This window comes from Dermacentor silvarum, chromosome 1 (genome assembly GCF_013339745.2).
Source record: "Dermacentor silvarum isolate Dsil-2018 chromosome 1, BIME_Dsil_1.4, whole genome shotgun sequence".
Classification (NCBI taxonomy): domain Eukaryota; kingdom Metazoa; phylum Arthropoda; class Arachnida; order Ixodida; family Ixodidae; genus Dermacentor; species Dermacentor silvarum.
The window spans coordinates 66228754-66293621 of NC_051154.1; the positions used below are offsets into that span (position 1 = coordinate 66228754).

A 64868-nucleotide genomic window follows, 5' to 3' on the forward strand; every position below is an offset into this window, starting at 1 on the left:
GACAAACGCGTCACTTGCTGATCGTCACTGTTGTCGCCCCCCACCCACGGTGTCGGGGGAGCTGGACAAAGGATAAAAGGGCACGTGCCGGCAGCACTCCTTGTGAGGCTAATGGGCAGATGGGAGTCGCGTTGCTCAGGCGGTCTTTGTCGCGTAGAGCAGGCCGCCGCCTGTGTTCAAGCAATTACACGGCGCATCCTCTAGTTTGCAGCTTCCTCGAGTGCATAGGCCGGGTAACAAACGGATTCAAAATGGAAGGGAAATTCGTTTCCTGGCTTTTGTTGGTGTACTTTGTTGTTGCTTTTTGTTGTTACTGGTTTATTTATTTTGATTTGTTCGTGTTTGCTTTGAAGTGAAGCTACAATGTAAGGATTGGCCAGAGGAAAACGGGAAAGAGCGAAATGAACCAATAGGAGTGACTGAAAGAAAACTGTTGGGCTGATTTGAGATAACCATTGGTTCGTGACAGTTGTGTGCTTGTAAAACTGCTTGTGATTGTTAGAGTTGTCCGGCCTACGCTGCCGAGGGGCGGAGGAATGAAATTTTTGTGTGAACCGAATTGCTTAAAAGGGGGAATTCGGCCATGTTTTGGGGGAGAGCGATGGCATAGCGATAAGAGAGCTGGAGTCGATGACTCCGCGAGCTGTTGGCGAAATGTACATATGTAAATAAACGTGTACATACGGAGGAGTTGTTGCGAGCCTTGTATGCAACGTGTAGCCTGACAACGAACGAAAGATTAAGGGCTAGGAGCCCGGGAGTCGATGACTCCGCGAGCTGTTGGCGAAATGTACATATGTAAATAAACGTGTACATACGGAGGAGCTGTTGCGAGCCTTGTATGCAACGTGTAGCCTGACAACGAACGAAAGATTAAGGGCTAGGAGCCCGGATCAACGAGGGTGCCATCAGGAGCGACAGACCAGCAACGGCCTGAACTCGAACAGCGGCACCCCCACCACCACGGAGGAAAACCTAACTCTCCCGGTGTTATTAATAGCGATAATAATGACCACACACCTGTCTTTCGTATGAACGAGCAAAATAAAATCCCCTGCAAAGGTAATTGGCCAGTAATTACATGCCACGAGATTTCACCTGCTTCATTAGAAATGTTTCGAAATGGTATAGTTTATGTGGTACTGCAATGATATCTATCATCAGACAAACGCTGCACCAGTTAACTTAAAATTGTTTGTTTTTGAGAAAGAAAGTTTGTGGGGATGCGCGACTCTCACGCGTCTCCTGTGGTCCGGCTTCACCGCGCGGATGGGCGCCGGAGGCGGTCGTAGTGGTTGCGGAGCGTTACGAGAAATGGCGCGAGTGTCGCGATGCTAACGCCACCGAACGGCGGGGTGACTTGGGAGAAAAAGGTCGAAGGCCTCTTTGGGTTGGGATCGGTGAGCGACGCGGACGTCCCGCGCGTGCGCCGATCCACGCTTCGCGAGACGTCTCGCGTGGCTCGGAGCGGGGCACCGTATGGACGAACATGGATCGTTCGAACGCGCCACCGTTCGCGTGACCGTACACGTGAACGACTAGGCGATGGTGTTATTGCATGGGGCGAACGTATTCGCTCGCTATCGGGTCGCGGTGAGTCGGACTTACTTGATTTGTCGCGCGCCCATGTGAATGTTCTATTGGTTGTAATTCGGCTAGTGTGCATTAGTGCATGAAAGGTGCAATAAATGCCCTTTTGATTGTTTGCACTACTGTGTTGTCGTTCCTTTGTCCCAAGAGCATGTGTGAGACCCCACAAGTTAAATTCTACCCAACTGTTGAGTGCGGTGCTTTTTAAGGCCTCAAATATTTTACGAACTTTGCCAGAAAATAAAGCACACATAAGCAACTCTGTAGTGTTGCGCCAAAACCAGACAGCACATTGCTGTACATTATATCTGTTAAGTTGTCTAAAGTGGAAAACTATGATGTATTAGTCTGCAGCTTAATTGAAACTGTTGCATTGTTTACTTAAGTTTTGAAAAGGTCTTACTCGCAAATTATTGGTAATAGGTAAGAGCCGGGTTGTATAATATACAAATGTTCTCTCCTTTCGCTCCTTTATCCCCTCTCCTCCAGTGCAGGCTAGCAAACCGGACATGCGTCTGGTCAAGCTCCTTGCTTTTCATTTCTTCTCCCTCTTTATCCGCCTTATAGGTCCCAATTGATGCAGTTTATATACAAACTCCTGCTATTTTATTTTGTTCTTGCTTTGTTTTTTGAAGTTACAAAGTTGCAAACTTTATACTTCTGTTTTTCCCCCGAATCTGTGCAAGAAAACTGATGGCTTAAATAAAAATGTTCTCCAGACATTGAACTTTCCTTCCCTTTAAATAGAATAAGGTCGATCAAAATGAGTTCAGTGTATGCTGAACAATACGACTTTTCCATTTCCTCGTACTTAGGTATAGAAGGTCCCGAGGCAAATCTTCCTCGATCTTAAGATGCTAATCAGCAATGTACAGCGTCAGCTGTTTTGCTGTTGTGTTGCGGCGCCTTCGCTGCTGTGAAGTGCTCGCTGTAAGTATTTAACGTAGTTCACAAGTGCACGCAACCAATAAGGCATGGGCTGCACGACTATGGACGGAAGCTCCTGAGGAAGCTGTTCGTGGAGACTTCATGTGTGCTATTCCAATTGCTCTAGGTTCCAGTGACTTAATTATTCTTTAACCTTCTCAACGCCGTGCATGTCCCGCTATCACCTATCAATCTGTTGCCAGATAGCGCACTTGATAGATAGATAGATAGATAGATAGATAGATAGATAGATAGATAGATAGATAGATAGATAGATAGATAGATAGATAGATAGATAGATAGATAGATAGATAGATAGATAGATAGATAGATAGTGACTGGCAATCACTGACTGTTAATGCTTCAAAACAGAGAGACACCATATATAAATTATATTATAGGGCTCAGATTTATTTCTCACCAGCTGGGTTCTTCAATGTTGCACAGAAGCCTCGCTGCACGGGCGTTTCTGCACTCCGCCCCTACCATGTGCTCAGCAGCGGAACGCCTCAACCGCTTGGCCACCCAGCGATATGCATCACGCAATGAACCTCGTACTGAGAGACTACGCTGAGAGCACGCTATAATGGACTTGGGGATTCGGACCGCGTCTACCTGAAATCCCTCTTCTCTCGCCTCACAATGAAAGCACCTCATATCCTATGGTGAAAAAGAGCAATTCTATTTGCTCAAATGCATGCGAAGTTCGTATAGTTATTGCGGACTTACAATTGGCAGTAACTTTGCAGACACCTGAATTCCTACGCCTAATCTTGAAACAGGCACTTCACCTCATTCAGGAGATTGTTTCGTGGTATCCGCCTTGTGGCTGTAGCAGCGTGCCGGAATGAAAACATAATCGGCCGGTCGCATGTTTCTGGGAAGCGCGATATTTTTAATGCGCGTCTGCATTGGCAGCGATGACAACATAGCCTGTATACGCGTCGGCCTCTCGGACAGGAAGTGCGCTATCTCTGAGCGGGCATCAGCCAACATCCACGTCAGAGGCTATCAACGGCACATCCACCTTTGTACTGCTCAGACAAGGGCAGCTGCATGTTTTTCACTCTGGCTAAGCGAGTCGTAGCTGCTGGGCGTGTGACAGCGGCGGAGGGAGGAAACCGGAGATGATACATGTGCACCGTTGCTGCAACGTGCTGTTTCCGGAATCCGGCTCAACCGCGGTGTGACCCTGACTACCGCGCCGCGTTGCAGGGTGCGTCGCTGCCTTACTCACTGTTCTCGCTTAGAGCTCTGGGGCGACACATAGATGCTGGAAAAAAAAAAGGAAAAAGAAAAACCTTTCTTTTTACGTGCGCCGCTTTTACTACGGATGCTCAAACCTGTTTTAATTAACTCGATTCCTCATTTTCATTATACTACTGGCGCACGAAAAGAATGCAGAGAGAGACGCAACGCTGGAGTATGTGCGCGCACACACCGGTCGTGCCTCGGCTTCCCCCTATAGGCGCGCCCTGCCACATCGGCAGCCTGCAACTGGCTGAGAAACGTGCCTCAGCCTCGGAAGCCATGGACCCGAGTTTTTTGTATACTGACCGTATTTACTGAGAGGAAATTTTTGATTGCAGAATGTGTGATGGAGCACGAATAGCCAGGAAAGTACGGATATTATTGAAAACTTGGTGAAGGTTGAAATGGAGTTGGCTTTACCGTGATAAGCGGCGTCCACTTACGAAAGGAGCACATTATTTTCTCAGTTGCTCGGTGCACAATCTTGTTAGAATGCTGCCTGCGGCCATGCGCCGATTCAGGGGGAATGTCCGGATGTCCTGACCCCCCCTCCCCCCCCCCCACCCCCACCCCCCTTAAAACTTGTGTGCGCAGCGCCAGCGTACGGCATGTGACGCACTCATGAATCACTTCTTCCCAACTGTTACTGTTATTTTACTCTGGGGAGACAAGAAATGTATTACGAGTATTGAAGAGAACCTACCAGCACGTAAAAGACTCACCGTAGAGAAGGCTGGCACGGATGGCAGACACGGCTGTCCCTGCCAACCAACAATAAAAAAAAAAAAGAAAAAAAAAACGGGGCGGGGGAAAGAGAGGGGGAGGCGGGCACAGTGTACCTCGCTGATCCGTATGGGGTTGCCCATCGGCCACTGCATGACCACTGGAACGCTGGTAGTTGCCCTTCCGGCATGCCTGTTCGGCGCCTGTAGAACACATGTGAGCGCGCGCTTGGTTGACCCACTAAATGCAGCTGTAAATTTTAGCGCTGATGTCCGACAAGATCCGACAACTGCTCCGACAAAGTTGCTCCGACAAGATCTTGTCGACAAGATCGCCTACAAGATCTGCTCTTCTGGGAAGCCGACATGCGCGCAGCATGGAATGGAAGGAGTGGCTCAACTTTTGGGCCGAGAAGGGCTTCACGAAAGCGAACATACGCAGCCTGATCTAGACAACGGACGAAGATGTCTTCCCCAACGTGAAGGCTATTTTAATTGCGCATTAAAGGAACCCTGCCGTGCACAAGTGTCGAGGCCCGAGAGAAGCTTCTCTGCACTGCGCCGAATCATCACATTCACGCTGTCTGCTATCACCGATGAACGCCTGGCGGGCCTACTGCTGATCAGAGTACACCAAGCGATGGGCATTAGCGTGGAGAAATTTGCGCCGTGTTCACTATAGGACAAATTGCTGCAAGATCTTTTAGATATGCCTGTTAAGCGACTAGTAAAAAGCTTCTCCCTCGACTAAAGCAGCTATATACAATGCTTACTGTACTTGAATACTAAAAAAAAAAAAAAAAAATTCAGAGCCCTAGCTTTCCACTACTGTGAAGATGGAAGCCAGCGAAGCTGTGACTATGGTGGATCTGCTATAGTGAACATTGCTATAGTGAATTTATATATTATCATTATTGACTATATTGAGCATCTTCGGCATGTTTGTCAAAGAGCAAGGAGACCGGCGTCTTGTTTTCGCCCGGCGCGATGGCCAAGCTAGTGCGTTTGCTACGCCAAGTCCACCCCATCGTCATAGACTATAGCGTATGAGCCGTGCACAGCGTTCATAGCCGCGGCACACTGCACGGCATCATCAGGATCCTGACGTCAGGATCCTGGAAGATGTGGTTAAACGAGCGTCCGTCCCATAGCGAGGCGAAAGGGCAACTGCTGGTAACAGCGCTAGTGCGATCTCTACGTCACGAGACAAAGGGTACAATGATTGGTGGGACGTGCCGCCGCCGAGTATCGCGACACTCGTGAAAGAGGCATCGGCGGTGGCGAGGGGTATAACAATGTGCCATGCATCATCCGCTTTGACACATGTGCTAAGGCACAACTAGCGGGAAACCGCCACGCACATGAAGCCAAAGCTGATGATAGTTTTTGTCTACACGCGGACACGATCGTGGGGAACCTAGCCCTTAACAGCTTCGCTGTAAAATGACGGCGCAGAGTATTTCTGTATTTTTTATTTATTATGCAGCATTTTGTATTCGTATTTCTGACTTTTTAACTGATCATCGATGCCTTTATTCTATAGTAATAAATCACTGCCATGCTTATCTGCGTGTCAGCGTCGCAAGTAATTTGTATTTCAGTTAAAAGAAAGTGCATTCAGCGTCGCAAGCTGGCCCTCATGCGCTTTACTTTCTTTAAATCCTGTTCGACGTTGACTACATTAAAGCCCGGCCCACATGGAGCGAACTTTCACGGCGAACTTCATGCGGCCCGCACCAGCGCGGCGGAAAGCCAGCGTGCCGCCGCCGCCGTGCTGCCCTCACATGCGGCGAAACACAGGCGACCGCCGCCGCCACGATTTCAGTGTTGCTAGAAACTGCGTGATTCCATTCCAAGTAAAATGCAGTGGAAAAATAGTTTTGTATCTGCAACTGAACCATTATTCTGCAACTACCATATTGGTCGCGCCTGGACGGCTGTGATCAGTCGATCATTGTACGCGATGCGCGCAGCTTTTGTCGCCATGTTCGCTCTATAGGCTCTTTGGCTGGCTAACCGAGTCAAATGCGGCGGCAGGAAGTCGGACGCGACCGCGCCCTGATTGGCCCGCGCTGACATCCATCATTCGCCGCTTCCGGCGAGCTGTTGACCGCCTGCGAACATATCTAGCCCGCCTTGATCGACGGCGATCACGGCCCACGCGCGGCCGTTCGACAGTTTTTCGCAAGAAAATCGCTCCATGTGAGTCAAGCTTAAGTACCGGCCCTGCACTATCGGAGCACACACAGCCGGCCTACATACGTTATCATTAAAAAAATTGTTCCTTTCATATCCAGCCAAAACTGACATATATTGCTGCATTTTTGCTGTCTCTGTATGCCTCAAGAAATCGGTTGCGTCGGGGCCAGCACATAAGTGCATGGCATATGCTTGAATGCCAATGTTTCTTGTTTAAGAAGTGTGTCTAGAACGCTCACTGGGACGAGAATAAATCTATTATTATTATTATTATTATTATTATTATTATTATTATTATTATTATTATTATTATTATTATTATTATTATTATTGGCCGTAAGCATCCGTGCAGTCATAATCATCAATCACCTTCTCCAAGTCAGACCCCCCCTCCCACGACTTGTAAAAAAAAAAAAAAAAAAACCCGAGAACTGGATCCGCGCATGTCTGCGGCGGAAAGATGTTTTTGTCTTGAACACTGCAAATGCTGTATGAGTAACGCATGATACGTACATTGAAGCGCTGAATTGTTTGAGGTAATGTATATAGATTACAGCCCAGTCTAAGCTAAGCTAAGCTAACCTAATCTAACCTAACGTAACCTAACCTAACGGCACTGAAACCTTGTGCTGTGACAGCTAATTGACCAGCACCGTGGCCGGGCCGGATCAATGTCCATCTTGCAGGCCATATGAAATTCAAGCGAATTTTCAAATCGTAAAACACGTATTTTTTTTAACGCTTTAGGCAGTTTAGTTCTTAGTCTTGATTCTTTGTCTGTTAAACAGGTAAATAAAAGCGGCCTTAACCGTTTTAGCAAAGCACAAAGAACAAATCAAGTTTCGCGATCTTCCGCGTAACAAAAATATCCATCGGAAGCATTACGAGACTCACGAATAATCTCATGCATATCATAGTAACAGGAATAAGAACAGGAATGCGTCGCATGGAAGCAATGTAATAAGAGAACCGTTATACACCGACGCGAAGCGCGCACCATGCGTGCACGCATCCCTGTGAGGTCAACGTTCTGCATGCTTGTTGCGCCCAGCATGATTCACCGGGGCAAGCGAAAAGATCGTGTCTAATCTATAGTATTTAAGAGCGTGTCAGCTGGAGTCCATGCGATAACGACATGTGCGGTCATCGACACAATAATGTTGATTCAGTCAATCAACAATAAGTAACTGGAACAGCGTGCAGCAATACAGTATAGTTCCTTAAAGCTTAATTTTACCGTTTCCTTTCATTCTTTTTTTTTCCTGCGAGGGTCGGCAGCCTTTTATGGACGTTTGAGGTAGTTCGCAGAATCGGACAATTCTTTGTTATGCCAGGTTAAGTTCAGGTAGACACGACATAACTTTCTGTCCCTCGAACGACAAACAGACAAAATGCGTGGAAGCTACAAATGCAGGAGGTGCATCGCATTACCAACGAATGACACGTGAATGGCAGCCAATGGCAGCACCCAGCCTAATTATTCGCAGGGCGTGATTCCGTTATCTTTATTTCATTTGTGGGCGTTTCAGTTTTAATTTTATTCGCATTTTTCACAACGAAAAGACAGAAAAAAAATACTAGGAGCAGGGACAATAAGCTGCCCTAAGGTTAGATTGACGAGGTTCCTATAGTATACAGTATATGTATATACATGTATGTATACGTATGAAAGAAGTATCTTAAGAACAACAGAAAGCGTACTACGTCTACAATGCCTACATTGTACATCTCACGCAAAAACAAAAGCAGCGTCAGCCGCTTAAATGCATACGCGCAAAATTTGCAACATTATTACTTTGAAACTGTCGTTAATTAAATGTAGTTTAATTAGGTGTTTGTTATTCTTCGTGTGTTTACCATGCGTAAGATTAGGCCAAAACACTATCCAATCCGTATTTTATTCTAGAAAAGTCATAAGAAGCCAACTAACAATGACACCAAGGACAACATAGGGGAAATTACTTGTACTTACTAATTGAAATAAAGAAATGATAAATTAATGGAAATGAAAGCGGATGAAAAAACAACTGTCCGCAGGTGGGGGAACGAACCCACGTCTTCGCATTACGCGTGCGATGCTCTCCCCCCCCCCCCCCCCAAAAAAAAAAAAAAAAAAACATAAATACCCCAGAAAGTGGATGGGAAAATGGCTCCGCGGTAGCTCAATGGTGAGAGCATCGCACGCGTAATGCGAAGACATGGGTTCGTTCCCCACCTGCGGAGAGTTGTTTTTTCATCCGCTTTTATTTCCATTAATTTATCATTTCTTTATTTCAATTAGTAAGCACAAGTAATTTCCCCTATGTTGTCCTTGGTGTCATTGTTTGTTGGCTTCTTATGACATAATAAAAATCGGACCTCTCGGTTCCCTTTCTTCTCATTCTAGAAAAGTGTACCATATAACCCGACGTAGCTGTATTCATGTCTGCATTTCATGTCTGATCATCCTTTTAATTTGCATAGTGAGAAAAATACATCGCTCATGGTTCTCGTAATGCTTGTCTACGTATTGAAGTGGTGCATTACCGGACTAGGCAGAGTTCTGTAAGTAGTCGGTAAATATATCATGCATTGAATCAACGAAGAAATTAAAGAGAAAAGAAGAAAATATTGCTTGCGTTTTGCCTCGATGTTGCTCCCCAAACTAGCCCACTTCGTAATTTAGATGTATATTGCTGTAGAGAGAGAGAGAGAGGGAAATGACAATTATTTGATTTAATATGTGTTAGGTCGCTAGGTTGGAGGTGGCCAGGAACCCTTGGGCTCTGGCGACCTCGACCGTTATACCGACCCCAATGTGCTGGGTTTTGGGTATTGAGCTGGTTAACATGGTCTCACAGTCCGTTTTACTTGGTGTGTTTACTGGTGTAGTGTGGGGTGTTCAGGGGACGCCCACATGACATGGTAAGTGTAGGAGGACGTGACGGCGGCCGTACGAGCCGTGCCGTCGTTCCTACTCAAAAGGGCGAAGGCGGCGAGCCGAGCGGCGGCTGCGACGACCAGCGTGGCTATAGCTTCTAGAACGACACTGCGCGCGTGCCGAGCTTGCGCCTCGAGCTTGCGCTGTGCTTTTTTATTTTCTTCTATTTGCAGCCGGCACCAAGGCGCCGGCTGTGAGCGCCTATCAAGGGACTTAATGAGCGCCGACCTAGCGCTCCGCATTGCGGCGTCGGTTGGCGCTATACAGTAAGTAACAGCTGCAGGGATATTGCACCATCGATAACTGTTCTGGTAGCGGTCCGGGTCAACGTTACTAGAATAAACTTATTCTAGTAACGTTGGTCCGGGTAGTATCTATGCATAAGTAATGGTTTGAAGACGCCGCCAGTGAACTAGCCGGCCGAGGCGGAGAAGATGCAGGCGACGCCGCTGTTGGGGACGGTAGGGTGGAACGCACGTACACTCACACAACATTATAGACTTTCCCGATTGACATAACCCCCCCCCCCCCCCCCCCCCTTTTCTGGACATCCATACACTCACAAAACACGAAGTACTATATCGCTGTATATGGGATACACATGTAGCGAGAACGCGACCTCGAAACCGCTAGCTCGTTTCACGGGCTCATGGGTCACACGGGAGCGCAGCCACTTGCTTATTTTTTTTATGGGAAATGTTATCATAAGTAGCTTTACTTATGATAACATAAGTAAAGACGCCAACAATTATTCCTCTTTGTACTGGCGTCATGATAATGTCGACATCGGCAGACCCGGCATTTGGAGACCGACTTGAGTACAAAAATTTGAACATTTTAAAGCGTTTCCCAACCTTCATAGTTGCAAAGATTTTGGCAAGATTAATTAATACATGCAGAACACATCAGTTCCACCTTAAATGCTCGCTAAAGATTACACCTAGCGTTTTTGCTTCAGAATATAATTAAACCGAACGTTTGCCAATGCTGACGTTAAAATAATGTGTAGAATAAACACTACGAGGTATTTATCTGTAGATTGTGTGAATTACTCCATTATATATATATATATATATATATATATATATATATATATATATACACTTTTAAAGCGAACCTTTCTAGCCTACCTCCTCGTGATGTGACGTGTCGTCGTCGGCTGTCTCGCCGAGTAAAGCTGTCTCTATCGGGGATGACATGGTTTCTGTTGCGGTATCAACCTCGCTATCTTCGCGTGCCAGGAACGCCGCTGTGCATGGTTGATGACCGTTACGGGACGCGCACCCCACTTCCCATTCCCTTTCGGCGGTGAACGAATTGTGCAGAGTGAAAGTATCCTTTGAAAACATAATAAAGGAGTTTTCAAACGAACAAGTCGCCGAAACCCGCTGCGCATCTCTTATCGTGATGCGTCGTTTTGTCTTACCGGCTCGTCAAAGCTTCGCTTACACTAATTCCCACACTACGTGGGATCGGCATATTCTTTTTTTTTCCACGTCCATAATCTGCGTACACGAAACAAAGGTCACCTGATCTCCTTAGCATTCCTTTTTGTTGACCCTGTACGATTTAATATTTTTCAAATACGCCGAAGAGCTCCCATTTAGGTCATTCGCTGCCATTAGTGGCCCAACGCAAGCGCTCGCGTGCGGGGCACCGTTTCAGCCATGGTCAGACCACACTCGTCACGTCATGTTCAGCTTGCAAGAGACGCAGAAAGGCGGCAAGGCCGAGACTTTGCGTGCCGCGGGACAGACCCACGAGCAGCGGCACGCCGTGATGCGTGCCCTCGGGTTGGCGGCTTTCACCGAGAAGCCGCGACTCCAACTGGAACGGGCAAGTGTTTCGGCCTACTATTGACCCTTTTCGCGGCGATCCCGTGGGCGCTGCCATGTTTGATCACGTGGTGACGCGTCCATTCCTTGCCTCAACTGCCTCCGTTGCCTCCTTGTTTACAATGGAAGTGTATGACGCCGGCGCGGCTTAGAAAACCTCTGTTTTCGGAGATATCGTAGACGGTTACTTGGTGGACGACACGAAGCTTTGATCACAGCTTCAGAGAACATGCAAAAGTGCTTCCGGGGCCGATTAAGCTATGTCCAAACGGCGCAAGCAGCGTAATATGGTGCTTGTTCTAAAAGCGGGGATAAATATGTATTCCAAGCTATCCAAACATTCCGCTCATGAATTCAGTCAGGATTAGTGTGTTTTGCTCTTTGTTTTTTATTTGGCAAGTATTTTGAAGCACTGGCTTGTCAGTTTCTGACTCAGTGAAGTTCCTTGGTGCGGCCACTATCTGATTTTTTTCTGCGTAACCGCTCGCGGGCGTGCTCAGTTCCGATAGATTTGTTCTTGCTGCGCACAAGGCTTGAAACGTAGCGGTTTGTAGCAAATCTTGAAGCAAATATATATTACAGCTAGTAACTCCCTTACTCTTGTGGATCGTCACGAAACATTCAGCTTCAACCATTCGTGCGCCATCGGTGTAGTCCGTCATATATAGTGCGGATACAGTGCGCATATATTCATGTGTGCGCCCATTATTCTTGATACGTTGGCGATAGAGTGGGCGTAAGTTTTCCTGCCATTTGGGATCTATATGTGTATAGATAACGTGCGCGTCATGACAGGAAGCGGCGCTACTCCATTTGTCATTGTTTAACGAGTGGTACTCACTCTTGCCGACGTTCTGGGGACGAAGCCCTTTCTTTGAAAGTTAGCGATACGAGGCTGGCGGATGAGCAAATTTCTGTAACCTCGAGGAAATCCGTACATCTCGAAGTGCCGATAACACGTTCGGACAGTTGCAGCAGCGGTCCGCGAACTTGGCCACACAGATTGTCATGCCAGTCACTATTTTTGCAGCCAACTACTGCACACGTCTTCAATCCACATGATTCAATCTAGCATGATTGGAGCACAGTGTTAGCGAAAACTCAGTTGCATTTCCAACAGCTGATCGCACAGAAGCAAGGTACACAGTAAAAGTTTTTACACCCAAAAGGGTGTCAAAAGAATGTATTCTCATTTTAACACCCTTGCTTACACCCTTCTGCCATTATTTTACAATACTACACCCTATATATATATAGGGTGCGTACATCTTTAGCACCCTCTGATTGGCATCAAGGGTGTTTCTTATGCTCAAGAAGGGTGTAAGTGACACACAAATATGTATACGTATAGAAGTGGTAGCGGTCGCTGAGGAGACGTATGGCGCGCCGCCGTGAGCGCCATCTCGTTTCTCTAAAAGAAACTGTTCCGCGAAAAGGGTCAATACGGGGTCTAAAAATTAAAATAACATTCAGGGGTATTACGTGCCAAAACCACCATCTGATTATGACGCACAACGTAGTGGGAGACTCCGTATTAATTTTAGACCACCTGGGATTCTTTAACGTGCGCACAATGCGCGGTACACGGGCGTTTTTGCATTTCGCCCAAAACGGACTCACGTTCCGTGCACACATCACACACGCGGAGGAGATCGCCATCGCGCTCGCCGCCGCAGATCGGGACTCACGGGTCATCATCAGCGACTCGAGGGGTGCCTGCCGCAATATCGTTGTCACGGCTGTCACCCGTTCGTCGTCGACGCGAAGTCGATCGACGGGGTATATAAGCCCGTTGGTCGTTCCGTACTCGAACGAACACAGTGAAAGATTCAAGAGTCGGGAGTAAAATAAAAAAAGAAGATATTTATCGGCTGATAAATATACACAAATTAATAAAATAAAATAATAAAAAAAGACACAAGACAGCTAGACTAATACACCTGAACTTAATATAACACAATGATGAAGACAAATAAATATGACGAGCAATTAACAGTGGGTATAAACATGAAACAGGGCGTGGATCAAATATACAAGAATACACTTAACAGTAGTTCACTAAAATAAAGTTCAAAAGAAAACAACAATGTCATACGCGTGGCCGGGCAGCAGCAGCAAATCCATATACCGTGAAGCGGCGCGCAGATCTTTCCCGAAGAATGCCAGCGAGCCGATTTTGTTGAGGCGGTTTCCCGGGAGTCTAGATCCGACGACTTCTCTCAAGCAGGTTGAGCTAACTTGAGGTGAACTACAGTGAGCTTCGTTGCAGACGTTGGTTTGTCGTCTCGTACGTCAACTAGTTACTCGGAGTTCCGAGGTGGCTAGGCGGCCCAGGCGATACTGGACGGCACTAGCCCCTGGACTGCTTCTGAGAAGATTACAGGCTCAGCTTCTAGACTGATTAGCAGGGACTAAAACCTGCGCTTAAATAGCTTCTCCTTTTCACTAGTTCCATAGGTCGGGGAACGGCAGGTGTGGATGATAGTTCACCTAATTATTTCGTGACTCCTCCTAAAAGTCTTGGCCGCGCCCCTTTTAATCAGGGGCGAGGGAACGGTGGATTCCTCTCCCCGCTGTCCGAGGTGGCGCCCCCGCACTGCACCACACGGATGCACACGCACACACCCAAGTCCGTTAATCGGCGTGTCGCTATCTCGAAACTATATGCCGTACCGTGGGACCACGACTAGTTGACCAGTGGCGCACCGACGGGGGGGGGGGGGGGGTTGTAACCCCCCCCCCCCCCTCTGAGGCCGTGTTAACCCACCCTTTTGTATAACCTCTTTTCTTTCCTTGCGCCTTTGAGTACTGCAACTAAGATGTAAGAGGCGTAATCGTCTGCGAGTACTCAAAAAGCGCATTTTTTGACAATTTCCCGTGAAGAAATTGAAATTAGTGCTGTTTAGATGGTATTGGCAAACTGTCAACCCCCCCCCCCCCCCCCCCCGGCAGAGATCCTGGGTGCGCTACTGGTGTTGACGCCCGTTAATCGGCGTGTCGCTATCTCGAAACTATATGCCGCCCCGCTAGAACATGACGTTTTTGGCGGCCGTTAATCGTCGTGTCGATGACTCGAAACTATGCTCCGTGAGAATCGTACAGGGGTACATTCCGCACTTTGCCCACAAAATTCCCCAAAACAGTGACTACCTGGGTGCCCCCGCACACCGAACGATCATATGGGCTCCGGCTCACACGGACCTCGAGGGTAACGAGGCCGCCGGCTCCGCTGCCCACGCGCTCGAACTCCGGGCATCATCCTCGTCCCCTACCGATCCGGACCTCGTACCCAATCCCGCTTACAGAGGTCACACAATTCTATCAATCCGGCCACTTTGTCTATCCCAAGCCCTGTAAGGGCCTCACGAAAGCGGAGGAGCGAATCCTCCTTCCATTTATACCAAAACTCTCTTGTGCCCGGCAATCTTAACACACTTCGACCCCGCTTGCACGGGGAAGTGCCCGCACTGTGAGGAAAATTCCTCTGACATTTTCACATGGTGTGGGCGTGCCGAAAAACCCCAAACCTGCCCCCTTTACCCAACCCTTCCCGGGAGGACTGGGAGGCAGCCTTACTCCGCTGCTCTGACCTGACGGGTCAACGGGCCTTGGTTGAGCGGGCCCGGGCCGCGGTCGACGCCAATGGGCTCCCGTAAGGGGGAGCCCACCTAGTGTTTGTACGGGGCGGCCCCTTAAGGACCGCTCCCCACCCTCGCTATAAACAAAAAAAATTCTGTAAATACATGATTTTCAGTCAGTCAGTCAGCGGCCGGGATTTGATCCTCCGACGTCGTGCGTAGTAGATGAATGCCAAAGCCACTAGAGAGAGAGAAAAAGGTAAAGACAGGGAGGTTAACCAGATATTATCTCTGTCTGCGAAGGCGTTCTAGTGTTGCACAGTGTCAACGTCCCATCCTACGTCACACAGTGTAGAGTCACAATTTGACACAGCAGTGCCTTCAGGGCGGCTCGCGCTGTTGTTCGTGTAGGCCAGTTTCCAAGGATGTTGATTTGCGTTATTGGGCGTTTGTCCAGTTGATCTATCGTGGCTCAGAGCTGCTCTCTGCGGGTTAAAACGAGGGCACTCACAAAGAAGGTGTGTGATTGTTTCGTTGCACCGGAAGAGCGTTCTAATCACAGTCGGTCAGATAGGCCGGTGGCGCGCAAGAAGCGCCTGCACGGCCTTCTTCTGTGACGTTAAGTCCAGGCATCACCAATCCCATCTTTTGTCCCATCGTTAAGTCCAGGCATCACCATCCCATCGTTAAGTCCAGGCATCACCTTAGTGGCCAAAGCCACTAAGCAACCATGGCAGGTACTATGGTGACTGCCCATCTAGACCATGGCAGGTAGGCAAACACAGCGTCCTGTCTGTGCCTCACTGTTTAACAATCGCGCTTTTTTGAAGTCGCAGCAAAACTTTTATAAAGCAATGCTTTCTTTGCCTTCTTATACCAGGGAATTGGCGTAAGTCTTTCGTCGGTTAAACTGGTACGATCCCGGAGACAGTGCACTCAAAGGTGGCGACTTGGTCGGTTCATCCTGATACTCGTGCCCGATGTGTGTTCTCGGATGTGGTTCAGTTGAAATGTGGGCAGATACTGTATAGGCTGTGCAGTCAAAGGAGGGGGTGCATGAGCCGGCCCTGATAATGATATCGCATTACACTCTAAAAAGAGTTTACACCCTTTGAGTCGTATCTTGTCCCCAAACGATAATCGTCATCCGTCTTGTCCGCATTTACTTTCTTTAACGCTGCGAGCCCGGTACTTTCTAGTCACGAAAGGCTTGCGCGTGATCAGCGTGACACAGCATTCTCGGCAGGAAAGTAGCGAGCGCTGAGTTTTCAAGAAAGGGAAAGCTTCCTTGCCTCTTCGTGTTTGGCGTCGGTGCCTCGTCGAGTATAGACGCAGCGGGGAGTGTCTCACGCAGCTGTCGCGCCGCAGTGGTGTGGAGAAGGAAAAAACTTGCGCGATAGAGCGTTTGGGCGAACGGCGTGACGTTACCATGCAATTGAGAGGAATAACGCGTGCACGCGCTGGTTTATAAAATCGTACAGTTCGATGCGACCTTAAGGTGGTGGTCCCACTCCGGCGGCACGAGCCCCCTCGTTTTCAGTACTTTTGGAGTAACCGTGGCGGCTCTTCTACTTAGGATATAAAGTTGTGGTATATACCATAAAAAGCTTAATTCTTGTAGATTCCAACTATATATAATATAAGAAAATTAATTAATGTGATTAGAAATAAATGTTCAAGAACAAGCATGAGATACATGGTTTTTGGGAACTGTGTCTCAGTTGTGACCATATTTAGAATAAACTACCGCACTTACTGCATTGCGGCTTGCTCTGTAGCTTTAGGACATATTTATCTAGTTCCTAGACGTAGCAAAATAATTTTGAATTTTTACTTTTGGGATAATTTGTTTTTGAAAATTGCCAAGTATTGCGATCTTCTGTTGTAAACAGCCCGGCAACTACATGCTCAAGGAAGCTAAATTTTGGATAAAGTAGAGTTCAAGGACATTACATTTAGGACGCAAAATTTCATTCATGTACCTTTATTAGTTTTAAACCGCAGCTTCGTAGCTTTAGTACCTTCCCGCAAAAATGGGCAAAAATAAAACCAGAATTCTAAATATTGCTTAATTTCGGCCGCATTATTAGGAAAACTAATAAGGTTAGATGAATGAAATTTTTCGTCCAGCAGTCAGAGATACCAGCAGTCATCGAGGCATTATGCAACCAAGGAGTACAGGATGCACACGTAAATATATTGGCAAATATCTACAAGGATTGCACAGCAACCTTGGTTCTCCACAAGAAAAGTAGAAAGTTACCCATCAAGAAAGGGGTCAGGCAAGGAGACACAATCTCTCCAATGCTATTCACTGCATGCTTAGAAGAAGTATTCAAGCTCTTAGACAGGGAAGGCTTAGGAGTGAGAATCAACGGCGGATATCTCAGCAACCTTCGGTTTGCAGACGACATTGTCCTATTCAGCAACAATGGGGACAAATTACAGCAAATGATTGAGGACCTTAACCGAGAAATTGTAAAAGTAGGGTTGAAGATTAATATGCAGAAGACAAAGCTAATGTTCAATAGCCTGGCAAGGGAACAAGAATTCAGGATCACCAGTCAGCCTCTAGAGTCTGTAAATGAGTATGTTTATCTCGGTCAATTACTCACAGGGGACCCTGATCATGAGAAATAAACTTACAGAAGAATACAATTGGGTTGGAGTGCATACGGCAGGCATTGCCAAATCCTGACTGGGAGCTTACCACTGTCGTTGAAAAGCAGGGGCGTAGCCGGGGGGGAGGGGGGGGGGGGTCAACCCCCCCCCCCCGAAATTTTTTCCGCAACCCCCCCCACTTTCCCACCCTTTGTTCTCGTCGCTTTGCGCTGACATAATTCATGAAACCGGTGCTACTATGACAATTTCATTCCTGGGCGCTTCCGTTTGGGTTGGTAATTTACAGCGAATCATGTCTGCATATGGAAAAAACTGTCACGGTGTTTGTCAAGGCTTTAACACTCTGTGAAGTTTTGGGCGAGAATGTGGCGGCCGAATTGTGAAGCAACAAATGCGCAACAAATGAAGCAACAAATGCGGCAGCCGCATTTTAGATGATGGCGAAAACGTTCGAGGCCCGTTTACTTAGATTTAGGTGCACGTTAAGGACCCCAGGTGGTCGAAATATCCGGTATAGATTTCCGCCGCTTCCCTAGGCCGCGCTCGCTCAGGATCTTAGTCTGCGCGAGACACGCCTCTTGTTTGCGATTGCGCTCCTACGGAAGGTGGCTGTTTTGTTGTGGAATCCCCGGTGCGCATGCGCAGAAGGCGTCCATGAAAAAGGTCCATTCCACCGACTCGCAACAGAATGCACGAAACAGACAGCCGACAAGCATGAATTACTGCTGTGCGCAGTACAGCGTAAGTAAACTCGTTGCAGGCGCTTACAGTTCTCGTCGGAGTTCACGCGTCCTGAGAAATTGATTATGTGCACTATGCACTGAACAAGACCGGAGTTCATTCCTGCATCAGTCGAGATTCTGTGAGGTACAAGGCCGCTTCCTGTTTGCACCGGCGTAAGTGAAGCAGAAATGAGTTGCACGCACTACTTAAAATGCGTATACATGCCATATTTATGCTGTGCGGTGAAATATTCTGTACAATTCTGAATCTGTTGACGTAAAGGCAAATGACGGCTGCACGCTCGCACACAGCGGAAGACACAGCGGCCTGCACTTGCCGCAGGAAATGCAAGTTTGCAACCCTCTCGTATGAGGGAGCAGGGCGACGAAAGCTTCGAAAAAAAAAAAAAAAGAAAAAAAAAAAACCTTACGCGTTTTTGCGCGTATTTAAGTTTTCTAGCGCAAAGACACAGCGAACAAGCTATTGCTATGGGAGTAGGTATAGCCTGGTCACACGTGCATTTTCACGCGTATAGCCATCCTTGACTTGTGAAACGCACTTCGCCCCGACGAGGACGACGCCATCTACGCTTAACGGATCGAGATTAACAATTGACGCTGTCTTCTCCGATCGGGCGGGTTGTCGCAATGATGCGTTTCGAAGACTGGTCCATTCAGTGGCGCGATGAGAGATCGCGGGATCAAATCCCGGCCGCGGCGGCCGCATTTCTATGGAGGCGAAATGCAAAAACGCCCGTGTTCTTGCGTTGTAATGCAGGTTAAAGAACCCCAGGTGGTCAAAATCAATCCGGAGCCTTCCACTACGGCGTGCCTCATAATCAGAACTGGTTTTGGCACGTAAAACCCCAGAAAGAGGAAGACCTGTAGCGAAGCCAGGTATCGGTTTCTCCGAGCTTATAGGAAAAGGACGTTACCCAATACAGCCATGTGCTTGGCGGCTGCGCCTAATAATACAGGGTTTTCAAAACTAAGTTTTATGGTTTTCTTAAAGTTAGGCACTGGGAGGCACGCGAAGACCACCTGTGCAAATAAGTTATGTTGCTAGGGGGGCACAAAGTGAGATGATAATTATCGCTGTGAGCAGCCTAATTAACTAAAATTGAACAATTATTTTTTGTTGACTGCAGTAAGTGGGCATGTTTGTATTGAAAACTTAGAGACAGTCGAGTTTCTACACAGTGTCGGAAGAATTATTCTAGCGTGTCCGTGCTCCGAGATATCAGACTCCAAATTTCAATTGTCGTACTGCGCAGAATAATCGAGAATAGAGACGCGACAATTCTCATGAATTCCCGTGAATGATCATGAAGCTCCAACGCAGCAACCACTACGCTGGTTGTTTACGATATGCGAATCACCGCGTATGAAGACTCACGACGCCACCTACAAAAATAACGATGTGGCGTAGTAGGCGAGAGCGCGAGCCAGCGTCTTCATGTTTTGTTTCCCACGCGACGTCATCCTTTTACACAAGGCGCGCATCTGCTCCCGTTTCTGTAACCACGCGACGCCATCCTAGGCCCGCGCGCTGGCGTTGACCGCTGACGTCATGCTCCCCCACTTCGCAGCCGCGGCTCCAGGCTTCGCCCCGCTCCGCGAGAAAGCCCACTCAGATAAACGGATCCGGTGGGCTTGAGCCTCCTATGTTTAATGTACGACAATAAAACTGCGAAGTTACGATGAAAAACTTGTAGCGTACGAACGGTACTGTGCTCGTACTGGATATTGTCAACGTGTAACTGTGATCACAATGAGTGCTACAGTTAAAAAAAGTTGCCTATGCGTAGGTCTTAGTTTAGCTGTTAGTTATTATTTATATATGAACACTTCAGCAAGAGATTTCTTTCATTAAGCTGGTTGGTCGCGGAACCTTTGACAGCCAATGAGGCAACCGTTGACACCCCAAGGGGAAACTAAGTTAATCAGGCGCGAAGGCGCTCGCGCGGACCTCGGCGTGTTTGGCAAAAGGGACGTCCCCTCTTTCGTTCGACGCCACCGACGGGACGAGTAAGGCACGGCAGGCGCCAGGAGGTCCAAGGTGTTCATGAGAAAAAATAACTACGGCAACTTCGCGACACCACACTCCTACGGAATACAACTAAGCTTGTGGGCGAGCTAGCTTTACTTCTACATGGCTGACACCACTGGTACTCGCGAAAAATACCTTTGAAGAATGCTGGTGGCCATATTTTTTTTTTTTTTTTTTTTTTTGCGTCAGGGCCATCCCCCTGTCAGCGAGGGGGCGATGCAGAAATCTGGGGGGGGGGGGGGGGGGGTCAGGACATCCGGACATCCCCCCTGGATCCGCGCCTGGTCGCAATGATGCGTTTTCGAAGACTGGTCCATTCAGTGGCGCGATGAGAGACCGTTGCTCCAAACGCCCACGGTACCTGACGTACTTACTGTATTTTACTGAGCTTACTTTACTTTTGACTTAATTTCTTCCCAAGCACACTCGAGGGGGGGGGGGGGGGGGTCCATGTCCTTGATATACATGTATAGAGTCTGCTTAAACTACCGCTATTTATTACAGATCACGTGATGTAGAGGAAAGCAGAAGCTTGCCCCCCCCCCCCCCGTCGGGCCGGTGAACCCCCCCCCCCCCGCCCCCCGAAAAAAATTTCTGGCTACGCCCCTGTTGAAAAGTGTACAATCATTGCATTCTACCGGTGATAACACATGGGGAAGAAACTTGGAGTTTACCAAAGAAGCTCGAGAGCAAGTTAAGGACTGTAAAAAAGCGATGGAATGCAAAATGTTAGGCCTAACGGTAAGAGACAGGAAGAGAGCAGTGTGGATCCGAGAACAAACGGAGATAGCCGGTATTCTAGTTGACATTAAGCGGAAAAAGTGGAGCTGGGCAGGCCATGTAATGCGTAGGATGGATAACCGGTGGACCATTAGGGTTACAGAATGGATACCAAGAGAAGGGAAGCGCAGTCGAGGACGGCAGAAAACTAGGTGGAGTGATGAAGTTAGGAAATTCACAGGCGCAAGTTCGAATCAGCTAGCACAAGTCAGAGGTAATTGAGATCGCAGGGAGAGGCCTTCGTCCTGCAGTGGACATAAATATAGGCTGACGATGATGATGATGAAAGAGCCGACAGGACAAGACAGCGTTCTATCCGCTCTTGTCCTGTTTTACACACAGCTATTCTTTTTTTCGTCATGAACTTGGTATTTACGTAACACAGGTATTTGCACCGTGCTGTAGGCTTTAGGTAGCATCATGTGAGCACTTGAAAGGACAAAAGCAAGCATTGTTTTGCGAAGGCTATATACACATATATGACATATACAAGTTATATACATCCTTAAAATGTAATGACTGATTAGTGCTGTTCCATTTAGTAGTGTACCAAAAGCATCCAACATTTTGGGATTTTCTTAAGTGATACGCCAAAGCACTTTCTAGCAAATATTAGACGGATATCTTGAAAATGGTACGAGTCTTAGGATTTCTGCTGAGCAGATGTCAATTTTGCAATGTCAACATGTATCCTAAAGTAGTTAACATATTTTTGGTAAGTGGCCAAATTATCATTGAAACTTTCTTGCCTCTAACGTGTACACACACACATGCACGCACAATTGAAGGGAAAGTTCAGTGGGTCTTGCAGGGTAAGAAGTAGCCACATTTCCAAAAATCTTGAGCGGGAGGAAAAAAACCAGTTGGTTTCCAATTTTTTCAGGAAAATTTATAAAAATTCGAATTACAGTAAAATAGGTTATGCTTATTAATCCAGCAATAAAAAATAATTATTCTTACATACATGCAATAATTACGCAGAGAATGAGAAGACAATGGAATGAACACCTTGTTCTTTTCTACGAAAGATTGCTAATCTGGTAACTGAGAAAAGGATCACTCAGTGTCCGAGTTACTCTCACTGGACACTCGAATTAAGATCAATTGGGGCTGCTTCCACATTCAAAATGGATTGCACGTAGACGAGTTTTTGAACACGTTTGCCAGTGAGCCTCTTGCGAAGTTTATGAACATTTCCAAGCAAAGACCAGTTTTGTTCGAAGCTATAGGCTTCAGTGGCTGATTAGTGCAAAGGCTTTGCCACCCGGTTGACGTTGCATGCGCTTCATGGAGAGCCGAGATGCCAGTCCTGGACCAAAGCCCAGAGGGCGTCTTGCATTCCTACTGTTTGAAAGCTACGCTGTGTTTTCAAAATGAAACTGAAAGCATATAATTGAGACACTTGACACTTGAAAACTGTGCTGCCCGTTTCTTGTCATCGTTATCGCTTCAAGAATGGAATGCTGCATAGCAGAGAATGGCCGTATTCATAACTGCATGTGAAAATTTTAATGCTTTTTTCCCACTTTCTGTGCTAAAAAAAACTACCCCCCCCCCCCCCCCCTGCCTTTTCTCCATATCTTTCCGGGTTATTCTACTAGCCCTTACATCTCTAGTAACCACAATTATAAACATATATAAATAAATGGCTATATATATATACAGGGTGTCCCAGCTATCATGCAGCATGATTTAAAAAAAAAAACAGGAACGGCGTTACGCAAAGCAAACCTAGTGCGTGTTGTTTCCAGTACAGTGGAGTAGCTGCCAGTAATTTTTTCGTTAGTGAGATTTAATTAGGTAATTGTAATTAATTATCTAACTCGAGAAGTACTGTCCTAATTATCAAAGTGCCAAAGAGAAAATTGTAGAGCAATATGAAAAACTCCCGATAAAGCTTTCTGTTGCTCAATACGTGCTACATAAATGCGTTTTTCTGACTGTGAAAGACGCCGGTGACTGGCCGCTCGAGGCACTTTGCGTGTCTTCGAGGGCCTTCTTTTACGTTCGGAAAAACTTTTATGTAGCACGTATTGAGCAACAGAAAGCTGTATCGAAGTTTTTAATGTTGCTCTACAATTTTCTCATTGACACTTTGATAATTAGGACAGTACTTCTCGAGTTGGATAATTAATTACAATTACCTAATTAAATCTCAGTACCGAAAAAATTACTGGCGGCTACTCTACTGGAAACAATATGCACTAGGTTTGCTTCGCGCAATGCCGTTCCTCATTTTTTAAATCGTGCTGCGTGATAGCTGGGACACCCTGTATGTATGGTATACCGTATACTGTATTGAAATTCAGAGTGGTAGTTGGGAAAATTTGAACTTCTTCAGAAATGGTGAAGAGGTGCTTGAATGGGAAGGTGCTTACTTGGAATCTGATGGTAGTGGTCTACCTTCAGCCTTTAGGTGTGTGCAAGACTCTCCTTAACGATGTGAGAGCAGCATTGGCTGCAGTTGAAGTCCCTTCATCTACTTACATAGACAAAATTTTATTGTTCTGTGTGGGCCTAGTGTTAAGACAGAAGACAGCCTGTGAATCGTGCTGCTTTGATCTTCAAACGTGTTTGTCTCCTCTTGCATTGTTTGGTACCACAGACAAGGCTACACCAAAGCACATCAGGTTGGCTGAGCTAGAAAGTCAACCAAGTGAGCATTTAATGCAGTTGTGCAGTGCACTGCAAACAAACCAAGACGCAAATTGTTTATATCTTGCACTTTTCATACCCCTTCATTGTGCAAGCATGGTGTTTGCAGACAGTGAGTCACAGACAGTCTTTTGAATATCTCAGATGGTCACAAGATTCCTGCTCTTACCAGATAAGCTTAGCAAAATGACCTGTATTATGTCGCCTTGCACATGCTTTCCATGTGCACTGATTTATTAATGTTACAGCTGTCACACACACTTAATGACACAAACTTGTGCAAGACTTCTAGAGGCAGAATAAGGTAACATGTAGACAACCACAAAAAGATAGTCTAGTTTTTAAGACATTGGAAGAGGTTCAAGTAAGTAAAAATGTTCATCATCATATACCGGTGTCGCATGTACACTTGTGATCGCGATCAACAATGGACGCTGCTACAAGGTCCAACGATCTAGATAGAGTCATTATTGTCTGCTGATCGTCAGCAACTCTCAGAACTGCCCCCCCCCCCCCCCCCCATAGTGCCTTAGCTACAAATGCAGATATCCAAAATATGGTTTTATTTTTGCATTTTTTCAATTTTACTGCTTACTTTTGGTGATAAGTTTTTAAACGTTTTTTATTGACCTGCCCCTTCACTCTTTTTAGCATTTTCAGAATACTGCGCTAGAGGGTGCAGACGTCCGCCTGCAATCGTGATCAAGAGGCCTGATCACGATTCATGGATCGCGATTGTCCGAATCCGGATCCCGCAAGATCGTGATCACAAATGACCGTGTGGCAACACTTGATCCGGATGGGCCCTGATTGCGATCAGAAGTGTACGTGTGACACCGGTATAATAGACATAAGGCTATTTCAACACAAGACTACACTAGAGTCGAGAAAACTATGCACTATATGCCAGCATTACAAGAAGGACAATTATAAATGACAAACAGTACCCACGATTAGGTGGCCCCTGCATTAAGGCACCGCTTATGGATTGCTATCATGAAGTAGACCATATTACTATAGCTAGGAGGAGGTGAGCAACTACCATAAAACAAGCGAGAGGGGAATCTCATATGTGAAATAAAAGGGAATATTAATGACACAGCCAACAATGCTAAATGGTTACCTTGAACTTTATTGCATTCTGATAGGCTTGTGGCTTTACCGAATACACTAAAACATTCTACAAGGTATGTTTAACAACTATGCTTTTAATTATTGGCTGGAGAGGTATTACCTTAAGTACCAATCTTTTGCAGTGGCAACATTTACAACAATAATCAGAAAATTGATGCACCATAGTGTAGAGAGGAAACAAGTGTCTGTATGTGTGTAATATATACGTGTAGGTGTTGATGTGTTACATGCCAGAGTTGCAATTATAAAAAAAAAAAAAAGCATTATAGGTTCGCAAAACAAGTGTATAAATGAGAACAAGCTGCCAAACAAAATAAATGCAGCAGTGGGCAAAAACAGTGAAATCCCTCAAAATATGTTCAAGATCATTGGCAAAAGGGCCACTGCACCCTTTTCTTGATAAGCACTACAGGCCATTTGTAGAAAAGGACTAGAATTTCATTCAAAACTTGAACAGGTACTAACAATGACAGCAGAGATTAAAAGCAACCTGAGATCGTCAGCTACCTTGTAATCACAACAGGACAAACAATGCACATGTAGCTTCAGCGAGGGCACATGTATCACGTTAATGCTAGCACAACCTACAATTTGCTGTATACTTGCATAAGTACAGCTGCACTTTCTGTTCGCTCTGAGCCTCGAGAAGACTATGACATAGCACTACTTGCCAATGACCACCAAGCTGCTTTGAATTTTCTTTGCTCAGGCTCCTTCAAATGTTGCACTAAGAGGTATTGGCAACAAGAGATGTGCACACTTTGTGTGCTCAGTCCTTTGCTACTCAATAAGTATGAAAAGGCAGCTGCACCTGCATGAAAATACTGGAAAAAAGAAAAAAAAAGAGGTTGCATAAATGCAGGCAGGTAAATCTGTCCAGAAGAAGCTGTAAATTAGTGGCACCGATTTCAGGAGGGCTATATACACTTAGCACCCATGCAAACTCTGCATGACCTGCAAAGTGAAGCTGCACCCCTACATCCCTGTGCTGTGGAGGTGGCAAGGTGTGTACAAATTGTGCGTCATCTTGCAATAAATAAAGCTGAGGAGTAACTACATGGAGGCACTGGCCATACGATAGAGGCAGCAGAAGGCACCCTTGTTGCGGCCCTCGTCCTGCAACAACTGCACGCGCGCCCACTGGCGCACCTGCGACGATTGGCGCACGGCTTCCATAACCGCTTGAATGTATAGGCCATCCTCGAAACTAGCAGCACTTTCGGTAGGTTCCTTGGCCCAGCCCTGGCCATGGGCACGCGAGGCGAAAGCATCCCGCAGCGCCGTAACCATCTTGACGAGTCCCTTGGCGTGCGGCTTCGGCACCACGCAGTCAGGCGCCTGTTTCAAGTCCTCAACGTCCAGGTACAGCACTTCCTCCTTGGCGCCTTTGCGCTGGCCGTGCAAATCCCCGCTGCGCACCACCAGGTTGCCGCGGGTGCCGCACACCAGAAGCTCCTGGCTGAACTGGCCCGCGCAGTGGCTGTTCAGCGTGACGGTTGCGTATGCTCCATTGCTCAGCTCCATCTGGAAAGTGCAGAAGTCGTCGCTGCTCACCTGTCGAATGCCACACACAGAGTCCGTCGTCTTGGTCAATGTCCTTGTCAAGCCGTGCACACGAACTGCGCGAAGGCCCGTCACAAAAGCTGCTATGTCGATTATGTGACTGCCAAATGTGGACAGTACACCACCTCCCATGGACTCTTCGCAAGTCCAGTCGTAGCGGTCATGAACAAGAGACCCGCAATGTACGCGAGCCTCAATTATCTGCACAGTTCCCACATACCCGTCCTGTATCTGCCGCTTCATGTGAACGTACGCTGGTAGGAATCGCAGACTGTGGCAAAGCACTGATATGAGCGTTGGGTAGTACTGCGCAGCTCGCACCATCTTAAGTACTTCCGACTGTGACAGACCGGCAGGGCGATCGCACAGAACATGCTTTCCAATGCCGAGAGCCTTGACGGCGATCTGGGCGTGCTGGTGAGGAGAGCACATGATGCACACCAAATCAACGCTTTTGTGTAGAAGGACCTCATCTTCCTTGCTCGTGTAAAACGGAATGCCCAGTTCCAAAGCAGCTTCCTTCGCTGTATCAATAGTCCGGCCCCAAATGGCTTCTACCTTAAAGCCACGAGAGCGCAAACACGGGACCAGCACTCGCACCGACTTACCAGTACCGAAAACACCTACCCCTGGCAACATGTTCACGACGGAAGACTGCTCTGACACCTTGTTATAGTTTTTGAACCATTATAGAGGCTAAAATACGGCTCTTGAATCTAGCAGTGACTCGGAGAAACTTCATTTAGATCACTACGACGGGTACACCGAACGCTAGCGCGAAACCCGCGCACAACGATGAAGACGAAAAACTAGAAATCAGACGCAGGCGCACACACCACAGCCAGCGTATCCAACCGATCAACGGCTACGGCCGCTCTACCCTCTGGCGATCAGCTGGTGAGAATTGAGACACTGTCATTTAAATTGGAACTAACACATGAACAAATGCCTATTCTAAACAAATAAGTTTATGTTGAGGATGGAAAATTAGACAACATTGATAAAATATGCCAACCTCTCCTGACACAATATCGACTTGGATTGGCTTGACTACTCCATCCAAATATTTAGTTTTTTTTTTGTTACCTTGTTTACTTCTGTTACGTACGTACTTCTGTGCACAACAACTTCTGTGCAAGTGTTCTGTGGCACGATGGTCATCGCACGGTAGGACAGCTGTCAACCAGTGAGTTTAGTCATGGTCATTTTTGTAGTGCTGGGCTCAGTATACTGTGTATCAGGCTGGCTACGCCAAGGGTCCATGGGAGAATAACTTTCGTAGGAGGGGCTAGGACAAGTGGAAACACAGGGAGAGTACACTGCTAAGGGGTGTATTGATGCTGTCTGCGCACTTTCCCCGCAGAACTCTCCCCGTGTGTTCAGTTACTTTGCATTTCGTCCTTGCACAGTGAAGTACCAACCGTTCAAACAGTATCTTCAATTAATCTAGTCGGTCGCGCATAGCGAAAGCGCAAGCATTCAGCGAGTTGAATCGTTAAGAGAGAAAGCTAAACTCTACCGACTGTTGGAAGCATAACTTTGATTTAAGACAGTAGAATTTCAACAAGTGACTAAAATTGGTGGACGTAGCAATAAATGTACACAGTTTACAAGTCTAGTTCTGCGCCAAGGCCAGAAACTGTATGTTCGATCGTCTAAAGCGGATGATTATGATGCATTAGTTTACACCGTTACATAGCTTACGTGAGTGTTGCTGAATTCCTAGTCACAAGATATATGTCAAAGTAGTGTATAACATTTCAGCTTCGTCAGCTTTAGACATCACAAGGGATGCAGTTTAAAGCAATATTCTTCTTGATTATGAAGTTGTAGGGCCATTATGAAGAGTAGGGCCAAACTGGAAAGGTTGGAAGCAGTACGTTTCCGGTGACTGCATTTCACTTAAAGGAAAAATATGAATTTGCTTAAAGAAACAAATGGTAAAAAAAAAAAATGACGAGAAGGCCAGAAGATTATTTTATATACTGTTGATCCTGGATTGAGGATTGAGATTATCATGAAGTGTCGAAGCCTGGTGTATATGTTCCTTTCGCCCTATTATATTCCTTTCTTATCATCCACCATTCAGAGCTAGTCGATTCCGGGGATAATGTGGGAAGAGCGCCGCTTGTACCACTGACGACGGGCAAAAAAGGAATAGCATTGGAATAGAATGGTTGCATTATCCCGTCCCTTGTGCCACCGCTTTCACCATGGTGTTGCCTACACTAAAGATTTCGTTTTTTTAAATTAATTATACAATCTCTACATCATGTGCATGTGGAGTGGCAGACGAGCACATAGTAACATAGTCCATGTGTTACTGAACTGACCCCATATGCCCAGCAAAGGCAACAGCCACGCTACCAGCTTAGAGTGCTGGGCAACCATTTATTGTCAGTTTGGATAATAGTTGCACCATGGCTATTCAGTGGCCTTGAAAGGACAGCAATGCACTGAGAGACTTCTTTGTTAGTATGAACATGTTCTCAAAATATTGGGGACGATTTTATGCAGGGACTTATGTTTGTCGTTGTTTCGTCTTTTTACCCCTCTTGTGTATGTTTTAGTGTTTGTGCATGCGGAAGTGGTCCTTTCACAAATTTTTTTTTTTTCGTTTAGATTTGTAATTTATATGTAACAAACCCCATGAAAATTGGTTCAATGGATGCTGAACAAAATGAATTCTCCCTTCCAATATATTTAGAGTGGTGCTTTCTAAGTAATTCTTTTTCTAAGTCGCACCTACAGCTGAGCGCACCATATGCGAGACCTGACTGCATTACCTAGTCAAAGAAAATTAGGATTGCCGTTTATATTTTTCATTAGTTTGCTTGGCACTTATAAATAAATTTTATGCTGTTATAAGGTTAAGGGTTGCTAACAGGTTGTCATTTAGTATGGGCAATGTTTATGCATTGTACATGTAATGCTACAAGGCTTACTCTGTGTTGCCCAAATACAGTGCTCAGCGATAAAAACACTGTTCTCGGAGCGTGTGGCTGCCGGCACTTTTCATGCCGCTCGTGGGTGCTGGGGGACACAGAGCTGATGCCCTTTTATACATGAAAGTGAGAGCCTTTGTGATGCATTGTGACTACATTCAGCCCCTTGGTGATCACTCAGTACTTGCCGGTGGTGCAAGAAGCGTCGGCTGCCATGTGGTCAGAGTATTGCATTTCAATTGCTGAGCACTGTAAATGCTGTGTATGGCCATTCGTTGGTCTTATGTTAAAAGCCCAGTGGAAAATACCTATCAAGAAAGGGGTCAGGTAAGGAGACACAATTTTTCCAGTGCTATTCACTTCATGTTTAGAAAAAATGTTCACACGATTAGTCTGTGAAGGATTAATAGTGAGGATCATTGACGAATATCTAAACAACCCTTAGTTGGCAGATGACATTGTCCTGTTCAGCGACGTTGGGGATGAATCGCAACAAATGATTGAGAACCTTAATCGAGAAAGTGTAAGAGTAGGGTTAAATATTCATATAAGAAGACAAAGGTAATGCTCAATAACTTGGTAAAGGAACAAGAATTCATGATTGCCAGTCAGCCTCTAGAGTCGGTGAAGGAGTATGTTTATCTAGGTTAATTACTCGCAGGGGACCCTGATCATGCGAAGGAAATTTACGCAAGTATAAAAATGGGTTGGAGTGCATATGGCAGGTATAACCAAATCCTGACTGGGAGCTTACTACTGTCGTTGAAAGTGTACAATCATTGCATTCTACCGGTGCTAACATATGGGGCAGAAACTTCGAGGTTAACTAAGAAGCTCGAGAACAAATTAAGGACCGTGCAAAGAGCGATGGAATGAAAAATGTCGGGCATTATGTTAAGAGACAGGAAAAGAGCGGTGTGGATCAGAGGGCAAAAGAGCCTGTATTCTAGTTGATATTAAGAGAAAAAAAAAAAAATGGAGTTTGGCAGGCCATGTAATGCGTAGGGCAGATAACCGGTGGACCATTAGAGTTACAGGACTGGTTCCAAGAAAAGGGAAGCGCAGTCGAGGACGGCAGAAAATTAGGTGGGGTGATTAAATTAGGAAATTTGCAGACGCAAGTTGGAATCAGCTAGCACAAGACAGGGCTAATTGGAGATTGCTGGGAGAGGCCTTCGTTCTGCAGTGAACATAAAAATAGGCTGATGATGATGATGAAAAGGGTAAGGCAGTAGAGGCTAAGAGCAGCAGCCAGTGCCAAAGCCATTGTGGTTATATGGTCAGTACAGCTACCATAGCATGCTACGTGGTGTTGACTGGTGCTGAGTCCTGTGGTGTTACCAGCTGGGATGGTTGTAGGGTTGGCGTGGCTAAGCACTTGATGTCGAAGTTCATAGCTTGTGGGATTTCAACAAGCATGCTTAGTGCATGTGATCCTAACCTACAGTCCTTTGAAGATAATGCGCTTACTGTTTGTATCTGGGGTGCAGTGTTTTGGTAGTGCCACAGGACCACATTTCAGTTAAACGAGCACAGGCACTAAATTCTCCAGTGATGATTTTTTACTCGTTGAAAACACACAGCACCTAGGAGACCATAATAGTGACCGGCATATGCTTGATCGTCTCACAAATAATTTAACATAAAATGATTTCTCCCGCACTATTCTGAATTTCAAAATTCCTTTCAGTAGGGGTGGATAACTTTTGAGTGATGTAAGTGATGTAAATCATGAGTACCCGACACCAAGCAGTTCACGGGAACCGCTAAACCACCCACTGATGACTATGAACTTGCCCATCGTCTGCTCAATTTCACACATGCGCCCACGTTCATTGACGCCGGAGCTAGGTGGGAGACACACACTTGCATCTCCCGGCTGTGTTTCGACACATGCACATGCAGCCGCTCTGAAAATTCGTCGTCACCAGTGTCTTTAATGTCACACTATGTGGCTCTCAACAATGACGTTTCCATGATGGCTGTATTGATGAGTCCGGAGAAGGGACGTCTAAAAGGTAATTTATTTCAATTTCACAGTCTATAAAGACTGAAATTGAAATAAATTACCTTTTAGCCGTCTGATGCCAGTCATACTTCGTGAAAGCGTTCCTCGTAAGCATGCAAAGCTTATTAAGCTATAGTCAATTTAGCTGCTATATTTCGTATCTACACTCCTTTACACTGTCCATATTACCTACCTGTGCTGTGATTTGAATTTGCAGTTGTAACTGAGGAGCAACTACAATAATTTCTCAAGTCTGTGATAATTCATTTACTAATTGCCTTGGATTTTCTCTAGTTGGTTGAAATTAGAACTGCTACAGTGTAACGTGAGCAAAGTGCTGAGAAAATTGCATGCTGTGGGAGGGACGTTGCAGTTCTTTAACACGAAACAAGGCTGCACTGGAGAGGCACGGTTGTATTTTACTTGCATTGGAGCTCAGCTATCATAACCAGGAAATCGCAGTGACTGCAGCAGAATTCCTTGGTAGTGTACCACAGCTTTGATGTGCTGTAAGATGTGGAGAAAATGTTAACTGAAAGTAAACAGACTATGTTTTGTTTTAGTACTGTTAATGGGCTTTGGATGTCTTAGAATAAAAATTTAGAAGCTAGTAATACATCATTGAACATCTTAAAAAAATTATTTGCAGATTTGATGGTGCAAATGCCACACAATTAGATCATTGTTTTCGTATTTGTTTAATGAGCGAGTGGCAGTTGCAAAAGTTGCACTGTTACTTGGGCTGACTCTTGATGCTGTTGTGCACTACAATTCTTATTTATAGTTTTTTTACTGACTAGTTCTATGAGGTAGTTATGGAAAATTTGCTTTTTTTGCCTACTTATTCACTATTACCTTCCTCTTATTAAGCAAGAATGTTTGTCGTTTCCTGACTGCTTTGCCTTAATGAAGTTGTAATTCATATGGAGGTTGGGGCTTCTAATAGATTGCATGTGGTTTTCATATTGCTGCAGTACTGAGTTGAAGAGCTTAATGTTACAGCTGCATGCTGGGTAGTGCTACCATAGGAATGTTACACGGAAATGAAAGGAGAAAAATAAATAGGGACTGAACTCTTGGTGTTTTTCTTTCCAATTTTTTCTTCTTTTTGACAATTTTTGACAGTTTTGTTATATCCATCTATACCTTTTCCACTGGAAAGCTTTTTGTCTATAGGTTTTATAAAGGAATTTTTATGTGGTTGAAAAAATGTGAAAATCTTTTTTTCTTTTAGGAATATGAAGCACCCAAACAGTGCTGACAATTCATTGAATGACGAAGACATTGAAGGTGTCAAGGGCTTAAAACGAATGCGGTTGGGAGAGATGGATCAACCTTACAGCGTAAGACTGAGTTCACATTATTGTTGCTTGTAGAGGTAAGGTCCCTATACTCTCTAAGGCAGCATCGTTACCCATTTTTCTTCTCCTTTCCTTCTCCAATGGCCTCTTTACCCTTAGTTGCTATTATTGGTTACCGTCACAAAGAAGGTTCAGAATTGGTCCAATCAATTTTTTGATCTCTCTTAATGTCATTGAACCTGTTTATTGCCTTCTGGAAAAATGGAGAGGATTAAAAAAAAAAAAAAAAAAAACTGAGGCACCAAGAAAGTTGGGAATACAATGGCAACATGAAAGAATGTTGCTGCCTTCCGAGCGTGCTGGGACCTTATGTGGACGCTCCATTGTCTATAGGCCTTGTGAGTGCTTTTGGAAGCACTTCAGGCACCATGGCATTATTGTCCATTGGGGGCAGCAAAAAAAGCGGGATTTCTCAATGATAAAGTACACATGAAAACACTTGTGTTGTCTCGGATACAAAAAGGGGTAGCTGCTAGCAAGAATGGGCATATGGGAAATTTTTACATCTACAGTGTAGACCGCTTATAACGTAAGTCGCGGGAGTTGCGAATATCCACACTATAAGCGGTACCGCACTATAACCAAAACAACGATTTTCAAGCCCTGCACGTAGGCAAAACATGTAGAGCAAGCATGTAGACACGCTAATTTGTACTATCGCGTGCACATCGCGATTATGTTTTCGCCAGTGAGCTGGCGAAAACATAATCGCGATGTAGCCGGTGCTCTTCAAGCTTGACAGATTTGCACCGAGTCAAAACGAAACAACTGTTTGCCGCAACCGCTGCAAAAAAAACAAAAACAGTGACCGCTATCGACGCGATTAGAACGGCGACTTTGCGGTGCTGAAGGCACGCGCCCGACGCACGCACCGAGTCTGGATGAATTAACTATCATTCACTGCAACAACTGAGGGGGGGGGGGGGCAGTCGAAACCGCGGTCGCTATCTATGCGATCATCGATGGTGACAAGGCAGTTCTTTAGGCACGCGGCCGACGCGTGTACCGAGTAAAATCGAAACTACTATTCGCCGCAACCGCTGCGGAGAAAACCGCGGCCGCTATCGACGCGATCGTGAATGACGACTACGCAGTTACGAAAGCCCGCGGCCAACGCGGTGTTATGCGCAGCGGTAAACGCAAGAATACAGGCTTCAAAGACACAAATAGGCTCGAAGCGTTCCCATGTTGCTGTCAACCATGAACGATTTCAACTGATGGCTGTGGCGATGCGACTCCGCCACTTCGTTTGGGTTGGACGCTAGCGCCGTTCTTGCTCTTCTGCGTCGCACATTCGTGGCGCTCCTCGCTCACCGAGCTCCGAAAGTAGTCCGAATTAACCGATGTGCGGCCAAATAAGTCCGAATTAACGAAAGTTTGATTCCATTGAATAATGCATACGCCGGCCGGGAGCACGCACCTTGTTGAGAAGCGTGCTCGCTGCCGCCCTTGTCGGCGAGATTTTCCCGCGGAAGCCGCATTATAACCGGTATTTCGTCTCACGCGGCTGCACTGTAAGCGGTATGCGTATACATGGAGTTCTATGGGAGGGTAAACGGGAGTCGGGAAAGACCGTACTATATCCGGTCCTGCACTATAAGCGGTTACGTTATAAGTGGTCTATACTGTATTTGGAATAACGTAAATTGTATGTAGAAAAACATTGTTTTTCAGAATGCACTCATGACTGAAGAGATCCAGATACCATCTGCAACTGATTATGTGCAGCCTAGTGTTTTCGTAGTTCCCAAAATGCACTTTTATTCCCTGTTCCTATGGAAGAATTTCTTCTGGTGCCCACATGTCAAAAACAGTTTTTTGTCAGGTACTGTGCTTAACAGTGGCACATGCCTACTTTGTCTGGAAACAATTGAGATTGAATACTGACTGAACGGCATATCATAAAATTTGACATGGCTATCCTTTGTTCTTTGTTAATTTTTTTTTCTGCACATGTTGGAAGCACTATATTGTGATAAGATGATAAAGGATTAATCAAATCGGTCAGCTTGTGCGGTTCTTCATAGCTTGTATCAATCACAATAGGAAGCAAATTGTTTTCGGTTGAATACCCTTGACACCTGTTGCCGACGAGTGGGACATTAAAGTAACTAAAAATGAGGCCATAAAATGTGCAGTGTCTTGTACAGCAGGAGTAATTTTTTTCCCCATCTGTCGCAACGGTTGCTGTGGGCCCTGAATGAAGCAGAAAGTATATTTTCAGCACAGGCAATAAACACATTGTTGGAGCTAAAGAAATATTGAGGAGTCGCCATGGAAGCCTTGTTTGCACCTTGGCTTATAATGTCTGCAAACTTGAACATTCCTCGGGTGTAGTTATCCGCAATTCCACTTTGCCTTGTCACTCCACTGCTGTCTCTACATCTACGTTCCAGCGACTTCAGTCGTAAATACTTATTGGGATTGCTTGTGCTTCACACATAATTTCTGTGGACAAGCGGACAGCTCTCTGAAAACGAGACGAAATTAGGGTCACGATTTGTTTGAAAATGATCCAAAACAAAGCGAAATATTTAGTTGAAAAAATGCTTTTAAAATGTTTTTTTTTTTTGGTTCAATAAAAGGTGCACATATTTTTGTGAAGATGTGTGAGACTGAAATTTTTTAGTGAGAAAAGCGAAACACTGGTAATGACATTTGGGCTGCGCTTCTCATTTCAGACAAGAGGTGTGGTGAGTGTTCCAGGTCCAGACCACAAGAATTATTGGCAGTGTTTGATGGCCTGTGGCTGTGAGGTGGTAATCTAGGTCCTTCACTTTCAGGTATGCAACTACTTTTGCGAGATTTCGTGTGACTATCACAGGACATGTCAACGCCTACAGGCGACAGGGTTCCTGGCACAGTGTCAAAAATGCTGTTGCCCATAGACACTGACAGATCCAGTCCTAGTCATGCAAAATCTCAGGAAAGTGAAGGACCGAGAATTCTGAGAAGCCAGGAATAGGCATGGAATTATCATCTTATGGATTAAAATCTCTTCAACACCAGAAAATCCCAGAAACAGCGACAGGTGACAGGATTATTTTAAAAACAACTCGGTGAAAATGACAAGCCCATGTTCATTTATAAGTGAAATTGGTCATTTTGTTTCTCGTACCACTGGCTTGTACACCTGGCCTTTCAACTGAGCTAACATTTTGTTGCATAGAATCTTGTGAAACAGTTCTCTTTTCTTCCATCCTGCTTAGATTCTGCTGATTACTTGTCTTTCAAAGTTCTCACCTACATGCATAATTTAGCCAAGTACTTGAAGAGAGTTGTCCTCTTGATTATTGTATTGTGCAGCTTGAAGTCTTTTCAAATGTCATTTGTCAGATGCTTTGTTTGGCCTGTATAGTTTAATGGTGATAGTCATTATACTGATCACAAAATGGACCTTCACATGACGTGGTCATATAGTTTGCTGGTCGGTCAGTTTTTATGATAACGAAAAGTTGGGCAGCGGGCTAGTTGGTGTGACCTAATTTAAGGTTGTGCGCTAACGTTACAAGAAAGAGGAGAAGAGCTTCATAGTTTTCTTTAATCTGATAATTTTCTTGCCTATTGTGTAACCAACTGCATGTATTTAGTTGTGTTCCAATTTTTCATTTGTTTGCTTTCATTGCCTTTATCCCATATATCAATGTGATTATTCTTTTGTTGCTCATTTGTGTGCTGGCCTGTTGACTGAAACTTTACTTGTGAATAACATTATCTGCATCGAAGAATAGAAATAATCTTCCCCTTTTGGCATTCCTTGTCTTCTACACTAAAGAAATAGAAGAGAATACTTGATGTTTGATAAAGTTCTGGAACCCAGCTTTCACAGTCGTGCTCAATTTGGTTAACAAATTTCCTCTCTGCACATTCCTCTGTAGGATCTGCATGTGATGTGCTTGTTCTAAACATAGAATAATTTGAAAGAGCGTAAGTTTGGGCATGTTGGTATTCCATGACTTTTGCTTTTTAGCGCATGAAAAGGGGTACGAGACACAGGGGTACGAGGTAAAGTAGCTCTGTGTCTGCGTCGTCCCTCTGTGTCTCGTCCCTTTTCGTGCGCTAAGAAGTAAAAGTTGTAGAATAATTCTTTGTTGCAGTGTTGTATGGCTTGGTGATTTTTTTTTTTTTTTGATATTTGTAAGATGTTTGTCTGTTTTAAAATATGTGTCTGTAGGCTTTACTCCAATCCTTCAAGGAAAGCATATTTGCAAGACTTGAAACATTGGAAGGTCGCCTGGATGCTTTGACTGATCAATGCCAAACACTGGAAGACAAGATTGAAGTGCTTTCAACAGCTGTAAAAGAGCATGTATCACCAGCCTCCTCTGGTCTTGGCAGGTACGTCCGTTTATCCAGGTAAATAAAGGAAGTTTTTAATCCCTCATCCTTTGAAGTGTAGAGGGAACACATACACAATTTCACTAATGCATTTTCCTTTCCTTTTCAGCTCGGGAGGTAATACAGTTTATCACATTTATTAAACCATAACTGGCATGGAGCTTAATATTAATCTACTGTAGGTTCTTCTGCTATTGTCTCCTTGGATGAAGAACCAGTAGCAGCTTTTGCTGCAGGGTCAAGTGTGACTCTCATAACTCTCAACACTGAAGGTAATTATTCAAATTTTTTTATTGGTGAGACCTGTAACTCTTCTAAAAATGCTTCTGTGCTGCTTTAATGATTTTTCTCGATACGTGAGGAAAAACAGTAGTCTTTGAGAAGTTTTCTCATAGAGTGTGTCTGCAGCATCAGCATGCAAGGAGGAAAGAGTAATGTTATAGTTGTTTTTTTAATCCATGTTGACTGTGTTGTAAGGCAAGATCTTATTCTGCACATCTTAAATTTCACAAATTTCATGTTTCAAAGTTTTATGAAGCCTAAGATGCATGAAAAATTTGAGCAATGAATAAAGCATGGCACTTCATAAAGCTGTTAAATTTAGTAGCTGCAAATATATGCGATGGGGGGGGTGCGTGTCTTGAGAAATATTTGGGCTGTGAGGAGTTTTACAGTATCTCTTTAAATATTTCATCACCAGTACAGTGCATGAATATTCTGCATTAAATTGAAATTGAACACCTTAAAAGAGCTTTAAAACCAGTTGTGCTTAATGGAATTGACTACTGACCAAAATGTGTCATTATATTATGACAAATGAAAAAAAGAAGTGCTTTATATTGACAGAATCGAACAGGATATTAGCAGTTATAAAAGACATTCAAATTTTGAATCGGCACAGTAAGTTTCATAAAACTGTATGCCACAACACTCCACTGTGGAACTCTTTATGGTAGGGCTGGAGCCATGCCATGGGATGGCAAATAGGTGTACGTCAGTTAGCTGGGGTTAAGTGTACTGTGATTGATGTTTAAAAAGGCTTTTATTATATTTTTATATGCATTTGCACACTTATGAATGCATATTGTGAAGTAAGGAATGTTCACACCTACAAGTGGTGCTGTAATCACGACAACGAGTGGAACGGCAGAACAGTGGCTTCCAGTGGTGTTCCTGATTGTGGGGTGGTGTGCTTAAGTGATGTTGTATGCATGGGAGTTTACAATACACCCAGTGTTTGCAGTGGTGTTCTGTAGTCTCCCTGTGAGATACAAAAATTTAGAGCACGCTTAAAGGGGCCCTGAACCACCCCTCGGGCATTGTGAAATAACATAGTCCGCGGGTAGCATACGCTTCTGTGAACATCTCAGTCAAATTTTGCTGTCGTACGCTGTGCGTGGAGCTCGCAAGAGGAGCGCGAAGTCACCTTTCTCTCAAATCACCTTTCTCTCAAACGCTCTCGTTTCAACAGAGGCCATGATGCTCACTCTCTTCTGTGTGCTTTATTACGCAATAAAGCACATTCCAATACGCGGCTGCTATTGGTTGCTGCGGTCGGTTACACCACGGCCGCCACGTGTGCACTGGCTAAGCGCACTGCGGCTCGCTGAGGACAACCACATTTGGCTTACATTTAGCGTGTCGTAGTCAGCAAAATTGGAAGTCGTTGCATCTACGTTAACATCCTTGCGTTCCTCGTAATCAGAACTGGTTTTGGCATGTAAAACCCTCGAAAGAAGAAGATACGTTAACATCCAAAATGAAATTTGAACTGCACGCCACGGTGACGTTTCAAAGGCGGAGAGTTGTGGCCCCGCCCCACTCTGCCGTAGCCTTCATAGTGCAAGGCATTGAAAAAGGAAGGGGGAGCACAGCAGAGGCAGTGTTTGATAGCCAATAACTCTGCTTCTGCTGAACGCATTGAAGTACTTTTTGCAGCAAAGTATTTCTGAAATAGCCTATTTTCACCTCAAAAGTTTTTCTCCACTTTGATAAAAAGTGGTTCAGGGCCCCTTTAAGTTTCCCCTTAAGAGTGGAACGCGATAGCATTCAGAGATCCCTGACTGCTTCTCACGCTTCCCGGCACCTGCAGCTTATGTAACCGTAATGTTTACTGGGAAATGCTAGCAGCAAACGCTATGCACAAAGGCGAGCTTTCTGGTAGAAACGCGGCCTCTTGGATGGGCCGATCCCGGAAGTAGTGCACAGCTGTGCCAAAAAAATTACATCCTTTTCAGGTTTGTGTTATTGTTTCGCACTTTTAATATTTCAGCCCGAGTGCCTCGAGCGCCAGTCGCGTGGCTATTCTGCGTGTATTCGCGGGCGTCTTTCACACTCGGAAAAACACATTTATATAGCACATATTGAGTTGTATCAGGAGTTTCAGTTTCAGAAAGCTGTATCAGGAGTTTTTCGTGTTGCTTTGTAATTTTCTCATTGAGACTGTGATAATTAGGAGAGTACTTCTCGAGTTAGATAATTAATTACAATTATCTAATTAAATCTCAGTGAGTGAGTGAGTGAGTGAACTTTATTGGGTCCACAATAGACGCGAGTAAATTAAATCTCAGTAACGAAAAAATTACTGGCGGCCACTCGACACTGTACTGGAAGCAATACGCACTAGGTTTGCTTTTGTTCAACTTTTGTTCTGACGCAAAAAACCACCGGCCAACTTTTGTGTCCGTACCCCTTTAACGTAAGCAAGAAGAACTTGCACAAGGTAGTATCCAACATTAGTAATAAGCCATGTCTCACTGCCAGGTGATGTCCTATCACTTTATTTATGTCTGTGACATGTGACTGTATGTCTGGCCAGAGATGCAACTGTATTTAGGATTTAACACTTGGCTGTGCATGTTTTATTCCTCCTAATGCCTGGTACTTGTGTTTTGTGGCTGCTGCAGCGGATTATCCGCATGGTTCTTGGCTTGGGGATGAGAACAATCCGGAGATGAGAGTACGCTGCCCTGTCAATCCAACCACATTGTTCCACATCAACAACACCTGCAGTACACCTGAGAAGATGGCTCTGACCTTGCTTGACCACCTCTTTGACAGAGAGACACAGGCTCGCTCCAACATTTCAGGCTCAGGCAAACACAAAAAGCAGCAGTTGGACCCTTTGATGATCTATGGAATTCGATGTGAGTTGCTGCTCCGAAACGTCAGCTTGATTTTGTCATCTGTTGTCATGTTTCTCTGTTCTATGTGTACTGTGCTCAGAGGCAGGTTTGTATGTACTATGACATTAGTCTCAGTGAAATGAGAAAAAGCTCTGGTGCAGTTAATTTTCATTACTGATGCAGTTGAGGATTTCTCTTGTGAAGGAGCTCATGCTGATTTGTATGAACATTTCTGTCAGTTTATAAATGTTAGTTCTCTGCCTCAATATGTAATTTTGCACTATCAGCATAAATTCAAACTAGAATTATTCCAAAACTACTCCAATGTGTTGTTCCATTTTCAGGCTTACCTGCATTTGTAACAGTGGCTTAATTTGGTCTACAAAATGTACACTTGGGACTACTCCATGCTAAGAAACGACCACAGAGCGATTACATGTCGCACTTCCATGGGCATTCTGATCAGTTATTTCCTGTCCAAGTTTCAATTTATGCTGATGATACATAATACGTATAATACCGGGTATTTTTAAAAAATGCGCAGCATTTCTTTGCCTAGTCAAAACGAAGAGATCAAACACGAGGCCCTACGAGGTAACAGAGTTTGTCGCTGATGCACGCGCAGCCCCATGCGCCCGCTCGCTGGACACTTGGCTCGGCGCCTCCTTTATCCACGTGCATGTGCGCACACCCCAACGTGCCCGCTCGCACGCTGCTACTGGCTTGGCGCCTTCTTGCTCCACTCGCTGGTAAGGCCGTGCACGCCGCATGGCTTGGTTGAGCTCTCGAAAGTATCCAGCGGAAGAGGTGCGTAACAGTCCAAAGGCTCTGCAGAGAGAGACTACAGAGGTATGCGATGCTTGCTGAAGCAGTGAGGCAGGAGATGAAGTGACGGGCTGACAATCAAGAAGAGACGGGCTGTGGAGCGCGAGCAAGGAGAGAACCAACATGTGGACGAAGAACAGTGGCACGCCAAGCGAACGGCCGCTGAACAGGCTACCAAAACCAAGTGGTGCCAATTGAAGGACTGGCTCTTGCGGGCCGCAGACAGATACTTTCAAAAGCAGTTTGTCAAAGACAAAGGGCTTTTGTTACCATATTGGAGCCTCCTTCCCTAGAGGCTCCAATATGGTAACAGTAGTGTCTGAAATAACAATTGTACCAATAACGACATGATTACCCACCGCGGTATCCCAGTGGCTATGGTGTTTTCCTGCTAAGCTTGAGGTCGTGGTTTTGATCCTGGCCGTGGTGGTCGCATTTTCATGTGGGTGAAGTGCAGAAACGCTCATGTACTTAGATTTAGGTGCACGGTAAAGAATCCCATATGGTCAAAATGAATGCGGAGTCGCCCATTACAGTATGGCTCATAATCAGATCGTGTTTTTGGCACATAAAATCCCAGAATAAAATCCATGACTTATAACGGTCTAGTTAAAAAGAATTTGGTTCAGTGAAAAAACAGAATACAGTATACACACGGTTGTGAGTTTCAGCTGTGTATACTCATTAGCACATAGCTATTTGTAAAGAGGTTAAGTGTAAAGGTGGTTTTGTGGACATGAGACATGTTAGGGCGGCTTGCATCATGGATGCGCACAAAAAAGAAGGTATAGGTATGAATATATGTACTAAGCATACCTTCTCACCATTCCCTTTAACTATTTAACATCAAAAGATGTTTCCCAGCACACCATCACACATCAAAGAATGGACTGAAAGCTGTGCAGTTTTATTGCATTTCATTCATTTCCAACTTCACAGGCTTTATTCATGAATAATGAACAAAAAGTTAATAAAATGTGGGAAATTGCGGCAGTTTGCTGACTTCACAAAATTGTAAATCAGTTTGGCTCTGCCTTTAGTAATGAGACTTAGTGAAGAAAGCATTCAGGTTGACTGCGCTTTTGCAAGGAAGTTGTCTTTGTGTGATATTTTATGTAACTTGCTAAATACAATCAACCTGTTTATAACATTGTTGCATCGGACACCAACCAAGATGGCTTCATTACATCCAATATTCATTACAGTCGCCAACCGATAATTAGTATTTGATAGAGAGAGCCAAAAAGTGTGAATAATCCGAAGTCCAAAATACCGGACTCACGATAAAATAAGTGATTTTATTCTACAAGTGGCCAAAAGGGGTGTGCCGTACTCTCGGATCATCACTTTTGGTGATACCTTCAATTTTGTGTGACTAGCGCAAGACACATCGGCGTCTATGAGCAATGGCATTCTTGGCACAGTGCCAAGCATGCTATCTTTCAGGTGACCAGTGCAAGACACATCGGCGTCTGCCAGTAAAGGTATTCTTGGCATAGTGCCAAGCATGCTATCTTATCACAGTGCAGAGACGCTGGCTGCTGCCTGTCAATGTGTCCGGTGCCAGTCACGCAAAATATCAAGAAAATATCTTCAAAAGGTGATCATCCTAGAGCATGGGTTCTCAAAGTCGGTTCCGCAAAACCCTGGGGTTCCACGGAACCCTGGAGTTCCGCAGGCCCCTGCTAGGGGTTCTGTGAGCCACTGATAAATTTTCCGTGGTCCCGTGCTCGCCAATTAAGTGGCTAAAACGGCGAACAAGAGGTGTGCTCGATCCACAGAACTTCCATTACCCATGCCCGAGTGTCAAAAAGCACATCACAGCGCGTAACGGCAGTGCGTGAACTGCGCAATAAATCCGCAAGCAGCTTGTAGCCACCCAACCTTCGAAAACGGGCAGCGTGCCTAAGCTTTCGCACTTGAATCTCGGAGGCCGTAACTTACCAACATGCGAATTTCTCCCGTTTGTAGATAGGGCAGGTGCCGATAGCATGTGCACTGACGTATACGTTGGAGGAATAAAAAACATAAATGCGCGGAGCACCACAAATGCGCGCCGCGAAAGAGCAAAAACGGCGCTAGCGTCCAAAAACGAAGCGGCGCAGTACGCATCGCCATGGTCCTCAGTGGCAATCGTACGCGATACGTGACTGACAGCAATGCCAGAATGCTTTTTGCTTATTTGTGCCCTTAAAGCCCTTATTGTTGCGTTAATTGCCGCGCGTAACACAGGGCTAGCCGCGTGCTTCCATAAGAGCGTAGTCGCCATCTGTGATCGCGTCGATGGCCAGCACAGTTTCGTCGGCAGCGATTGCGGCCAACAATAGTTTCGTTTTGACTCGGTGCGCGCGTCGGCTGCGTGCCTTCATAACTGTGGTCACCATCCATGATCGCGTCGATAGCGACTGCGGATTCGTCCATACTTGTTGCAGCAAATGGTAGTTTCGTTTTGACTTGGTGAGTGCGTCGGCCTCCTGCCTTCTGAACCGCAAGGTCGCCATCCATGATCGCGTCGATCACGGCCGCGGTTTCGTCAGCAGTGGTTGCGGCAAGCAGGAGTTGCGCTTTGACTCAGGAGTTGACTCAGGAGTTGCGCTTTGACATCTCGATGGACGGACGATTTGTTGGCGACCAGCTCCCTAGCGAAAAAATAACCGGATCTGCACGCGGTAGTGAATAGCGTGTCTGCAGATAAGACGCGCGCCACGGCCGTGCTGCGAAGGATGTTGCGAGGCCTGCGCCGCTGCTAGCCCTTAATCAGTCTTGAGATGACAAGAATTTCAGCTTCCTCACTGCTTTTGTGCAAAATAGAAAGAAGATTTGCTGATGCATTCAGTAAATAAAAGCGCATTGAACTAGTAAGCATTCATTTATTGTTTTCTTGATACTCTGGATAATTCGACATTAGTTTAATTGGGACATTTTAATTCGGTTAATTCGGGTGGCAGGGGGGGGGGGTGTTCCTTGGCGCTTCATGGAGCTTAGCAGGGTTCCCCAGAACGAACATGCTTGAGAACCCCTGTCCTAGAGTATGGCCCATGTTTGTCAACGCTTTGCTGCACGCATATACGCTTGCCTTTGGCCTAGACATTCTGCGGCTGCGGTTTTCTAGCAATGCCTTATATCCTCCTGAGGCTTGGAGTGCATATTGTGTCATGGATTTATTTTTATATTTATAGATTAAGCTATTTTGGCTTCCTGAAAACAGTAAAACCACATTTTATAGTGTTTCAAATCTTTCGTAGTGAGCATGCCGAAATTGCAAGAACACTCAGTGGGGCCCAGATATTAGTTTCAGCATATTCCTTCGATCATCTCAACCACTAAGAAATGCACAAAAACACATTGTTGCTTGCATAAGTACACATAAGTTCACTTAATTCTGCAATGAGTGCTGTAATAGGAGCTCATGCTTTGGCCGAGCTACCATTTCGCAATTTTGAAAGCTCCTACTTTGGTGGGAAACAAGCGCACATGAATCATACCCTCCTGATGGCAGCACAGGCCTCATAACAATCGAAAAAAAATGGCTATTCTTTTTCATGCTTTTTGTGTTTCGTCATTCGTCAGAGTGATGCTCCGCACACATCAACGGGATCAGCCGGCTATGAACGGTGGATAAGAGTGGCACAGAATTGAGCGGAAGGCATTGCTAAAAAATCGCGGCTCGTATCTCTGCCACTGTCATGCTGTCGCTACAGATAGACGAAAGTACAATCAGTGCATGCACCGAATTCTCATTTATGACGACTAGGTCAACTAGGCTTCGCTAGTTTCTGTTTTGAGGAGACGCTAGCGATGTAAGAAAATGAAAATATTGCTATTTCTGCTCGACGTGGTGGTCGAATTAGCATGCGGTCATGCAGTTGGAGTCTGAATTATCACACGGCGGACTGTAAGGTGTCCGAAATTTCAGCGATCCTTATAGATTAAGTTTATGGGGCTAATGGCGGTGCCGCGGAGCTGTCTGAATAATCAAGCCTGTCCGTATTATTGGTCGGCGACTGTACAAGCATATATTCGTTGCATGCTGGTATTGGCAAGAAACGTTATAGATTTAGTTCATTATATCCGATAATTCATTATCTTGAGGTTATAAATATACAGGGTGCCATGTATTTATTGTTTTGCTGTTGAGAAGGTGCTTATAATTTGAGTAGCCCGCAGCGCAATTACATGCGCACTCATAATGAAAGCAAAGAGTTCAAAGACAAGATAGAAGACGGGACAAGTGCTCACTAATAACTGAAAGTTTATTATAGAAATCATGTGATATGAATGAGAGCTCGTCCTGTCCTCTGTCTTGTCGTTGTTTACTTTTTGCCTCTTTTACTTTCATTATGAATGAAAACCAACTCGCCCAACTTGCTGTATTACATGCTCACTGTGTGTGCAGGTGGCACATATGGTTGTCCATTGCTTGATAATAACATGCAACCCACCTTGGTGGCTATGGTGTTGCGCTACTAAGCCCGATGGCGTGGGATCAAATCTCGATATTGACGGCCGCATTTAGATGGGGGTGAAAGGCAAAAACACCTGTGCATTGGGTAAACGTTAAAGAACCCCAAGTGGTTGAAAATGACCTGGAGTCCCTCACTATGGCGTGCCTCATAATCGAATTGTGGTTTTGGCACGTAAAACCCCAGAATTTAATTTTTAAATAACATGCAGAAAGAATAAGCGCTTGAAGTATGTATAGGTATGTGCAACTAATGTGTTTTTTATTTTATGGAACACTTTCTTTCTAAAAAGCCTGTTATAGTAGCTTGGCCCCTGCCGTTTTCACAGCTAGGCTACGTGGCTAAGTGGATGTTAGCAGCAAGAAAATTTAAGATTATTTGGGAAATTACGAAAAATGTGCCACATTTTTATTATTCAGTGTACATGTTGGGATTACAGAATTGAGGCCGAGCAGCAGTGAAGTCATCTCTGCTTTGCAGGAATCCTAAGACTAGCGCCACTTTGGAGTTACCTGAATGTGCCATGAAATATGTCTGTTCCAGTTAGCAGTTTCTCAGAAGCATCCCTCCAGCTCTTCAGTATGTTCTCAACTGGAATACCAATGCACATTTTGCCAATATTAAGGACAGATATCTCAAAAGTGGTATACTAGTCATGATTTCTGCTCAGCACTACTTCTCGGATTTGAAGGGACCGACAACCGTCTGAACGGGCCCGAACTTGTCTTTGTGTCTGTTATTAATTGCCCTAGTCTACCATAATTATAGTGCCGTAATGTTGGTGGAAATGAAAAGACCATGATTATAGTGATAAAGTCTAGCATGCTGTTCACAATTTAAGTAAGAATTATAATTTTAAATTGGCACAAAAGTTGCAAAAAAAAAATGTAAGGGGTGCAAAGTGCCGATGAAGCCTTAATACTTGAGATGTAGTCAGTGAGATTACTGTACATAGGTTGTCTGTTATCAAGTGCCGCATACTTTTTGTTTAAAATCGCAGTCTTTATATTACGTATGCATTTGCACTTTATTCTATGCGTATTACAAAGTAAAAAAAAAGTTCACACTAACAAGCGGCGCTGCTTTCACTGCAACGAGTGGAGTGGCAGAGTCGTGGCATGCGGGAACACGTGAGTGCTCATGTATGCGCGCTAGTTTGCGTGTGAGTACCCCGAGTTCTGTTTCCCTGTGAGATACAAAATGCCATGGACTAATTGTGCCGTAGATGGGTGCCAGTTCTAGCACTACTGGCATATCCTACCACTTTGCTTGGCTTGGCTAAAAAAAAAAAGTCTCGACATGTATATGACTGAAGCAGTTAGTTGGACAGGAAACCACGAAAGCACATAGCTATTATTGTAGAAATTATTCAACACATCAGAAAACATGAACCGCAGGAACATCGCTTTGATAAATAAAATATTACTTTCTTACAGCTAGGACTATACGTGGCATCTGCTTCACACCAATGCTGGTGTATAATCGCTATCGCGCTCACCTATCACTGTTTCCAGCATGTTTCCAGCGTATGACTATATTGTTACTGCAGATTGATAAATTCTGATAAAAAATATTCCATGGCGTTTTTCACGTTACCACTGTATGATTGCACACTCTCACTAGTAAGCTTTCTGTAGCTCTAAAAAAAAAGAAAGAAAAAGGGTAGTACCATAAAAATTGATTGTCAGTTCCTTTAATTTTGCAATTTCAACGTATTCTTAAAGTGAATGAAGGTTAATTATAGCACATTTCAGTATATTAGCCAAATTACTCTTGAAATTTTTTATGCTGTTAATGTGGCCAACCATATAGCGTGGCTGCAAAAACTGTGGTTCAGATCAGTTTTTTTTTATTAGCGTTGTGCATTAGAAAAAGATCAGTTTTTTTTTATTAGCGTTGTGCATTAGAAAAAGAACACCTTGTATATGGTAGTTGCATATTTTGAACACAATCTTCATGAAGAAATGTTTAGCTGGAAAGAAAAAAGTTGGAATGTTAACTAAAACATGAATTTGAACAGAATGTGGAAGCTTGGGGCGAGTTGGTGGTTCAATATCGACATGACTGCACAGCGCGAAAGATGATAACAGAAGAAAGGACACAACACAGGCAAATGCTCCTGAGTACCTGTGTTGCGTCCTTTCTTCAGTCTTCATCTTTTGCGCTGTGCAGTTATGTCGATATTGAATAGAAGATCATTGGTACAACATCTTCATTAGACAGGGAAGGAAAAATGTCTGTGACAAGATGCATGAAAAATTGCCCTTTCATCAAACTACTTTTTTTAGGTTACTGAATAGCAAGTGTGCAGATGCGGACACAAGAAGGAATGAAAGGGACAACACAAACACCGACTACATCTTTTTTAAGCTGGTCATCTTATGCTAGTCTGTTTGTCACCTAAAAAGTAGGAACCTTTAGGCTGTGCTGTCCTAGTGTACATGAGCATGTGACCACTTGATGTTGATGAGGACATCAGTGCTGCCTCTTCTGCATGCATCTTTTTATTCATGTTGTGTTGTGCCTGTTACGGCGGAACTGATGGAAACAATGTGTATTAAGTTGGTTACATTACTTGAGGATGTCTGTTGTGCTGCTGCATTCTGTAGTAAAAGCTTTCCTTTTTAAAACCTTTGTTTCAGGTCATCTGACACATTTATTTGATGTGACCAATGCTGACTGGGACAGAATCAAGCTGAATATAGACTCAAAATGCCGTACAGCATTTCGGCGCAAGAAAAGGGGCCTGCCTTTGAATCCAAAGGTGAGTGTGTCTTTGATTAGTAAAGCAGCAGCGCCTGACTTGGCTAATTTGGCATCAGTGAGGTGTGTCGTTGCTCTAGTTCGACCACATTCTATGATGTACCCATGAACTTGTACAGAATGTCAGAAAATGTGAACTGGATAGGGTTCCAAGCAATTACTATATTGTAGCAGGCACATCACACTGCAGAAAAAAATATATACTCCTTACCTGTACATTTCCTTTAATGGCTCCTGTCATTCCTTCTCCTCCTTCATCCTCCTTTGTTCTGTCGGTCAGCTTTTCCCGATTTGCCCACAACTTTTTACAGTACAGGATCAAGAAAGTAACACAGCCAGCATAGCTTTGTCGATCTGTAGCTATATGCTTACTTCGATGCATATTGTAATTGCTAGTGTTATACATCTCATTATTTGCAAGTATATATGGCAGTGACACATTGGTGAATGCGAACATCATTAACCCTTTATGGAAGAGTGTACATCAGAAATTTTTTTTTATTCCCAAGTTTCGGTATTAAGTTCCGAGTTTCTGGATAAATGTATTCAGCCTACACTGAAGGACAGGCAACAAGCGTCATTTGTTGGATTAGAGCAGGACAAGAACAAGGCTTGGCATACTAGTACTCGGTTTTATTTGAAAGCATGTTCAGAGAGGACAGACAGATGCAAGATCCCAGCTTCAGTGGTATCACACAGGTAATCTAAAGAAAATGCATTATACACCTATGCTTCATGTTCAATGAAAACTGTCTGTACAAGTTCCCAACGAAGCCATAGGTGGCTTGGAGTGAAGCTCGCTACCAGTGTTCTGCCTTGTGTTGACCCCCATTGCTGAATAAGTTTTCCACAAACTATTTTTTATTTTTGTTGAATATGCTCATTCTCAGTGTATTTTGCACATTTAGTAGATGAAAAATAAACATTTTCGTTGAGTATTTGTCTTGTCCTTAAAGGGTTAACTTTATTGAAAGACTTTTAGCAGAAAAGAAAATTTTTTTTTTTTTGTGTATGGGTATATGTGAAAAATTGTTTTAAAAAAAGGTGCTACTGTCACATGAGTTCATGCCACAGATTGCAGGCTTTACTATTACACTAAAGTGTTTGCTGCCCATGCCCAAACAAGTCTTACGATACCAGCATGCCATGAAAAAAAATAATAATAATGCGACAGCGTTATTATTTAGCCCCGTGTCGCAGAAAATCCGGCGTCTGCGTTGGCGTCGTCTGTGGCAGAAAAAATCATCCGCAACCACTGCATCTGCAAGGTGTTAGTGCAGGGGAAAATCATTCCGAACCTTCCCGACCGCGCAGGCCCTTCGTTGTGGTGCAGGCTTTTTGTGAACAAAAATTGAATTTCTCGCAGTGAAATCCACCAGAAAAATGGTACAGTACAACTTAAGCACAACCTACAGAGATGGTGGCATCGAACTGTTATTTGAATGTACGAGAAAACATAATTCTGTTACGAGGAAACTCAAACACAAACCTCTTTTGCCAGCATTTCTACCATAAAAACACCAGCTCACTCGGGTAGCCTACTTGCGAAAATATTATCCAGATGGCGCTGGCATCCTCGGCAGGTCAAAAATGCGTTTTGGACATGCACGCACGTCAGGGCAATAGCAAACAATTCATAAAATAATGAAAAAAGGTCCTATGGCCTTCACATTTTAATATAAGACGCCTTATATTGCTCCTGGAGAAACGTCTTTCCAGCAATGCATTTCTGTTTAAAAGTGAAGCCGACTTTAAGGGGATCGGTGTAAGCTTCGTCTTTGTAAGCTGGCTTTCCCACGTTCTGTATTGCAGTGAATGAAGCCTGCTTGCTGGGTGCGAACGATGCGATACGAACGGGTCCCGATAACGCTATCACGTTCTACTTTTAAAGGCGAAGCATAAGCGCCCTCCAATTTTTTTTACAAGGGGTTGCTTTTCATACCTCCATGTGACATTGATGATGTGGAAGGCCAGGTTTAGTGGTTGCTGTCAAGTTTGAGCTGATTCTTGGAAATTCTGACATAAATATGTGAACACTGATGGCAGCATAAAGTTGGGAGAGTCATTGATTGATGACTGTGAATTTCACCTTCAACACTTATTATGCAACACAGATCATGTCTGTAGAGATGATGAGCCGGTCGACCCGCCGGGGTGGCTCAGTCAGCTAAGGCGTTGCGCTGCTGAGCACGAGGTCGCAGGATTGAATCCCGGCCCCGGCGGCCGCATTTCGATGGAGGCGAAATGCAAAAACGCCCGTGTGCTTGCGTTGTAGTGCATGTTAAAGAACCCCAGGTGGTAAAAATTAATCCAGAGCCCTCCACTACGGCGTGCCTCATAATCAGAACTGGTTTTGGCACGTAAAACCCCAGAAAGAAGATGATGAGCCGGTCCAAGAGCCACAGCTAAACATGGCTGAATTGTAAATTGCACTTCCCCATGCAGTGCAGTTTCTTCGTGCATGCATAGAATATTGCACAGACCCTCCTGTGCATCTCTTGTCTTGCAGGTTTGTGTGCATATCTGTCTTGCAGAATGATTGATTCTCATAATGGCAATACTGTCTCTGAGTAGATATGCTGACTAATTTTAATTTGAGGTTTCTTGTAAGCTTTTGTAAGCAAAGTTGGTTGAAAATGCCACTTTTGAAGTTGCTTCTTTTCTGTTTTGTGTTTTCCTGGGGCCTATGCTTCCTCAGCTGTAGGTAATTTTTTTTCTGTTGTCCTTTAAAAAACTCACTGAGAAGAACTGATGAACTGTATTATAGTTGAACCCACTTTTAACGATATTCCAGTGCCAGGAAAATCCCACCCATTGTTATATTACAACCGATGATTGATATAACCGAGTTGCACACGCACACAAAAACAAAACAAAAAAAGTAGAGGGGACAAACATATAAACGTTTTAAATAGGCAGAAAGAAGTACAGTTGAACCTAGTTATAGCATTACGAAGGTGTGTGTATGGCACACACCTTCGAATGCGAAGGCAAAGGTGTCTGGCATGCAGGTGGGTGCAGCAGCGGCTTGCATCTTTTTTTTAAACGTTTTCAAGGATTTTGCTTTCTTTTTCCTTTCAGCGCACACACCCAGTAGCCAGATTTAGATTTTATAACTGATAATCTAGACATAAGAGCATTCTAGTAAGTAGTTTATTTCGCCATAGAACACACACAAAAGTCGATGGTGCATTGGCTGCTCATTGTTATATTCTATATAGCATTGTTAAAAATGGTGTTGTGCTAAATAGGTTCAACAGTGTATGCTGTTATGTTATTTTTGTTCATAGCAAAGCACAACCTTTGTGGAAAAATTTCTGGCTAACAGTAATCCATTTTATGGCTTTTACAGCTGTTTTATCTGTTTGTGGACAATGCTATCCACGCAAGTGTGAATAAGTTGTGCACTGTAGCTGCTGCATTGGTTGCCTGTCCAGGTATCCAGTTCAGCCGCAACAGGGTCATCTGTCCTGAAAACAGGGGCTGTCCAGAATGAGCCAGATGTGTCGGACGACAGCATGAACAGCATCGAGCTAGTTCCACAAGCCTCGGAGTTTTGCACTTTCTCTCTGCAAACAATTGAGGATGGAAACAATGAGGAAGCTGAGCTAGCAGCAGCTGCTGCGGTGTCTGAGGGGCAGGTATGCTGGTCAGCATGTTGTAATATTGGTCAACCTGTGGTCTTTCTGCATAGAACTTGGTTTATATCTTTTGAAGAAAAAAAAAAAGAAATGACCATTGGTGACATTGATAGCTCTCTCTTTCACTATAAGGTGCATTGTTTTGACTTTTTTGTCTGTATGGTATTTTTATACTGATATTTTTTCTTTAGTCTAGGACAGTGCAGTCAATGAAATTTTTAAATTTTTTTGCCCTGAAACACTAGACCGGCAGCAAGATTGAAGTACAGGACGTCGAACCAAAACTTTTTTCAATTCAGTTCAAGCTACTGTTCAAACATCTTGGTTTGGTTCATGCTCAAAATGAGAACAGAAAAAACAATGGTTCAAACCAGGTTATTTCAGTTTATTCAGGTTCATAACAGTTCAATAGCAATCGAAATTTTAAACTCAAAATTAACATTTTTTTTGCCGCCAGCAATTTAATTTCCTTGGTGGTGATAAAATAAAAAGTCAAAATTTGTAAACATAAGCATGCATTATGGTAATGCTAGTTTTCCATGAAGATCCTCATGTTTATAAACATTTTTATCATCATCATTCACGTTTCTCTTTATTTTTAGCACTTGAGCCTGAAGCCCATTTTTCTTGTTAATTTTAATTTGAACACATTTTTTAATTGCCTGTCACAGATCCGGCATTTTCAGCTTGGTTATTCAAATTTGAGGACAAAAATATGTGAGCAAGCGACGGCTAGGAAATAACTCTGTAATGGAATTCCAATAATTAACATTGTGATTAATGTGTACAACTTTTATCATTGTAACATTATCTATCAGTAGAAATTGTGCAGGTATTAAACTCAAATGCTACCCGTGGCGGAGGCCCAGTGGCTAGGGCCTTGCGTGGCCACATTTCGATGGGCTTGAGTTTGAGATTGCGGGTTCGATCGCAGCTGCAGTGGTCGCACTTAGATGGAGGTGAAATACAAAAACACTTGTGCACTTAGATATTAAAAACCTCAGGCATAAAAACCTTAGACATTAAAAAAACCTCGGTGGTAAAAATGTGGTAAACTGTGATGTGCTATGTAATTATATATCATGGTTTTGGTACGTAAAACCCCAGAATTTAATTTTAATTTTTGGACTCAAATGAAAAGCTTGGTAATTGAACATCTCTTATTCACAGAAGTGCACAGGATGTTTCTAGGACATAGTTCTTGACACCTTAAAAGAGCCTTTTGATTTATAGGACAAATACATTTTTCTATAAAATGTTCAGGACCACCTGCAAAACCGATTCATAACATTTCCTTTGTTTTGCATTTAATGGTTCCAGTGTTTTTCTTTGGGTTGTTCAGCTTAAGCTCCGAATGGCTGCATACATTTCAGTTACAGTTCAGTTCAAGTCAAAAGTAAACTTCGCTTTAGTTAGAGTTCACTTTCCGTTCCGGTTTGACACTCCATTTTCTAAGTGTTCAGATACAGTAAAAGCTCGTTAATTCAACCCTCGTTAATTTGGAAAATCGGTTAATTCGGACACGTCCTTTGGTCCCGGCAGGAGTATGCATTATTTAATGCAATGAAACTCTCGTTAATTCGGACGTATTTGGCCGTACATTGGTTAATTCGGACAACTCTCAGAGCTCAGCGAGCGCGGAGCGCCGCAAATATGCAACGCGAACGAGCCATAATGGTGTTACCGTCAACTGAAACAAAGAGACGGAGTTCGCATCGCCATAGCCATCAGTGGAAATCGTACGGGAATGACAGTAACGCCAGAACGCTTCGTGCCTATTTGAGCCTTTAAAGCTTTTATTCTTGCGTTTGCCGGCGCGCATAGCACCACGTTGGCCACGTGCCTTCAAAACTGTAGTCGCCATACGGGATCGCGTTGATAGCGGCCGTGGTTTTGTCTGTAACGGTTGCGTCAGAAAGTAGTTTCATTTTGACTCGGTGCGCTCGTCGGCCGCGTGCCTTCATAACCGAGTAGTCGCCATCCATGATCGCGCCGATAACAACCGCGGTTTCGTCCACAGTTGCAGCAAACGGTAGTTTCGTTTTGACTCGGTGCATGCGTCGGCCATGCACGTTCAGAACCGCAGGGCCGCCGTGCATGATCGCGTTGACAGCAGCCGCAGTTGTGGCAAACAATAGTTTAGTTTTTACTCAGTGCAAAGCTGTCGAGGATGAAAAGCACCGTCGACATCGCGATGGGTGGCGACCCGCCAACATTGGCGAAAAAAATAATCGGGATGTGCGCGTGCCAGTGAAAAGCGCGTCTGAGATGAAGACGCGCGCCGTGGCCGCGCTGTGAAGGAAGTGGCTAGACCCTCGCCGCTGCAAACTCTTAATCAGTCATGAGATGACGAGAATTGCAGCTTCCACATTGCGTTTGTGCAAAATAGAAACAGAATTTGCTGTTTCATACTGTAAATGAGAGCATGTTGATGTAGTAAGCATTTGTTTATTGTTTTCTTGATACCCTCGATTATTTGACATTCGGTTAATTCAGACATTTTTTTGGTTCCGTGAAATCCAAATTAACGAGTTTTTACTGTATATCGGATGTATTTAAAAGATATTGGTTTCTATCTATTCGAGTTTTTGAATGGATTTTGTTATGGAAAAATTTTACCCTGAGCAACCGCCTTTGGTTCTCAAGAGCAGTCTAGCCTAAACTAGACTTTGCACTCAACACGCTGAAATTATGCGTATAATCGCCAAAAACAAAATGAGCAGCAATGCTTTGAACACTTTTCTCTTTTTTGGTGCTTTACTTTGTCCAAAGTCCCACATGGTGTAGACATGTTCCAGTATAGGTCAAATGTCGGTACATGGCTGCTGGATAAAAAAAAAGGTGCGGCCTGCTGCGTCGGGCGCGCTGCTATGGGAGCGAATGTGACGGCCGTAGTTGCATTGTCGGCCGCTTGGCTGGGCCGAACGGCGCTAGCTGACGGGGTTGGAACGCCTCAGCTTGCACGCGTGACGGCGTTCCAAGTGCGTTCCTGACGCATTTGCTATGCCGATGCCGGACAACAGCCCCCGGCGTGTGGCGCCGCGGCGGATCACACCGTTTTCGATGCACGCGGCAGGCCGCACCTTTTCTTTTATCCAGCGGCTGTGGTCGTATTAAAAATCATTTCTTTTGTCTTTATTAGAAACAGTTTTCACGTACGCTGCAACGAACTTAAAGCTCTCCAAGCTTTAGACATTACATGGTCAATACAACACTCCCAGGATGAAGTCTTTGTTGTTGAAGCAGACAAAATGGAACTTTTATATAGCTTGTGTAGTAAACCATGTTCAATTAGACTGCATCTGTACTTGCTTTTAAGAAGCGCTTAATCATTTGCCATGCACACATTTTGTGTGGATGGCGTTATCGATTCATTTTTGTGCTTTTTGCATTTTAATCTACTGTATTTATTCGAATATAAGTCAACCTTTTTTTTTCTGATAAGGTTTCCTAAAGTGAGCTATTGACCTATATTCGTGATAAAACAATCGTGACTTACATTCGTGAACAAAGCTAGCAAAAGTTCCTAACTATCCGAGTTCCTCCATCGAGCCCGCTGGATCTATTAGCAGAGATTATCCAGACTGGCTTTAAGAAAGGCTGCATATCCAATGCACTCGACGGCACCAAGAATGACATTGTCTGTTGTGTCGTGGACACCTTCGAAGCATTCGACGAGCACGTCTTCTCTGGCAGTTCCGATGAAGTTGCAGCTTGTGGCATCGACTAGCGCGATTTAGTAGCTGAGCTTATGGTAAATAGATGTGTGTCATGTTCAAAGTTTTTTTGTTTTTATAGAAAGATGTGGATCAACCTATATTCGAATGAATTATTTTTATTTCTCAGCGAACTTAATATGTAGGGGTCTACCTATATTTGTGTTGTACCCATTTTCGAATAAATACGATAAATAGTACATAGACAAATCTTAGCAGTCTTAAAATAGCACTGAAATAGTTTTTGAGCATTTTTACTAAAGCTTCCCAGTTGTTAGATTATGTAGTCATGAAAGTCTGTGCAGAGTATTATTACTGTGTGCAGCAGGGATCCTACATTGTTGTTAAATTGTTTTCTTGTTATTGTTTTTTTTATTGCCTTTTTTAATACCCACGATCTTTAGCTCTTTGTACGGCATGTTAGGGCTTTGGGCTTCTGTCAGACAATATGACATGGCCTACAACATCCATAAAAAAATTTAAGTTCACCTTAGTGTACCTATCATCTCTCAAATTTTGCTAATAGCCCTACACAAACCATTATGGCAAACAGTTCACAGGACCAGATTTTTCAGCAGTGCTCCCCTCTAGTTAGCTGTCTGAAATTTACCATTAGTATAGGTTGGGATAATGGAAAATTGAGTTGGCAAAAAATGGGCAATTTTACAGTAGTCTACTACCTTACTCAAATGTATCTTAGAAGGGTAGAGGTTTTAGCTAGTTCATTTTCCATAATGTTGAGTGTTGCAGATTACCTATGCAAGCGTACATCCTTGTCTTTTCCATGTCCTTCCGACCTGCTTCGCGCTGCACCACTTAACATCATCAAATGTATGTTACGGCTTTTTGACGATATATTCGTTTAGTGGTATATATTCTTTATTGTTGCTCTTGCAGGATCCTAAAAAGTTGTTAACATTGGTTGTTTATTTAGTTTATGTGCTGGTACTACTAGTACTACCTTTAAGTGCCATATGTGTGATGAGTTAGTTGGAGGGATTCTGTAGACTCAATTCACCTGGGGCACTGGTGCAGTTATTTTGCAAGAAATCCAGAGTATGTTATGATCGAAGATTGTGGGAGGCGATGTTTATGTTACTCGTATGTGTTGTTGACATGATGTTAATAATTTGCTGGTATATTAACTTTGTCATTCTTTTTGCATAGGTATTCTGCACACAGCATGGTGACTTTCAAGTTGTTCACGCTACTGCTGAGCAACTTGCCCAGATCCAGCAAACCCACCAAATTCAGATTTTAAATGGAAACCATATTCTGGCAGCAGCTGTAGATAGGGCCTCTGATGATAATCCAACTGTTACCGTAATCCCTTAAGGGGGGACGCGGCTTTCGCATCGCAAAAAATGTCTAAAAAATTGATTTTTTGAAAGTCAAGTTTTCAGTTTCTATAACTCTTATTCTATCTGATTCCGAAATATCATCACTGAAAACCAATTAGAAGTGCTCTAAAAAAATTGTTGTATCAGCCAAGGTGCCGAAAAACTTCGCGGAAATTGCGAAAGAACGGCGTTTTTCAAGCCACGATATCTCCGGAACGGCGCAGCCGAGCGCCACCATCTTGGTCTCGTTGGAAAGCGCATTTCTCCGTCTTCAAATTTGCCGCTTCAGCTATCTCCTCCATACAGAAACAAGCACACAAAATGCAAATGATTGAAGGTCGTGCCGGAGCCACCGATTGGCCGCGCCCGCCGCGTGACTCCAGCGCGGTTCGCCATTGGTCCGGTGCTCGCTCCGTGATGGCGTCGTCTGCTCCGCTTGTTGCGGTCTCCTCGCGAGCTCCGGACAGTTTCCGTAATCTCGACGAGTGTTAAAGCGGGCGCTACGCGGACATCGCAGTAGCGTGGCCGATCCCGCTGTTTGTGGGCGTCTCAGACCCACGGCGAGGCATTCCGAGCATCGGCGACCCGGACTTCCCGACCAAGCTTCGGGCACGGAATCCTCGGACACGCGGCTAAGCCTTTCGCGCGTAGGCGTCTCCGACTCGGCGATCAAGCACATTGTGCCCGGACTTCTCGCATCCTTGCCGAAGCATTTTCTCGCATCCTTGCCGAAGCATTTCGTGCATCGGCGCCTCCGACTGCGCAACAAAGCACATCGAGCGTCGACTCCTCGAGCCCGCGGCTACGCATTTCACGCATCGGCACATCGCTCATCGAGTGTCGACTCCTCGGACCCGCGGATAGGCACTTCGCGCATCGGCATCGCGAGCGTCGACTCCCCGAGCCCGTGGCTAGGCATTTCGCGTGTTGGCACCTCGGACTGCGCGGCTAAGCTAATCAAGCATCGACTCCTCGAGCCCGCGGCTAGGCACTTTGCGGGTCGTCACATCGCTCATCGAGTGTCGACTCCTCGGACCCGTGGCTAGGCACTTCGCGCATTGGCACCTCGAGCGTTGGCACCTCGGACTGCGCGATTGAGCTGACCGAGCGTCTATTCTTTGGACCCGCGACCAGGAATTTCGCACATCGGCACCTCAGACCCGCGACTTAGCGCATCGCGCGCCGACTCTATTACCGAATTGCCACGATATCTCGTACCAATACCTATCATACCACCCCTTCATAAAGAGAACCTCATCATGAGCTCTGTTCACTAGGCCACTTGGGCTGGCACAGACACCTGGCTGCAGAAGTGAGGCATCATACAAAAGTACAGGCTGGAAAGCAGCTGCATTGCTGCCTATCTATCAGTGGCTCTCCTAACATCCATAGCCATTGTCAATGGAAGATGATCAGAACACTGCTGAGAGCCTTCATTCAGTAACATGGTCGATTCTACCAAAAGAAAACAATGCCTCACTGACTGTACTAGAAGACTGCTATCAATGAGGCAGTCTGCAGGTACAATGCTAGAACTACTGTATATTTATGCCCACATAGTTCTGCACGTCATTTGGTTTGAAAACCCAGGCACCATGCTCTCTGTAGAGCAGCAGTAAAGAATGCCATACAAACATGAAAAAGGCAGAACGAAGGCACAGCAGACCAGAGGCCACATGTCCAAGAAGCCCCACATCACAGAACACATCAAAGATTACAAATTTGGTGCGTTTTAGAGAACTGAAGAGATGGTGAAACTTTGAGAGCCGTTTTCTCAAAACTGTTTTTTCGCCTTTCTGCTCAGTTTCTGGAGCTGATTTCTTCGTTACCGTTTAGCCTATTTTGATTCTGTTTTTTTTTTTTGTCACGTTCCTTGGATTACAGTGCAGGTCGAGACAGTCTTGTATCTTTATCTTGACTTTTTATAAATATATGGTGTCGCTATTTGTTCACCCCGAAAGTGTGCTTGGTGTGAAGGTAACTTGAAAAATGACTATCTAAAAAATTTGTGTTGCGAAAAAAAAAAAGTAAGACTGTCACGACCTCCAGCAGGCATTGAGCTATGCAGCCAATACTCAACGAGCCTTCCATCATGTTTTTTAAGCTTCCCAGGCCCTCCACAAGTTCAAGAGAGAAAAATTCTGCTTAATAAAATGTTCTCAAGGTATCACTCTGAAACTTTTATGGAAGTATCAGGGAGACATTCTAAACATTTGTGCCAATTTTCATCAAAATCCATGAAGAAATCAGGAAGTTGATTTTCAAAGCCACGTCCCCCCTTAAAGTAGCTGTAAACGTTGCTTGGATGGCTAATAAACATGTTATTTATTAGTGCTGTGCACTAGTTTTTGCTTGCCGTTAGAGGAAAGCACTTTGTTTTTGAGACAGACATTCTATAAATTACAAACATGCTTTTGGGTTGGCCTTTCCCTTAGTTGGTTGGCCTGTCATCACAAAATGGTGCTTATCGTAAAAAAAGAATGTCTGTGCTGCGTTTAGAACTTATGACTTCTTGTTTTCTAGCCAGGTCTTTGAACCACTGTACCACAGCAGTTCCAGTGAAGTAATGGAATAGTAGGAGCATGTAATTCAGCTTGATGCATTTGCCTTTATTGATAAGTGTTGCCTACAGGCAACATACCAGAAAAAAAAATTCTTGTCAAGTTTTGATATAGAGTACGAAGTTTCTGGTTAAATGTCTTTGGCCAACACTGAATGACAGTCAGCAAGCGTGATTTCTTGGTTTAGAGCAGGAACACAAGACAAGGAAGAAGTTTGGCACGCGACTCTGTTTTGAAAGCACGTTGAGAGGAGACGGACAGATGCAAGATCTCTGGCTGCAGTGGTGTCACACACGTGGTGTAAAGCAAATGTACAGCTGTGATTCACATGTAATGAAAGCTGTCTGAACAAATTACAAATGAAGCCATAGGTGGCTTGGAGTGAAGCCATCATCCAGTTTTCTGCCTGGGGCTTCCCCACCATTGCTGAAAAAGTTTCCACAATATATATTTTTTTCTTTGATTATGCTTATCTCAATGTTTTTTGCATATGTAGATAGAAAATAAACATTTGGGGGGGGGTATTTATATGTGCTGTCATTAAAAGATTAACCTGCCACTTTGTGTGTATCCCGAGTCTGTTGTTGCAGGCATTGGCATCATATGCCTGATATTGTAAGCATTGGAGTGCTGTGTGCAACAATGAAAAGGAAGATGTGCCACTTTGTGCATGCTTTGTGGAGAACAGGCAGATTTTCTTTTGTGTGCAGCCAAGTTTCTCGTGTGTTGAGTAATTAACCTGAAGCATTTGTAAAAGGGAAGGTCAGTAAGTGAGAAGTCCCAACACATAGTAAGTTATACACATTGTGAGGTTCTAGTGTAAATACATTTATTAGAGAAAACATGGGTCCTTTTGGCTATTGCTATTGCATATCCCGTTCCCGTTCTAAAGGGAAGCGTCTTGTATTTACAATTGTTGCTTGTTCATGTCTCAAAATGCTTGCTAATCAAGGTTGTGCACTATTTTCTTCATCAACTCTACCAAACTAGGAACTGCTCTACCTAACTAGAAACAACTAAAACTAGGAAAAAAGTCGAGTGCTCTTGTGCTTGACTGGTGACTGCTCTGTTATGGATTGTGCACTGTTGCCCTATAAATGCGTGTTTGATTGTTAAGTGCAGTCGAATTCCTATGTAACGAAGTGCCTGAGACCTCTGAAATCATTTATTATACAGGTCACTTCCCTGTAAAGGTTGTGCACCGCACCGTTCGCATTATAACTGGGACAGAATTATTCCTTCATTATACAGGTCATTTTGCTGTAGAGGCACTCAACTGTACTTGCAATTGCTGCCTTGGTTTATTGGGAAGCTTCCAAAACTTAGCTCTGTGACCCAGATGCGTCAAAACAACCAGTGTGAACAGAAATGTCAAATGAGCGCTGCTGCTGTGACCTCAGCGTGAGACGTGACTAAGCGATGGCCGATTTTATCATTTATTTCTTGCTGTTACGAAGGAGAACACGATTCACCAGCGAGTTAGGATCGAAGCAGGAAGGCTGAATGCTGCCATGTTATGGGGGGGGGGGGGGACATGGTATATGATATCGCATAAGCGTTGGTATACGGCGGGACGTTCCGGTAACCTTATACCGGAACCCGGTGAACTCCGCGCATGCACAGCCGTGGTAGCCGTTATATGGTAATGCTCTGCTACAACTATCTCTACTTCTAAAGAAAAGGCTTTTTTTGCGCCTCCAAAGCGTCGTAACGAGTCGCAAGCGTTCTTCAAATGTAGCAAATAAAATGTGACAAATAGTCAAAATTAGTCGCAGAGTAGATAAAAGTAACGTTACGGGCGTAATTAGTGCCAATATAGAAAACCACACTGAACTATACCCCTTTAAAGGGTGCACCGCGGTAGATATAGACATGTTGAGGGAAAGCCACCTTACGGCATGCTTTTGGGAAATGTAGCCATTTGCTTGGACTAAGCAGGGCTCGCGCGAGGCAATAGTGCCTGGAAGGCGTCTTCGGCAGTGCCCACAAGAAGCGATAATTATGACAAGAGTTAACGGTATGGGCGTAATTAGTGCTAAAATAGTCGAAAATTAACCGCCTTGCACCAAGGACGACACTATCTCCAGGATCGGCCCACCTGACCTCTTGGTCAAAAGGTCAACCAAGTGTCGACGCTAAAGAAGACGAGGTAGACGTAACTGCGCGTGGAATACAATGTGAATAAAATACGAAATGAGTGAATAATGAGCGTGAAAACGAGACAGAGAGGTATACTCATCATTTAATCATGGTATCATATGAAACCCCCTGTACAGTGCTCGGCAAGTGAAACGCAATACTGGGAGCGCAGGGCTATCTGCTTTCTTCGCGCCCACCGTGAGCGCTCGGGACACCAAGCTGATGCATCGTGGTATACCATGAAAGTGAGAGCCTTTGTTAGGCATTGTGACTGCATTTGCCACAGCAATAGCCCAGCGCTCAAAAGCGGAGGCACCCACCCGCTACGAGTGTCGACGTTTCAGTCGCTGAGCACTGTACGTCAACCTCGTCTTCATTAGCGTTGAGCCGTCGACACTTGGTTGATCCATTTTTTTAGAGCGCAGCCCGTTCCTGGTTTCAGCGTCGGCGTAATCGCGCGAATGCGCTCGTGCCACTGCTCGTACACTTGTCGTCTTGTTCTAGAGCTTGCTGCGATGCCGCTCATGCCAGTGTTCCCATAGTGCCCCTTGCGCTCGTGTCACTGCTTGCGCCTTCGTCTTCTTCCGCAGCTGGCTCCCATGCCGCTCATCATGCCAGCGTTTCCATACTGCCCCTCCCTCTGCGAAGGCGCTGACGGCACTTTCCCACTGCCAGTCGGTGCGGTGATTTCGGTCTCAAATTCTTTTGCCTCAATATATTGCGAAATGAAAACACGTATGCAGCTGCGTTCAAATTTCGCATTGGGAGTACCGTAATCGTGGTACGCACGGGCGCGCGTGCACGCACGCACACACACACGCACGCACGCGCACACACACACACACACACACACACACACACACACCATTTCGTGGTTAGGTGCGTGTGAAACTGTCTCAAGCCAGCCAATTCAGGAAGACAGAGACCTTCAAGATGCGTTTCGAAAGGCAGAACACGGCCTAAGTGGCCAGCGAGAATTTATCGGCAATCCTGCAACAGCCCTTGTGTCGCGAATATTTTATTTAACAAACTTGATCACCCAACTTTTAAGAACTTAATCTTTAATAGAAGAGAACTGCCCTGACAACTCTGATGAACTCGTACCTTCGAAGTGATTTACAACGAAAACATTGAGAACGTTCGCGCACGTGTGGTTGTTTCGACTGTACATTTCCGAATGGACGAAACTAATCCATGCCACTGCTACGTGATCAACGTGCTTGTGGCTCTACTCAACGGATATTTTTGCCGGCCTGGAATCCCCTCAGCTTTGTGGAGAAAACAAACAGCAGGGCAATTTAGTGTGCATTTATTGATGCTTGCAAAAGGTTGTGATTGGGTGGGATTCCGTATGAAAGACTTAGTGTCATAACGAGCGATCAAGCTTCATATATGAAAGCCGTTTTCCAGCATCGCAAGTGCATGGTTCATAACCTCAAACATGTGACTTGCATTGACCGCGCTCTTCATCGCGTTTCAGAGAAGATTCGCGATATGTGCCCTGTCGTAAATATGTTTGTTTCAGACGCGCTAAAAATCAAGTACCCATCTCCCGATGAATGTCGATGTTTATGCGATTAGCATTAAAGCAATGTAACGACACACAGTATTGCCACCACTGAAACGTGTCATGTGTGATGATGATGATGTTCCTATTTTCTTGTGCGTGCCCACTCAGAGGGATAGGTCAAGAATCGGGCGGCAGGAGGAAGAGGAAAAAATTAAGACCTCTTCCCCTGTCGATAAAATAAGGGTAAGGACAAGACGACGCTGTCGCAGGCTCTTTGCTGATGTTTGGCCTCAACGTCGCGCTCCCGCAACTCGGGGTCCGCGGCTCTTCGCTGACGTTTCGCCTGGGCTTCGGAAGCCCTCAAAATAGAATCGGACGACAAACTTCGCTTACCCCCATTTTCTCAACAGGGGAAGGGCTGGTGATTTTGTCTGTTTGGGTCCCACGTGTGACAAGGGTAGTTCAAGGGTGCGTTACAGGTCCCCGACCCCACAGGGTTATGTGCCAGTGAGTTTCTGCGCTATCACCAGGGTCGGCCCACATGACACGGGTATATGCCATTGAGCTTCGACCATTTCTGCACTATCACCAGGATCGGCCCACTTCTCGGAGTGACACCACCACCTGGCACGCCATCTAGCGGCGTCGCCGCGGAGTCCACGCACGTGTCACAAGTTGGTGTCGGTGAGGTTCATTGAAGACCGGCACATACCGACTGACCCAAGTTGGTTTCGAACCCGCGGTTCCCTCAGCACAGCAGCCCGAAGCTATACCCATTAGACCATGAACTATCTAGTGATCCACTTTGGCGTGAAAGAGGTTACGTACGGACAAACATACAAACTGACCACAAACTATAGGTGAAGTTCCCAAAAAATGCTAATCGAATTAAATGTTCCCTCAGAATCAGTGAAGCAACATTCGCTTTTTGTCTGCTGCAAATCAATTCTCTTGCCTCCTGAACCTGTGGTGACCTGTTTGGGCACACTCCTACGAGCAGCCATGTACATATATGCAGAAAACCACGGCAAGGTGGCAGACTTCGTGAAAGAAGTCTGTTTCGCATGAAAGGTGATACATTGATAGTGACCCTGCGGCTACTTTAGCATAGCTCGGGATGATTGGGTGCAATTTGATTTAGAGAAAGTGTCATGACGTGTATACACACTAAACGTCCAGCGGTCATTACTGTCAGTACTTTTTTGGTGACATTTAATTAATGTCAGTGTGGAGTACGTCTGCACGCGGCTTCGGACGTACGGATTGTACTGAAGGGACTGGGCCATGGTGCTGGTGAAGGAAGAAGAAGACAAGCAACGCTTGCTCGCCCGCTTCGCCATAGCTCCCTTTTGACTTGTTTCAGTCTGCCGTTCTAACGCCAGATCGAGTGTTGCAAGGAAAACATCCCCATTGCATCTGGTGGAGGCGCTGGGTTTCTCTTCCACATCCTGGAACTCCGCAGTCGGACGCTACCAAGAGCTCCTGCGATGAATGATCCCGGACCGTCCCAGGCTGCTGCTCCCGTACCCCCGACCATTGTCTGCCCTGGCGTCGTCCGGCAGCGGGATCTGCTATCTTTAGCGGA

General features: G+C 44.9%; 2 protein-coding genes across 4 annotated transcripts; one reads left to right on the plus strand and one right to left on the minus strand.

The window, feature by feature from the left end:
* Positions 1–24047: 24047 nt before the first annotated feature.
* LOC119464814 (glucose-fructose oxidoreductase domain-containing protein 1) lies at positions 24048–27423 on the minus strand. The gene has a single exon (XM_037725727.2). It carries the CDS (start codon positions 27185–27187, stop codon positions 26039–26041), a length of 1149 nt encoding a protein of 382 aa, XP_037581655.1. The 5' UTR covers positions 27188–27423; the 3' UTR covers positions 24048–26038.
* Positions 27424–27692: 269 nt separating this feature from the next.
* LOC119464828 (protein BANP-like) lies at positions 27693–59704 on the plus strand. Of its 3 annotated transcripts, none has more exons than XM_049668920.1 (8): positions 27693–27715; positions 32736–32844; positions 37037–37208; positions 37383–37472; positions 40107–40346; positions 48256–48377; positions 51814–52017; positions 56901–59704. In XM_049668920.1, the coding sequence occupies exons 1-8, from the start codon at positions 27702–27704 to the stop codon at positions 57066–57068; spliced, it is 1119 nt and encodes a 372-aa protein (XP_049524877.1). In that variant the 5' UTR covers positions 27693–27701; the 3' UTR covers positions 57069–59704. The 3 variants fall into 3 exon arrangements, with proteins under 3 accessions (XP_049524877.1, XP_049524885.1, XP_049524880.1); XM_049668928.1 differs by having other exon boundaries at positions 27714–27734; XM_049668923.1 differs by lacking the exon at positions 27693–27715 and adding an exon at positions 30633–30716.
* Positions 59705–64868: the final 5164 nt, after the last annotated feature.

Excerpts from the sequence above, each read along its gene's own strand:
- LOC119464814 (XM_037725727.2), bottom strand. The coding sequence starts at position 27,187 with ATGTTGCCAGGGGTAGGTGTTTTCGGTACTGGTAAGTCGGTGCGAGTG.
- LOC119464828 (XM_049668920.1), top strand. Across the intron at positions 48,378-51,813 it reads GCCTGCCTTTGAATCCAAAG|GTATCCAGTTCAGCCGCAAC; the intron begins GTGAGTGTGTCT and ends TTGCCTGTCCAG. Across the intron at positions 52,018-56,900 it reads CTGCGGTGTCTGAGGGGCAG|GTATTCTGCACACAGCATGG; the intron begins GTATGCTGGTCA and ends CTTTTTGCATAG.